The sequence below is a fragment of the Diadema antillarum genome, unplaced genomic scaffold, assembly GCF_040938485.1.
Source record: "Diadema antillarum isolate AM-2024a unplaced genomic scaffold, OU_Dant_1.0 seq00000420_RagTag, whole genome shotgun sequence".
NCBI lineage: Eukaryota > Metazoa > Echinodermata > Echinoidea > Diadematoida > Diadematidae > Diadema > Diadema antillarum.
The window spans coordinates 291,857-363,945 of record NW_027271405.1 but is presented as its reverse complement, the minus strand read 5'-3'; the positions used below and the strand labels follow the sequence as shown (position 1 = coordinate 363,945).

Genomic DNA, 72,089 nt, shown 5'->3' with positions numbered 1-72,089 from the left:
CTAACAATGGTGAAAATTTCATGCTTTAGTCAAATTTTGCACAATTCTTCGGCTTATCTGCTCTACTATACCACAGATAACTAGAAATTAGGAAATAAAATAAAAGGGAAGAACATCCAAGATGGAACAAAGATTAAAATAGATTACATTTTTCCAAAATATCTTGTTTGCTTCTATATTTTACAGTATTTTTCTATTTCTATTTAATTTCATATTTCAATTTTCCCCATCTCTTGTCATTCATTTCTTCTTCAATCAATAGGCCTTTAATCTTTAACCAAACCATATTTTACTACGTCAACATATCAACACTAACTTTTAGCTTTCATCTCTTTTGCCCCAAAGTGGTTGCCTCTGACTTCCATGTCCCTCATGTTGGTTGCCGAGATGTTGAGCGGATGCTGAGATGTTGGTGGGGTTTCCTTGCCTCTTATCCCTCCCCCTGCTTCTTCCAAATTGCGTTAGATTATCTTCTCCATCTAGTCCATGGTTTCCTTCAGTGCTTCTGTCATCTTCACCTTAAAATTTGTAGTCCCTAAATCGCTCGATCTATTCTCTTGGTTTTCTTCTGTGCAGTTGTCATTTTTGTCTCTGTTATTTTTGTTCCCTAAATCGCTCGGCAGCGACCACTCGATTAGGTCAGTGCCTGGGCGGTTCCCGCTCGGACATCGAGCGTATTTTAGGCAGCGAGTGAAAACTGGTCGATCGCCGCTGAAAGTTTATCGCCGCTGAAAGTTTAACTCCGCGTTAAAACTTCAGCGGCGACCGACCGATGCCCTAAAAATCAGTGGCGCCTGGTCGGTCACTGGTCGGTCACCGGTCGTTGTCCGACCGGTTTTGGCTGAAAAATCGCCGACCGGTCGCCGAGCAGGCTGATTTTGGGGGTTGTGACCGTAGCCTAACCAAATCGTTTATCTTCTAATCTACTACACTGTTAAGGCTGCGGTCACAACTCAGAGCGGCGACCGACCGATTTGTAGCCTGCTCGGTTGCTGCTGAAATTTTGGCACCGCTCAGCAGTTTTTGGAGATGCTGAGCAGGCTGTAAAACCCTAGCGATGGCCGAGCAGTGCCCTGTCGATTTCCCGTCGGTCACCGATCGATTTTCAGTAAAATTTTTGGCGAAATATGGGGATCTGCAACGCGCAGAGTCCGAGCAGTCACCAAGCGATGCCCCATCGGCAACTGGACGATCTCCCACCGGCCACCGGCCGATTTTTACGAACTCGCTCAGCGACCGACGGGTGATCGATAGGTCATCTACCGGTGACCCGTAGGCGTACTGACGGCCACCCGCCGGTCTCTGCCGGAAATTTCTTACGAGCTAACTGTGTTTATTAATATCTATGTGATTTGTGATGTGTTAATTAATGAATTAATTAAGATAAAACTCTTTTTCAACTTTTTGTTTTTAATAGAACATTTATTTCCAGATCAATTCGTGTAACAGCAGTAACAATTCAGTAATGACAAACTGGAGGTGACAACTCAGTAAGCACAGCTTGAAGTGAGTGCACCTTTAACATTTGAAAATGTAGTTGAATCTGATTGAAACGTAGCTAAAAAGACATTTCTTTTTTAAATATACATATCTACAAGACGAAGTACAGATACACAAGAGACTAAAGCTAGGGATGCAGGAGGGAAAACAGATAGGAAGAAGGAAAAAGAGAAAGAAAAGAAAAGAGAAAAAAGAGAAAAATATATTAAGGAGAGGTAAAGAGAACCTAAAACACACACTTGTAATGCTAAAACAAACAAGGCAACATTGTACATACATGTACATGTATTTCATTTTAGTATAATCAAGAGAAATTTAGCAGCCCTCACTATAAACTACCTTATATGGATGAAAACAACTTTTTCTTGAGTCTTATCTTAAAACAATTTTGAGATGGTGCATTTCTTATGTCTTTAGATAAATTGTTCCATTTCTTGGGGCCCATAAAACGAATATTATGTTGGTAAGACATGGTTCTGGGTCTGGGCAAATGCATTAATGACGAGGAGCGTGTATTGTAATTATGGACATTCTGATTGATATCAAACAATTGAACAAAATGGTCAGGCATAAGTTTGTTGACACACTGATATACAAAAATACATTGCTGATAGGTGGTGATATTTTTCAAAGTAAGCAGTTTTAGTTTTGAGTATAGCGGGCCTGCTTTAGATTTCGGGTTCGCTCCATGTATAACTCTTACTATTTTATTTTGCTTTGAAGTCAATTTCTTTAGACTGGACTGAAAAGTACTTCCCCACACCATGTTGCAATAAGACAAATAGGGCAAAACAAGAGTGGAGTATAACATCCGTAATACATCAGTAGGTAACATGTAGCTTAGTCTGGATATAATACCAATGCTCTTTGATATTTTTTTCTCTGTCTCTTGTATATGAGGCTTCCATGTTAATTTTGAATCTAAAATAACACCAAGAAATTTAGTTTTCTCTACCCTGGGAATTTGAACATCATTCAATTCCACTTTAACAAAATCAGTGTCGTATGTTTTGTTACGATTACAAAAAACAATAAAGTTACATTTGCGGGGATTAACAGATAATCGATTTGCCTGAAACCATGTACACAATTTTGAAAGGCTACTATTTACTTGATCTTGCAAAGAAGGAAGATCCTTACCACTGAACAATATATTGGTGTCATCAGCATATAATATGTATGATGAGGTATCAGAATTAGAAGCATTTCCAATGTCATTTATGTATAATATAAACAACAGTGGTCCTAATAAAGACCCTTGTGGAACTCCACATAATATTTTCTTTAAGTCTGATATACAACTGTTATATTTTGTACATTGGTATCGATTGGAGAGGTAGCTTTTAAACCAATTGTATGCTACACCTCTAAAACCATAGTGCTTAAGTTTAGCTAACATAATATTATGATTAATTGTGTCAAAGGCCTTTGACAAGTCAACAAAAACACCAATAAGAAAGGAATTTTCCTCAAACGTATCAACAATCTTATTCGCAATGTCAGTTAGGGCCATGGAAGTTGAATAGTTGCTGCGAAAGCCGTACTGATAACTACCCACAATATTATTTTGATCAAGAAACTTAACAGCACGGTTGTAGACAATCCTTTCCAAAATTTTCGAAAAACAAGGAAGCACTGAAATTGGTCTGTAATTTGACAATTCACATTTGTCACCATTTTTAAACACAGGGGTTACACGAGCAATTTTCAATTTATCTGGAAAGACTCCTGATGATAAAGATAAATTGAATATATGACATAACGGTTTGCTGATTTCTTTTATTGTATGTTTGATTATACGAGGACTGAAATCATCAATTCCAGAGGCAGTATTATTCCCAAAAGAGTTAACAGCTACATATTTCTGCTTCAAATGTTGCATGAAAATAAATGGTATTCAAACAAGGGTTCACCAGATAACTCATAAAGTTAGAATTATTTTGTGGTATCAATTTATCAAGATTTGGACCAACCTGAGTAAAATATGAATTAAAAGCATTTGCAATTTTGTAAGAGTCAGTAGTTAATTCACCATTGCATTTCATTTGCATATCAGTAACACATTTACCACCTCTATTCAAAAGTGTATTTATAAGATTCCAAGTTGCTTTTTAATATTACTTCTATATGCAACAAATTTCCTTTCAAAATATTGTTTCTTGACATTTCTTATTGTAGCATTCAGAGTATTCCTAAAACGTTTATACTTTAACTCATTAAAGTTGCTTGGTTTACGCATATATTTCTTATATAACAAATTTTTATATTTGATAGAACGTAATATACTGTCAGTCATCCAGGGATTAAGCTTTCTTGCACACCGACTTTTTTTCTTTAGGGGAAAGTGATTATTATATAACCCTGACAGAACAGACTCAAAATAATCATACGCTTCGTTAACATTTTCCATAGTATACAAATTATCCCAACAGTGTGAACCAAGTTCATTCCTGAAAGCGTCAATACTGTCTTTGTTTACAGTTCTCACATAAATATCACTTCTTGGTCTGTCACTTTTTATTTGATTTAGATCAGTTAGCTGGAAGACAGGTAAATGATCAGTAATATCACAATACAACAGTCCACTTTGAATAGGCTTATTGAACTGGTTGGTAATAATATTGTCCAACAGAGTAGTAGTGGCATTGGTAATGCGTGTAGGCCTCGTTATAAGAGGGAGACAGTAGTTACTAAAAAGTGTGTTAACAAAATCAGTTACATCATTATCCGTGCTATATTTTAATAAATCAATATTAAAATCACCCATAATATAAACTAATTTGTTTTCTTTCAGTAGCGGTGAGATCTTTGAATCAAAAGTAGCATTAAAGTTATGCGTATTTATACCTGGGGGCTTATACATAGTGCCTATCACAATATTTTTTCCTACTGATTGACAAATCTCAATAAAAACAGACTCACACATACCATCATCACTAACCAGATCAGGTCTCTTAAAATAGGAGTAAGAGTCCTTTATGTACAAACCAACTCCGCCACCTAATTTCCCACGTCTATTATAACACACAGAGTTGTAACCTGGTATATTAGGTAGTTTGTCGGCATCTTTGAGCCAGGTTTCAGATAAACCAATAACATCAAAGTCAAGTTTGAGCTAGTTTATGAAGTTTAAAATTTGATCAAAATTCTTCTGAACACTTCTAGAATTGAAATGTATTGAAGGGAAAGAAGCTTGACAAGCATTAGCATCCTTAAATTGACTAACAAAATCATCAATATCATAATACTTGGATTGTAAACTATAGCAATTTTGAAAAAAAAATTGCATCGGGATCAAGACCCTGATTTTGTAGTAGGGTATCACCAGCTGAGAGTACGTCAAATTGTAAGCCGTCCAATCTATATTCTGGCTGGCACTATTTCCATGCATATCATTTAACACAGATTGAATATTTTGTTCATCAAAATGATTGAAAGGTAATATATTAGCAGAACATAAGATACAAGAGGAGTAAGATTCATTCCATACCAGCGGATCAACATAACAATTGCATAGATTGCAATAAGGGATTGCATTCAATTTATCCATAGACGTTGTTAATAACTACAGTGTTCAATAACAGTAAGTCATTTGACGAAATACCAGATACACTTACATTTGAATAGAGATTATAGTGGGTGTTGCCATGGGAACTATACACACAAAACACTAAAACCGGAAGGACACATATGCACACGTACAAAAAGTCACACAGCAGTGTGGTAGTATAAAAACTAGCAAACATGTCAAAATCTGACACAAGCATCCAAGATTAAATGTAAAAAATATCTCCAGCCACCACTTGGCCTGGGCTGGCTATAAACACCCAGGATACACAGTGTTGTTATTTAGTGTCAGGATAACTAAGAAAGAACATGTCATTGAAAACTTGACACTAAACACATTATTTTTAATTTTTTGACAAGGTAGAGAAATCTTAAAGAATATTCAAATGTGTCAGGTGTAGAACCTTACCTGAAATAGTGAAGGACTAATTAAAAAAAAAAACCAAACTTGACACCAAATGATACACCATGAGAAAATGCATTTTTTTTTTCAGGTTCAGCAGGGTTACGTCTTTAGAGGCAGTTTAATACTCATGGGTATTCCATCTAGTAGAGCCTTTCTCTTTCCATTTAAGAACAACTTTATCCCCCTAAAGGACAATCTTGGTGGAGACACCTCTATCCCTGCGAAGCTTGTAGGCTTCTGTTGCTAGAATACCGCGACGCATTTTAAGGGCAGGAGGTAGATCTGTCCTCACCGAGATCCTGGGGTACTGAGGTGGCCCAGATTGAGTGGTCGAGGCTCTTCCACGCTGTCGCTGTAACTGCTCGTTTGATCCGTTGCGACGTGGTAATCTGTGGGCATTTACTATGGAAATTTCCGCTGCTCGTCTTTCATCGAGACCGAGTGTGATCAAGGTTTGACGCAGGACATCGTAGATCTTCTCATTCTGGCTCTCCTTGACGCCATAAAACAAGAGGTTGTTTTTACGATTGTAGATTTCCATGAGGGTAATCTTTTTCTCCAGCTCTGATACGAGGTCTTTAGTGCGCTTCTCCACTCTGGGTAGATCTTCCGTTTCAATTTTGCCGATTTTCTGGGAATTGAATTCAACAGTGATCTCCAATTCCTCAATTTTTGTTTCCCATGGAGCGAACTTCGTCAGATAGTTTGTCAAGTTTGCCACAAATTCTGTCTGACAAATCAGAAATATTATTGTGTAGATCTAACAGGGTGAATTCGGGGGGAACAGAATCATGCTCAGCATCGGCACTATCCACTGACTGCCTGAGCCTGCCGGACCCAGGGCCAGGCTTGCTTGAATTTGATCGATTGTTAGGCATACTGACGCTTCAAAGTTCAAGTTCAGGGCAAAAAAGTTGAAACTTGAAAGTCAAAGTCAAAGAAACTCACTCTTACTGCATCCTAATGCCACGGGAGAAGTCTGCTATTTCAGATATATTCCAGTCAGTCCATGAAGTTGATATTGTAGGCTATTTTGTAACGGTGCTGTGAATTGTAGCAATCCATTGGCATTGTTACTCACCCCATGGACACAAGTAAACGAGGAAAAACGTGTATGGGCACGATGAAGCGCGAGCCGCGTTGCAACGCACATTTACAGAGGACCGCCACGCGAAGCACGCCGAAGTTGTCCATTAGAGGATTAGGGTATCCAAAGTAGATCTTGAAGTACAGTAGTCCAAAGTTTAAAATTCAGACAGTCAAACAGCAAAGATTCCAGTCCAGAGTGGTGACACGAGAAAGAGATAAATTTTACATGTTCATTTCGAACTCAACGAGGGCTACAAAGACCCTATTGATAAAAAAGAAACGCGAGGGTCAGGAGCGTGGCGCAGGGTACGCCACGCCGCCATGTTGCTAACTCGAGGCAAAAGACCTAAGAGTTAAATTATCAACTAACAAACCTCAGCTATGTGATACCACAGAAAACTATACAAATTAGGAAACAAAACAAAAGGGAGGAACACCCAAAATGGAACAAAGATTAGAATAGATTAGATTTTTCCAAAATATCTTGTTTGCTTCTATATTTTACAGTATTTTTCTATTCCTATTTAATTTCATATTCTAATTTTCCCCATCTCTTGTCATTCATTTGTTCTTCAATCAATAGGCCTTTAATGAATGATAATGTAACCAAACCATATTTTAGTACGTCAACATATCAACACTAACTTTTAGCTGCACATATAGATCATTTAAGACTTTCCAAGAGGAAAGATTTCTTGAGGACCTAAATAGCATTGAATGGAGTGTGTTGTATTCAAAAGATGTTGACCAAATGTGGAATGAATTTAAAAAGGTATTCTTAGATATAGAAAATTATGTGATAAGCATGCTCCTTTTGTGAAAGTCAGAAGGAAAGTTAAAGGTGCACCTTGGATTACACAAGAATATCTACAATTGGCAAAGGAACGTGATTTCCGCAAAAAACAGTTTGATAAGCTTTCAACTGCAAAGCGGAAAAACACTCAGTATTGTGAGACTGATGATTCCGAGAGAAACAGACACTGGAATTTATTTAAACATTATAGAAATCAAGCTAATAATTTGAATAAGAAATTGAAGAAAAAACATTATAATAACGTTTTAAATGTATGTAATAATGATATGAGGAAAACTTGGAAAGTATTGAAGGAATTATTGCCAAACAATAAAAAAGGAAATCAGTTTAGCAATGTTATTGATGGTGAGTTACTGAAGAATGAAAAAGATTTGGCAGATACATTCAATGAAATATTCAATGAAGTGTGTAATATAAATGATGATGTAGATATTCATACTGGTGAAATGACTCATTGTTCTTATATTGATGATGTAACGCATACATGTTTTAAATTTTCTGAAATAGATTCTGAATATGTTAGAAAGGAATTGAAAAATATAGATTCTAGTAAATCCATGGGAATTCTAGGTATACATCCAAGACTACTGAAATTAGCAGCTGACCACATTTGTGAACCACTGTCTGTTCTGTTTAACAAATCTCTCGACACAGCGATAATACCAGCTGATTTTAAAACTGCTAAAATTGTTCCTATTTATAAAAGTAAATGTAAAACTGATTTGAATAATTACAGACCAATATCGCTATTGCCTGTTGTAGCCAAGATATTCGAAAAAGCTATCCATAATCAATTATATACATATTTCATAGATCACTCATTGTTAAATCAATTCCAATCTGGTTTCAGAAAATTCCATTCAACTTCAACAACATTATGTGACATCAACGAATACCTATTAGAAAATCGATGTACTGGTTACTGCACTGGAAGTTTATTTTTGGATTTACGAAAAGCCTTTGACCTGGTCCCACATGATTTTTTTATTCATAAACTTGAAAAATATGGCGTATTTTCCAAAGAACTACAGTGGTTCACAAATTATCTAAACAATAGACAACAGTGTGTTTCTATAAATGGTGTTCTCAGTGAATGCCTAACGGTCAAATCTGGAGTACCCCAGGGTTCAACACTGGGTCCATTGTTGTTTTGTATTTATATAAATGACCTGTGTAATATAGATGTATCATCGAATGTTAAATTGTCTCTTTATGCAGATGATACACTGATATTTTGTAGAAATAAGAATATCCAGCTATTACAAGAGGAAATGCAACTACAGCTCGATAAAATTTCTCAGTGGATGAAAGTAAACAAGATGATGTTAAATGTAAAGAAGACCAAAGTAATGGTGTTTGGTTCAAGAAAGAAATTGCAAAATTGTAAAATTTCTGTAATGTACAATGGTCAGTATATTGAACAGGTAAATGAATTTAAGTATTTAGGAGTTATTCTACAACCTACTTTAAACTGGTCGAAACATGTTGATAATATTTGCATTAAAATTGCTCGTGCAATTGGAAGTGTACGAAGAGTGAAATGTTTTCTATCACGTAAAACGATTATCAATTTGTATTACTCATTAGTTTTAGCCCACATAGATTATTGTTCCACCAGCTGGGGTTCATGTTCCAAATCACACATTAAGAAATTACAAATAATGCAAAATGAATATATTCGTATGATTTTTGATATAAAGCAACATGAATCTGTATCACTGTATATACCAACACTACATTGGTAAAATATTGCAGACAGGATAAAATACCAGCATTGTCTCATGGTCTTTAAAATTTTGAACAGGCTTGCACCGCCTTATATGAATCGCCTGATCACACAGCGACCCGTTTATTATGTAACACGGTATGCTACCAACAGTCCACTGTTTGTTCCTCAGGTTAACACCGAGTACAAAAAACGTAGCTTTTCTTATTATGGTCCAATGCTCTTTAATAAGTTACCCCTTCCCGTCCAGACGCTGAGTTCATTGCCTCTTTTCAAGAAACACTGCCGACCATTCCTACATACTATATGATCTTAGGTTGTGAAGCATGGTAAAAAATAGTGTTTGTCTGTTTTTTGCTCATTTGATTATACATTGAGTTGAGTTGCTATAATCCTGTACCACATGTTACCACATGTTATTGTAATACACTGGTACCCCTCTAGTACCATTTGTGAATGTACTTGTAAATACTGTATATAATTCGTTTGTTTGTTTGTTTGTTTTTGTGTAGGTCACCTACTGTTTGTTTCTACCTGAAAGTTTATGTATGCATTGTACTATCGTATACAGGGCTTCCTTGAAAAGCAGGTCTGCTGGCTGTCAGCAGAACTGAACGGAATGTCCCTGTTAAAAGATGTTGTGAATAAATAGATAAATAAATAAATAGCTTTCATCTCTTTTGCCCCAAAGTGGTTGCCTCTGACTTCCATGTCCCTCATGTTGGTTGCCGAGATGTTGAGAGGCTGAGATGTTGGTGGGGTTTCCTTGCCTCTTATCCCTCCCCCTGCTTCTTCCACATTGCGCTAGATTATCTTTTCTATCTAGTCCCTGGTTTCCTTCCGTGCTTCTGTCATTTTTATCTTAACATTTTTGTTCCCTAAATCGCTCGGCAGCGACCGCTCGATAAGGTCAGTGCCTAGGCGGTTCCCGCTCGGAGACCGAGCGTATTTTGGGCAGCGAGTGAAAACTGGTCGGTAAAATTTTTTTAACTCCGCGTTAAAACTTCAGCGGCGACCGACCGATGCCCTAAAAATCAGTGGTGCCTGGTCGGTCAGTGGTCGGTCACCGGTCGTTGTCCGACCGGTTTTGGCTAAAAACTCGCCGACCGGTTCCCGATCAGGCTGATTTAGGGGGTTGTGACCGTAGCCTAAGCAGTTCACGACGCCGATTTAAATCATAATTAAGCTTTAGACAAAACAATTCATGTATAACAGGCAAAATGATACATTTGGACAGCATGCACATGAGATAGTGACATTTCTTTTTCATTGACTTCCCTAAGATTTTATGATTTTTTTTTTGTCCGTGATCTGATTTAAAACAATGCAGATTGAAGATATCACAATGGTAATTCTAAACTATCGAAATACGTTGTATAGTAACTCAACCTCTCATCTCTCATCCATTAAATCCGCATATGCATACAGATGTGTAAAATTTTGTTACTTCCTAATTTGTCGACTTTATGTCTGATCTTTATGTAACTATGAACACTCCATTCATCAGTGGTTCTCATGAATCCAACAATGATGAAAACTTGTGCTATTGGTTACATGCATATCAACTCATAATTCGCATATTGGGCAAATGATTTGCATGTTAATGAATGTTAATGGATGATGATTTATTGAAGTAATAGCCTACAAAAATAAAAAGTAATAGTGGGCTTGAACATTTTAAATTTCACTTTCATACTGTTTTTTAATCAACTCAACATAATAGATTTATAAGCCTAAAGAAAAGTGCGTTATCCGAGTTTTACTTTATAAAAATTCCTCAAACATTCACTTTATTTTTCGAAGATTCCACTAGACTATAACAACCATAGCCGCACATATATCCCCTTTTTGTACATGTACTATGACATGTACATTGTTATAATGCAATCAATGAGTTTTGACATTCTGTAGTTGACATTATTACATTTGCTGATAAGTATTAGATCAACCTTCATCAACCCACCAAGTTTCATTTTTTTTTTAAACAGACAGACAGACCAGGGAGGTGGGAAGAGACTCCTCCCACCTCCCTGGACAGACAAACGTTGATCAAATTATAGTATGATTCTGATTATTCATTATTTTAATGCAAGCAATGAGTTTTGACATTTATGTTTGACGAGTTATGACATTAAATTTGCAGTAAAAATGGAAATTTGGACATTTTGTCGTTAATCAGATTTTGACATTCGTGGTAATTTTGACATTATGTTTGACATACATTTTATGACATTTGTGGTAATTCAGATTTTAGTGGACTTTTTTTTTTTCATTTGCTGGCTCTACAGTCGGTCTTGAGACCGACATGTTCCTTGATGATGGGAACCAATAATCGAATTTGTGCCATTGTTTAATGGGGTCATATCACGAGACCGACACCCACGAGTCATACAGCCCACGAGTTCGACATCGAAAACAGGTCCACGAGTCATACAGCCCGTGAGCTCGGCACGAGACAAATAAAGCCCCTGAGTTCAACATTAGGTGAAAACAGTCAACGAGTTCGAAATCAGAACACGAGGCTTAATGTGCTGGTCTCGTGGGTCTTGTTTGCTTAGTGTCGAATGCAACTCTTGGGCTGTATAACTCTTGGGCTTTATGAGTCATTTGCTGTATGAATTGTGGGCTGTATGATGATTCGTGGTTGTCGGTCTTGTGATGTGCACCCGTTTAATGTCTCTCATTTCTCTCTTGGGGAAGAGAAAATGTGACTTAAGATTTAATGAAGAATGGAAACAAACTTTGTGGAGATTTCAAGTTTTCCCCTCGATTTTGATAAGCAATCAATTGTCGTCTAGGTTTGCTTTTGATGGATTTGTTAAGGAAACCGAAGACGTTATGGACAGGTATGGTTATGGAGTTTCAATGACTGAAGGACTAGGAAGTACGTTTGAGCTTTCATCGGTGTAACACTGACGGTATGCGAAAAATAATATTGTGCAACTCCCACACTATTTAAAGGGGAAATCCAGTCCAGACATGTTAGTCTGATGAAAAAGAGTACAATCGTATGAGTTCAACCGTAAAAGTTTGACTGAAATCAGATGAAAAATAAAGAAGTTATGACGTTTTTACAAGTTTTGCTAATTTCTGCAAAACAGATTTTGTAAAGTGGATACGCAATTGAGTGAGCTAACCATGTCATGACCTCATAATTTTCCTTTTATCGTGTACACAAAATGACGAAAATTCAATGTTTCTGTCATTGTAGTTTGAGACATAATGTTATTCCTGGTTGAATAACTTCAGAATAGTGATTATTTTTTCATGCCAGCATTTGAGCCTTGGGCACAATTGCGTTTGAATGAAAAATTGGAAATTTTAGAATGTTATGTACAAACTATATGGGGAGTTGTGAGGGGATGACAAGCTCATTTTTTCATTTGCATATGGGTGAGAATTTTGAACGATGTACAATTGCCAATTTTCGCACCTTATGACATTCTTTCCCTTAGAACACGCCAGGATGATCTAAGAAACCAGATTTTTTCATGTCATCTCAAAGATTGGTAAATTTCCTTTCAGGAAATATATGACTTGGTTGACTTTTGCCTGATATTTTTCATTTGACAAGGACTTAAAGCGTAAAAATACGGTAAAAACGCTATTTTCACAATAATTTTTGTTTTTCAAACTAATGATGTGCATTTTTTATGGTACGTGGCATCTAATATCTGACCATGTTCTGGATCTGACATATCATGGGTATGTACCACAAAATTATAAGAACTTTATGAGCACGTATAAAATTACAGAGAACAATTGAAATATCAAAGTCCTAAACAGACGAACGTCCGTGATGCTTTTATTTCTATCGCTGCTGCAAATTCTACTTTGTTGTCCCAACTGTAACGAATACGAAAATTTGGTGTTCCACCTTATGAACATATCCTGCAAAAATTGTACGTCTGCTGGCTGTATATGGGACGTAATATTCTTTTATGCAAAATTATACTCAGTTTTCGTCACGGACGTGCTTCCGCTATTTTCTAATAAAGATCGTAGCCCATTAAACGTTATTGGCGATATTGTTCTGAGTCGTAATCAACTAAGATCTAGCCACACGATAATATGTTTGTTTTGAGTTTCTGTCCATCCTTTGTCAAATAGGAACCGAAATTATATTTTTAGACGAACCTCCGAGGAAAAAAGAACGTCCGTGATGATTAAAACGTTTTCGAGTGGGACACCATCTTGCTTTGATGGCGAAGGTGCATTTTACCTTTGGCTCTCTAGCAGAGGAGCTGCATGTCATTTTTGGAGCGGACTGAGGTTCGTCCGCAGTTTTTGGACCATGCAATTCACCGAAAACCAAGCAAATAATTAATATTTTCTCTGAAAATTCACCTCCTGATCCCCCTCTGAGCAATACATATGTTGTAAGGATGTCAAATTTCTTAGAATTTGCATTGACAATACCTTTTTCAAATTTTTGAAAGAGTTAGGAAGGCTAAGTACTCTCTGCCGATTAGTTATCCGTCCTGGAACATGACCCTTGTAGTAGAACGAACATCCGTGACAATTCCAGCGAACGTCCGTGACGTATGCAATCCCTCCGATAGGGATATCTTGTCCCGAAAGTGTCCTGTATTCTTTAAAACTTTTGGCTCCAATAGCGACAAATAAAGTTTTACAAAGTAAACAATGAGTTTAGAGCAGTAGTTTCAGAATTTTAAGGCGTTGTGTGATCATGATGAACAAACAGTTGAAAATTTACTCACAATTTTACGCTTGTTTTCCCTCTAATTATACAAAAACAGCTTAACACTCAAAACAAAGTTATAGGAAAATGGAATTTTGCGTAATCTGTAATTTCCATGCATTTAAATTTCTTTTTAATGAGGTTCTGGAGACAATTTGTACTGTTACAGGTTCTGAAAGTTTCGCTCACGGACGTTCTGTCCGAGAAAGGAAATTTCTGATAATTACAAATATATCACTGCACATAAAGTTAATGTTAGTTGAAAATATTACCAAATCACCGAGCTGCTCATACCCGAAAGTGAATAACGTTCATCACTCAATTTACCTGTAATAACAAACGGAAAACGTTTTGGTCACGGATGTTCGTTGGTAGAATAAGTCAATGGATTACATAGAAGGAGAAAGAGGATCAGTGCCACTTTTTAGTGACAGGTGCTCCAAGTATTTATCTTTTGAGTATGGTAGCTGCCGTCTCAAACAGAACACATCCAGTTTTGGTCCTCATAACGGACGTTCGCTGTAATTGTCATGATATTAAATGCCTTAATTCATTCTTATTTTTCTCTTCGTGACGATTCTTCTCTCATTCCCTCAATAGCCTGAACATGCTGCGACCAAACAAAAAACAAAAACAAACCAAAACAAACCAAAACAAATCCGAAAAGTGCTACGCAATCACATTCAGGATAATGACGGAAGAAGTCTGTAATGGGCATGTGTTGAATAAGAAACGGAAAAGTTTCAAAAGGACGTGGAGGCAGTTGAATGAAAATGACTGAGAAACAGAGAAGGGATCGAGCTCCAACACACAGAGAAAAGAATTGCCAGTGCACTGCCGTTATACCAAATTCCTCTGGAGAAGTTTTTGTTTGTTTGTTTATGTTTTTTATTCATCGAAATGCCGTCACAAGCGAACAAAAATAATGCAGTATACAATTATTGTCTGATGAAAACACACAAATACTCCGCTTATCATCACGTGGTGTTGTTTTATACTCATCACTGAAAAGCAATGTTCATTTGTAATTCTTTCCAAGATTTTTTTTTTTTCATTTTACATTGAAGAGACAGAGAGATCGTCAATTTGTTTGTGCTTTTGTGCTTACTTTGAAAACACATGTTAAAAAAAGTAATGATTAAGAATAGGTTTAAGGTTGCACTTTGATACGTTCGCTCTTCCAAAGATTCGTTACTCCGATGTCCAAAGGTTTGTTATTCCGAAAATGGAAAAAAAAATGTTTGTAGTTAATTCAGGAGGTTTGTTATTAAAAATGTTCTTATTCCGAAAGTTTGTTAGTCCGAAAAATAGATATTAAGGATCATTATTTTTAGGTCCGTTCTTCTAAAAGTGGAATGGGCCTGAAATTCGTTTAGGTGAAAACGGTTATTATGAGGTTTTGAAATTTTGGAGGATGTTAGTTGTTAATTTGTTTCTCCACATTTGGATAAGCGAACATGATTTTTCATGTTCCAATTAATAGACCTTTCGATTAACCTTCGGAGATTCCTATCATTTACCGAATAAAAAAGCTTCATAAAAATACGAACTCTATCAATTTTCGTATTGACAAACTGTATGAATAACGAGCCTCCGAAGTGACGCGCTACAAAATGTTTGTTATAACAAACCATATTGTATAATATCGAAGTCACAAACATCCATCCAAGTTATATGGACTTATTGTGTCTTGTTATGACGAAACTTCGCAGTATGGAATCTATTATCATTTCTGACTAATATAATAACACAAATTCTCCTCGGTAACAGTTTGTAGCACAAGGAGCAAACGCAAAGGGATTTCTTCCCAACGTATTTGTTTGCCCTCCCCAGCTAAACTTCGTATTTCTATAACGGAGCTCATTTCTGTTGTTTTTCTACGTTAATTCTTTGTCATAATTTTAGCCGTGACCATGTTCGTTATAAACAAATTTTGCATTGTAGACTTTATATAAGTTTAGGACCTGAATCTTTACTTCATGATAACGAAATTTCCATAAATATATTCGTTCTCAAGGATGGACTACGTCACTGAGATTACACGTACGTTTGTTCGTTCATTTACGAGAGATGGAAAAATTGTTTTCTTTGATTCCTCAGTATGAGAAGATAAACAAGCTTATATATAATTGAGAATTGGTAATATCTATTCAGGATTTTGCAGAGGAGTTTGTTCTCGACATGAAATTGCTGTTTGTTGTGAGTAGAATGCGTTTCCAACTCAAGAGAGCTGCATTGTTCAATATCTTGTTTGTTCCGAACGTCCGTGAGCTACATGCGAACCTCCGTGATGAAAACTATGCTATGTTTGTTGGGTTATAGAGACTGCCTAGATCAGATACATCTGAAAAAGGTATGTTATTATTTGGGAGTGAGGATTAAAGTATGGGATAGTGAAATAGGAGGTCAAAATATTGAGTTTCTGTAAAATGCACGTAAAGTGGAGAAAGTGTTTAGCAGATGAGCAATATTTCAACAGAAATGACGAATTTAGTTACATCATCAGTTGTCTACGATTACGTACAGGTTAAGAGTACAAGCTTGATATTCTGCAAGCACGTACACATGTCCCTTAAAATATTTCGTTAGGATTTTGAAGTGAATCATATCTTTGCAAACTATGTTAAATGATATTTAAATGTATGTGCAGTACTATTCCTCACGGACGTTCGTAGCATCTGGACATGGTAAACTTCCGCGGTGAATAAAAACTTGTTCCTCTGGGAAAATCCTAGTATAATTGGGTTCATATTAAAGCCTGAGTTATGCTCTTTCAGGTAAGATGAATGATTTGGAGAATTTCCTACTTTTTAAATTTTGCCATGTTTTGGCTCAATTGTACATCGTTCAAAATTCCGACCCATATTCATATTGACCGTTCAATCACTGTTCCCTGAAAAATTAGTGAAACTTCAAAATGTCATAACTTCCTAATTTTTCACCCTATTTTGATCAAATGTTTACCTTTGTTTACTCTTTTTATCAGACTAACTTATATTTGGACTGGATTTACCCTTTAAAAAGCCCTTTAAAAGGCGTACGCGTGCGCGACACAAGGTGTAGTTGGAAAATAAATGATCACTACCACATGATTACTTCCTGTCGTGTGTGTCTTGTCGTCTCCAGCACTGGGTCGCAAACCTGTCCAGTGGAGACCAAGACAAGTCAGAGGAGAAAGTGGTAGAGGAGACCAAAAGAACCGAAGGAAATGTGACTGACGTGTAAGCTCAAACGAGGTTAACTTACCGCATTACAGCTAAATGGCCTACTTCATTAGCTGAGATATTTTCACTACCCGATCATCACCGTCGAGTGTTTGAAGATGAAACCACACATGGTGTTGAGTCTTTTTTGCTGTTTTGTACTGGCTGCAACAGTCGATAAGGTAACAATTCGACATGCGTTCATCAACGAACGACAGGTATTAACATGCCACGGTACGGACAATGATAACGTTTTCAGCTGGGTTATATGTTCCCCAACATCAATTTATAATTTCGAAGTTGGAGCCAGTCGTCCTCCGTCGGGTTATGAGGCTGGTGGAAATACGACAGCGTCGTGGCTCGCGTTCTCAGTGAAGGCGTCAGACGAATCTAAATCCTTGATATGCATGTCTAACAGCGTGGTACAACGCACCTTCAAGATTGAACGGGTATTGGACAAGAGCGGCTTTATTAGTCCTCAATGTAATATCTTGCCGTTTTTTCGTGGTGACACTAACGATGTGAAAGGAGTAGAATACAGCTGCACGGCGAATATTTCACAAGGAATAACACCAACTCTGTACCTACAAGGACTAGGCTCGAAAGCTGATGGGCTTGCAGTAAAGGTTGTCACCTTTAAAGATTTTACTCGAAATCGTAATGTCTCATGTGAATTGTCCATCTTTGAAAAAGAAAATCTCCGGAGCTGCACTTTCCCTGAATACGTGGAGATGCGATCATCTTGTGGAAAAGGAGATGCTGTCTTTGAATGTGACATTGATGAAGATTTAGAGGTTGCATGGTACTACCTGGATGTAGACTACAGCAAGCAACCTTTTAGCGATCCCTGGTTCAAGAATGGAGGGAAGACGTTGCTACTGAGGAACATTTCGGAGCTAGAAAACGGTCAAGTGATTGTGTGTCAACAAATAACTACGAGCAATTCTATTTCTCGGATAGGGTTTGCAAAGATTCAGTGCATTGAATCGTCCCGCAATATTTTCACTGGACCACTAGACAATTTGCCAGAGAGTCGTATAGATAACCAGGTTAATATTTACGTTACTTTCATCTTAGCATGTGCCTGGTTCGCTTCATTATTTTATACAGTAAGCTGCTGTATACGCTGGGCTAGAACTGAACAATAAATAAAGGAGTATTAAAAACTTGGAGAATCATCACGACTCCTCAATTCACAATGGTTTTTGACACAATCAGGGCATGACTTGATGTAATCATATAAACATTTAATTTTGGAGATAAAATCATCCTGAGTGCTTCAAGGTTTTTACTCAATGTGCAGGAAAGTACACACTGTCATAAAGAACTTCCCTTTTGACGATGTTGATGTTGTGTTGTCAATATAGAGACAATAAGTTGTGCAGCGTGTCTGATTTGAGCATTCTTATTCTTCGGATTCGACGTAAAATTGAGCCCTTGTATATAAAATGGAAGTCTTGCATGTGAGGAGATCACTATACGTACGCGAATAAAAGTTCCCACTTCAATTGAATTCAATCATTTGCTTGTTATATCTTACAATGTATTTCGTTTATGTGCCTATAACATTGTTCAAACCCTAGGAGGTGATCAGTGACGTATTAACACACCAGTAACAGGAAGAAGCCACTAGTCCCTTGCTGTACTCTTTGATGATTTTATCCAAAATCGCAACGTATCATGTGAAATAGCTGTCTTTTGGAAAGAAAACACTCACAAGCTGCACGTTCCCTGATTACGGCGAGATGCGATCGTAGTGTGAAAAGTGGAATGCTATGATTGATACATTGTTGACTGTGACATTAATGGGATTGTACTCTATTTTATGGATCCAGATTACAGCAAGAAAGCTGTACTGGGTTATTCATGGTTTAAGAATAGAGGAATAAACTTTATGCTCCCTGTATTGTCAGAGTTTGATGTCGATCGAGTGATTGTGTGTCAGAAAACACATTGCACAAGGTTATTCGTAGAATAGGTTTTATGAATATTCATTCGCATTGCGTACCACCATACAGTCATTGTGATAGCCATGTTAACATGTATGTCATCTTCGTGTTGGCGTGCACTTGGTTTGCTTTATAATGTTTTATTGTTTGCTGGTGTGAATACTCAGCCAGAAACAAAAAATAGACAAGAAAATTTCATCGGTCATTGTCTTGTTATGTTTGGCAGCTATGCTCAGTGACACTTTATAAAATGTTAGGCAAAATGGATTGAAATATTGTGATATGCAGATGACAGGCAACTCTTTTTTTTTAAAAGAGAAGAATCATGTGTAGATCACATTACAGGAAACCTGAACCAGTTTGGCAAAGGGACGTGTCCAGTGATACACAAAAGAAAAAAGAAAGAGACACAGTTTGTGCCCTGAAACATAAATACAATGCTGATGATTAAAGATTGGAGGATGTAGGTAAATGTTTATGTGGAGTAATGAAGTTAAACTAAGACAAAAGTCTAAAAATGTGGTAGAGAAATAGAGAAGGAATAATCTAACCCTTGTAGAAAAGGCTATCGTATGTTAGGAATCACCAATTGTTATTTTCGCAAATAGTTCATTTGTTCACATTTTGTCTATAGTTTCCCGGCGTTAATAATTAAAAAAATGGAAAGGTTTTTTTTTTTTGACGGAATTCAATTTTTTTTCTTCAATTTTTTCACCCTTCAAAGAGAAAATGAAGGACAGGTCTGTTGCATTTGGAAAAAATTATAAACTTTAATGTCAATTGGGAGGAAGTATTTTTAAGAAACAATACAGAGGAAAAAAGAGAGTGAAAAAAAGTTTCATTTAATGATGTTAAATAATCTAGCAGTCAAACGAAAAATCATTTCTGTGGCAATATAGTCACGTTGATAGCGATACCAATTTATGCAAATGTTGTAGGTGCAAGATATGGAATATGCTGTACTGTATATAGTGATATATGTAGGTATACATACATAATTATGTATCAGTATAGTAGTCTCTAGAATCCACATGTTATCGACAAAACAAAAATTTAATTTTCCGCTACTTTTGACGCATTTTGACAGACCGTGTCACAGTTTTTGTCACATATGTATGTATATATAGTATATATATATATATATATATATACTATATATATACAGTATACATATATATATATAAATATATATATATACTATATATACACGTATATACTAGTATATAATTCATTTCAGCGAGTTAGTTGATTTTGTTTACTATGTTGTTAAAGAGATAGAAGCATTATTAAAGTTTAGTAAATAAGAGTATGATATTGTAAAAGGAGGAAATATGTATGGTATGTCTTTTTTAGGGAAATCCCAATTTTCTGGAGATTGATCAAATTTTTTAAAGATGTGGAAAAAAGATTGTGTATAATATACCTCATCTTTTGACTAAGTAAATCCAGTATGTTTTGTTTCAATTATGTTTTGGAAAAATAATGACTGCTACACACAGTTTGTACTTTTTCGGACATGACCTATACGTTGAAATAAATGCTTGAACAGGCAAAAGAGAAAAACAAATGTTGTAAAACATGTGTTGTCATTCACCAACCTCTGTAAGCTGGTCTTTCCCTCAACACACGGGTTCTGTTTCATGAAACTTGTTATCAGTAAACGGGACCCAGAATATAGGTAAATTCAGAAACAACCTGATCAATACAAAATATTTACAGGGGGATTCATGTATCTGACATTGAGATATTCAGATTTCACATTCAGACTGTCACTGTGTTTAAAGGGGGGGGGGGGGCTAAAACAAATTACGTTCGTTGTATATGCCATCAAGGTTACCATTCGATACTGTCATTTGATCGTCTTTTATGATATGCTGACACATGATATAATCATGATAAGAATCTGAGGATAAATTTTAGTTCTGAATTCCTAATTTTTCAGATTACGTTCTACTTCCTTTCTGGAGGACTAGCAAAAATGAAATGATAATTACTTTTCCGAAGAAACCGATGAGGTGCACTCATGTACTTCAGATATACAAAACCATTATCGTAATTATCATTTTTATCATTTTCATAATTATCATCATCACCATTATTATGATGATAGGCCTAGTCTTTATCAAGGGTAGCCTTTGCAATACTATTACTACTAATTACAATAATAAAAAAATATAATTATTGATACTATTATTACTATTTTTATTAGTTTCATATTAATAATCATATTTTTTATGATGATATAGGCCGAGTCTTTATCAAGGGTATCCTCGCTTCAATGTTGACACTGTTCTCCAAGAAGATCCTGTCATGATTACTATTATCATTTAACAAAAACCATTATCATTGAACAAAAACCATTCAAATCTACTAACATAATCACAATTTTGTTACATGTGCGTATAAATTGACTATACCTACGTTCATGCTACTTGAATATCGATATTATATTGTATATTGAAATGTACTTATTGAATAACATCTCTTGCACCCCGCAGGCTGAATTGCGGACATCCTACAAGGATCATCATGAACACATACAAATATACAAACATGCATGTACTATTAAGATATTAACTATTGTACAATAAAATTAACCTTTACCATTAACAAAACAAAAAACAAATAATACAATTACAATCATTCACACCTCTATTCTTATTTTCGTAAATAATCTCTATCGTTTATACAAATAACCTTACTAAAAAAATAAACTTTCCTTTCATCTACGCATCTTCTTTTACTTCATCTTCTCTTTCCCCTCCTTATAAACTTTACCATCCTCTTCTCCACTTTCCCTCCTTCAACTTCTTCTTATTCCCTGAAATTATCATTATCATAATCACACATGTTGCGACACGGATTGTCGCCCCCGTCACGGATTGTCGTCTGGCGACAATCCGTGACGAGGGCTGGCGGCACGGACTGTCGCCCGCCCTCGAAGCACATTTTGCTGGGTAATGATTATCGTTCTGGACATAGTCATTGAAATACTAACACATAACTAACATGGCTACATCCATGCAAACATGCCATGTAAAAAGTCATGGTGAGGTTTCAAGGAAGTGTGTATGTGCGCGTGCACATAATAATTTAGTGTCCGTTTGTACGTGTGTGTGTGTGTGTGTGTGTGTGTGTATGATGGAAGAATGTCAGCTTTTTGCGTATGTGTTTTTTAGCTGCGCGTGGGTAGGGATACCTAGTAAGCTGTTGCTGGCATAAACGTTGACATTGATTCTATCAGCAGCTTTGACTTTGATGAGTTTGTTTGGCGGATTTGTTTATGAATTCGGAGTGGTGCTTGCGTGCGGGCGGATGCTGCTTTTCTGCATACGGTCCATTATGTCTTATTTATCAACATTGGGAAGTCGTTTCATCAGGAAGGAATGTGGTATCGGTTCGGGTGTGTGTGTGTATGTGGGGAGGGGGTTACATTTCGTTATTGCAAAAGTTCGTTATTCTGAAGGCTCTTTAGTCCGAAGGTTCTTTATTCGAAGGTTCATTATTCCGAATTTCATTTTTGGATCAACGAACCTCTAGGTACAGGGAATTGTGTGTTTTGGATAAATGAAGCTTCGGAAAAAAAAAACGAACCTTCGGAATAACGAACCTTCGTGTGTGTGTGTATGTATGTGGGTTGGTGAATGTGGGTGTGGGATGATTAAGGCTTTGGTTAATCAGGGGTTGGTGGGTTGGGGATTGGATTTGAAGAAGGATAGTTATAAATGGTATGGCAGATTTTGGTAGGATTTAACATTTAGGATAGATGTAGGCCTTAGATTTGTTTCGGGGGGGGGGGGGTTGGTTGCGTTTTTTATGACTGATTTCATTCTAGATTTGTATAATGTATTTGTGTTTTTTTTTAATGTATATGCCCTTGTAAGTAAGGAGGTGTTGCATGATCCAAACCAATATATTCAAGGAATATAGGTTTGGTAGGGCCCTACATGTCAAAACTTTCTCGTGAAGAAATTGTTTGTAGGGTTGGTCTATAATCGAGTTATCTATGTTGAAGTGAGATTACTTGTAGTATGAAATGACAAATGGATTTGTTTGTGTTTCGAATTGCCATTTGTAACTTTTTTGTTAATGTTACACCCAGAATGGGTTGATTTATGAATGATTTGAATGAAATCAATAGATATAACCAAAAAAAAAGTGTTGAGTTGGTTTACTCGCATTATGAGGATTTGTTTGAGTGTTTGTTGGTGTTTGTTTGTATTACGTATGTATTAGCGGTGTGCATATGGCAGTTCGTTTGTGCTAAAATCAACTAATGATTGACAAATTATTTACGGCGTGTGGAAATTATTCGCTCATGCATAAAGCATGCCGACAAAGAATAGTGGTATGGACGTTGTAGTTAAGACTGATGGACGTTGTAGTTAAGACTGATGGAAGAAAATGACTGCAGTGAAAAATGAACAAAGACAGATAACATTTGGGGAGGGTACCTCCCTCGTATGTATTTTCTCTCGGTCTCTCTCTCGCCTAGCCCGCCTCACCGCTGAAATTGACACACCCATACTATTTTTAGATCAACGCTGGTGTGAACTCTTTAAACACGTGCTCATACACGCTGAAGGCATTTTCATTGCCACAGTAGCACCTGCAGCAGAAGATTTATGGTCATTTTTGGTGGCACCCATATACGCATTACATCGCTTGACCATTGGTGCTGAACATTTTTTCCTTGTACTCTTTGAATGTATATTTTTCGAAACTCGGAAGGCAATTTTTGGGTTGGGAATGAGGTGACAGCATTTTTTTTTTCATTTTTCTGGCCGGGAAGGTGTGGGACAGCGATAAACTATATAAAATGAGAACGAATTTAGTATTTCCCTATAGTCTTACCCATTTTATGCTCCATGGATATTACTTTTTTTACATTGTATTTGGGTGTCGGAGGGGTGTCCGAATGTCCTAATGTTGTTGTTTTTTTCTGGAAATGTAATAGGCATTGCTTTATTATAACAATCTCCTTAACATAACCCAGAAAGTCATGAATATCGCTGCACAATGACAGCGTAACCACAATAAATTGTCTATTCCATGGCTGTAAGTAATATTTTCTTACTCTGTTTAACTTATCGATCTAGATTGTATTCTATTTGTGGTATAGTTATGTTATGTAGTCTTTGCATTTATGACGTTTATCCATATTTGAGCTGCACAAATAAAATTCAAACTTCAAGTTCAAAATTTCATAGATCTTTTATTACTGTATAGCAATGCCAAAACTTTTCACAACTTGTACGTAAATTCAATTTCAGTTTTCCCCAGTGTACAATGTAAGACAGTCCAATATGTGATAAATTTGCTGTCATAATACACTGACTTGGCAGGGATCGTCATATTGTACATAATTATCTATAACAATCTGTAACTATCTGTAATCACAAACTGTAACTAGTTTATGCAAGTTGAAAGAACAAAATTACGTGCCAATTCGTAAGAATATCCGCAAGTGGACGCAAGTATTCGCATTTGGTCGTATCTCTCCGTATCACCCGCATATTTTTCCCGTATGTTTTGTAAAAATGCTCTGGTGACAGCAAGGGATCCGCGGGAGTCCGCAGAAAAAATGACTTATTTGGACGTAACGCCGGACGCAGAGCATTATGTGACTGGGGCCTTATGCCCCAGTCACACAGTGCTTTACGATGGGTTACGTCCGCCGCGGATAGGTACGGATGAGTGGACGCAGGGGGACGCAGCGTGGACGCAGGCATCCGCAGGGACGTATGTAGACGTAACTGTCCGTAACTCATCCGTAAAGAAACGCAAAATGACGGCGAAATTTTGAAATGTTCAAAATTTCGCAGAGGGACTCCACGGATGCAAACTTACGCAAGTAACCGTAACCAAACGTAACTATCTGTAACTGAACGTAACTACCCGTAACTTGGACGCAGACCTTCCGCAAAAAAATTTACCTCCCGTGCGTTTGCGTTCGTTAACGTCCACCGCAAGTATCCGAAATTAACCGCAAGTTAACGTATCACAACACTTTCGTCCGCTTACGGATATTTGCGGACAGTTACGGATGCTGCGGACGATTACGTCCTTCGACGTTTTCCGTTTTCCACTCGCATGGGAACACAGAGACTCGCGGGAAGCCACACAACTCGTGTTGCCAAGCTGCAGGACATTTACCTGAAGGAATGCTACAACACAGTCGGAGTGGTGGAGAGGCAGAACCGCATGGTCAAAATTGATTATGAAATTTCTCCCACAAATGGTCATTTTAGGTGGCACCCATATACACATGACATCGGTTGACCCTTGGTGCTGAACTTTTTTTCTTGCACTCTTTGAATGTATATTTTTCGAAAAAGGCAATATTTTTGGTAGGGGATGGGGTGACAGCATTTATTCACTTTTCTGGCCGGGGAAGGTGTGGGACAGCGAAAAACTATATAAAATGAGAACGAATTTAGTATTTCTCTATAGTCTTACCCACTTTACGCTCCATGGAATGTGTATTACATATATATATATATATATATATATATATATATATATATATATATATTGATTGTATTTGGGTGTGGGAGGGGTGATTGAATGTCCTTTAAAATGTCTTTTTTTTCTGGAAATTTAATAAGCATTGCTTTATTATAAAAATCTCCTTAGCATAACCCAGTAAGTCATGAATATCGCTCCACAACGACAGCGTAACCACAGTTTGTCTATTCCATGACTGCAAGTAATATTTTCTTACTCTAATGTTTAACTTATCGATCCATGCTGTATTCTATTTGTGGTATAATTATGTTATGTATTCTTTACATTTATGATGTTTATTCATATTTGAGTTGCACAAATAAAATTCAAACTTCATGTTCAAAATTTTATATATCTTTTATTACCTTTTTCGAAAAATATACATTCAAATTGGTATCACGTATTCAGATAGGGCCTCATCCACGTCAAGCTCTGCTTATGATGACGGTCCCCTGTATTGATTTCTCCTTTGTTGATAGATACAGTATGCCTTAATATGTTATTTTGATTCATATGTCACTTCAGACTAATGTTGTTACGCAAATGATATATTTTTTTTGTATTGATTTGTATGTTATCTGTATCATTCTGTTTTCATTTGCAATTGTATTCGGAGAAAGAAAATGCAAAAATAAACCAAACAAACAAACAAACAAACAAAGAGTGCAAGTAAAGCAAATTAAAGGAATACGAATTTTTTTCGCAACTTGTACGTAATTCAATTTCAGTTTTCCACAGTGTATAATATAAGACAGCCCAATATGTGATAACCTTGCTGTCATAATACACTGACTTAGCAGGGATCGTCAGAGAAAACCATATTGTTCATAATCATTTATAACGATCTGTAACTTTCCGTGACTATCCGAAAATATTCGCAACTCTCCGCAAGTGTTCAGAACTATTATGTGCCAATTCGTAAGAATATCCGCAAGTGGACGCAAGTATTCGCATCTGGTCGTATCTGTCCGTATCGCCCGCATTTTTCCCCGTATGTTTTGTACAAATTTTCTGGTGACGGCAAAGGATCCGCGGGAGTCCGCAGAAAAATGACTTTTTTGGACGTAACGCCGGACGCAGAGCATTATGTGACTGGGGCCTTACGTAGACACACGAACGCTCACACACAACACACATACGTAGGGCCTACGTAGCCCACGAACACCAAACCCCTCAGATACTCATGCAGGCACAAAACTGCGCCCACAAACACGCACCATCACATACCCTTTGATATACACATACGCCACTATATACCACATACACACGTACGCATACAGGCACACGTATACACACAGACAAACAAACCACTACCACTATACAACCACCACACATGCACAGTTTATACATATTGTATTGTTATACTCCAAACACACACACACACACACACACACACACACAACTATACGGAAACTCATACACAAGTCACTTATTGTACGCACCTACAAATCATACACAGCACATACCATGCAGCTCACAACAAAAATACACACACACACACACACACACACATACGCACAACTTACCAGTCATACCCATCCCACCAAAGCTTAACACCGGAGCAACCACCCCGAGCCCGGGGCGACAATCCTTGACGGGGCGACAATCCTTGTCGCAACAATTTTTTTTTTTTTGCCATTATAGATTGTCGCCATCGAGGTCAAAAATTGGGAACTGCACAAGCGTCACGGATTGTCGCCAGACGACAATCCGTGACGGGGGCGACAATCCGTGACGCCAACTTCGTCAAGGATTGTCGCCCCGAGCCGGGGGCGGCAATCCGTGTAGGGGTGACAATCCGTGTCGCAACAACACATATTTTTCATCATAATAATTAAACTACCATTTCCTCTCTATTACAAAACATCAATGAATATAACATTCATCAAAAATATACAATTGCAATGTATTATACAAAAACACTGAATTGATATCAATGAAATTATTCAAAATACAAATCTTCATATTTCACATGACACAGAACAGAGGAACATGATATGGCAGTTAAACTGATCTAGACAGTCTGCTTAAGACTAAACAATTCTGGCAGGTGTGAAAAACAAAAAAGATTGAGATAAAATCAGAAAAAAAAATGAATGAATGGAGGGCCAATAATCAAACACATCATTACAAATAGAGAGAAAAATAAAACCTTAAAGTATGGTGAACGAGAAAAAAGAGGACGATATTCATAAACAAGGTGATGTATACATTTCTGGAAAGCTTAAGTCTCTAGGAATATGAATAATTAACTTTGAAAAGGTAAAAACGTCTCTAGAATGATGGAGAGATGGTGTTTTGAGACCCTTTTTAGACCACCTGAACCCGATCTGACGGCGAAATTTTGGTGACCAAAATTATGACGTCACGAAATGTGCGCTGTGCTACCACTCCATCCACACAGTGGGCTCCTTCTATGGAGGGCCGCTGCGGACGTAGTTCGTTTGGGGCATACGTATGGAGAGGCAGTGTGCCCATTTCCATGTATGTCCCAAACGAGTTGTGTCCGCAGCGGCCTTCTATATCCGTCGCCTTTCCCTCGCTTCTTCTACCACCCCGACTTTGCCACTGTCACTATCAGTGTCATTGGCACTCTCGATGTCAATCTCTCGGTGTCAAAGTCTTTCCGTACAATATTAGGTAAAAATGGGACGTTTTAATGGTCTCAGCCGAGAAAGCAGAGGCGACTAAAGACAGGCCAGATATTGCATCCGCTCACCAAGAAATACGTGCTTTATGAATGGAAAGCCTCGATGTCACGCTGCACTAGTAAAGGGTTTTGTTCATTTCGTGACGTCATATTTTAGGGCTCGAAAAAGACGGCTGTTCCGCAGCGAATATCGGTGAAGCAAATCAGTCGGTTTTAACTCGCGATTTCTCAGTGGTGCGAATATATTCTAATAAGTCACATTAAAAATCTGTTTTATGAGACATTTCCCTGTGCTTTGACACCTTCTTTTATGTGATTTTCTTGATTTTAATGTCTCGTTCACCATACTTTAACAATGGTGAATCAACATGCGGTTTTAAGCACAGTCGAGTGTTTTATCGAAGAGAGAAAGTTTCGGCGTACCTGCAAAGGGCTGAACTTGAATCATAAAACACAAAATGCGTGACCGTTATAACTTTCAGTAAAACATCAATTATATTCTTCTCTGTCAAAAAGATAGAAATATATATATATATATATAACACATCGTGTTAAAACGATTGCAAAACTTTCTGACCTTTCACATATGGACCCCTGTGAAAACCCCTGTGAAAACCAGCTTATAGCTGACCAGGGCAATCCATCCCATGAGTGGAGAATAAATAAATAAAAATGAATAAATAAATAAAATAAACAAAAATCAGTTAATATCTCATTTTCATAAAAATGTCTATTCATATAAATAACCTTACTAACAAATTCTTTTTCATCTACTCATCTTCTTCTTCTTCTTCATCTACACTCTCCCCCCTCCTTATAAACTTTACTATCCTCTTCTGCACTTTCCCTCCTCAAAAAAAAATCAGTTGGTATCTAATTTTGTGAATTTCCTCTACGAGCGGTACATTCAATAAAAAGGGGTTATATCTACACGATTCTGGAGTATAAACTCCCCTATTCGACATTTGTATGGCATCCGTTATTTTCTAAGAGGCATTAGCCCAGTTTGATTTTTTTTTTTGGTAAGTACGGCGTTTGTTTTTCAGTGTGCAAAGTGGCGCAGGCTTTCTTCTCTGTAGAGGTCGAATAAAGTCAGGACACTGATATGACTCACTGAAAGTCTTTTGCATGAATGATATTAGTCAAAGGAAGCCAATTTAACGATTCTTTTGCTGAAATTGCAGGGAACTGCAATGAATTGCAACCACGTTGCAAATGGGCTCATGAGTGCAAAAGGCTGAAAAACCAGTTACAGAATGAATTGTAGCACACCTGCCCGTAAAAAAAAAGAGAAAAAAGTGGGAGCTGGAGTGAGAGTGACATTCCATAAAAATCACATAATTATTCTATTCAGTATTATACAAACGTATTAAAAACGGAAGAGGTTTATTCTTCACTCTGTTTGTTCTACAGAAAAAGTCAGGTATCAGATATCCAGATAATGTGATAGTACACAACATTCTGTTTTCAGCCATCTAAATGATACATCAACAGGATATTGGACTCTATTAGTTTCGTAAAGTACCATATCCTTTATCAAGTCTGAGTACCAGTCTGATGGTTAAATAATTATATGCTAACATTTTTTGTCTATCCACTATACGTCTGCTTTAACTCGAGATTAATGTCATGTCTTTGAATAAAAACCTGGAGTGTTTTAATAGGGATCTAGGGTACTTGCATGAATGCACTTATGGTAATAGGCTCATCCTGCTAGAAAACAAAACCTTTCACTCAAACAACAATAGAAAATAGCGGCCAAGTATCGACTTGATGAGCACAACTTGGCACGCGACCTAAGCTCATCTTCACTCCTGACGTCATGAAGGTCACCAAGGCACATGGACGCTAGGATGTACAGACTGACAGAAAGATTGACAAAAAGCACTCAAACTAAGATTAGCCTATGCCCTCTATGTGTAATATATGACGTGTATAGCGTGCCATTTGCTCAGTAATTCTGATTAACTGAGTATATCACCGATAAACTTAGTTTATCGCCTAAAAACTTTGTTTATTTGTCGATAAACTTAGTTTTTCAAGAGAAACTTTTTTTATCGAGTGAAAAACTAAGTTTATCACGATAAACTTAGTTTTAATTTAATAAACAGGGTTTATCGATAAACCTAGTATTTCGCTAGATAAACAGAGTTTTAGTTTCAGTTTCAGTAAGTTTTATTTCTCCACTTGTACAGAACAGAAAATAAGAATAACAATATCGAACATATTATTTACAAGTCATGGAAATATAAACAAAATTTCTCATTACAAACATATAATCATGTAGAAGAATACATAAATATCATTAAAGATCTTTAAGTGTACAGGTGGAGGACACCATTATCAATAAGTAGAACGCTTGACTTGGACAACGGCCTCTGAACATAAGTTGATCCATAAACTTAGTGTTTTGCTCGATAAACAGAGTTTATTAAAAAAAACTAAGTACAACGATAAACTCTGTTTATCGAGCAAAAACTAAGTTTATTGATAATCATGGTTATTTAACGATAAATTCCGTTTATCAAGAGAAAATCTAAGTTTATTGATAATCATGGTTATTTAAGATTTGCTGAAAGGGGACACTTTTACGGAATTACTAGAACAAAGACGTGGAGCTAAAGCTACGCTCACAAAGGTTCAAATGGTTCGTACGAACGATGCGTTCGTACGAATGTCACTGTTCGTTGGAATTCTTGAGTTCGTAGAGATTCGGAGATGGGCCACAGATTCTTACGGCCTTCTTACGATTTTCGTACGAACGCTGTTTAATTCGCAAGAACAACTTAAGACCTTTAGAGAAACGAAATGATTTTCAGTTATACAATGGCCCTAGAATTCATACGTTTCTCGTAAGAATGCCTTGAGTTATTCTTTCGTCAGACTTACGGTCATCTTACGATTTCTTTTTGTCGGAAGATGGTCGTACGTGCAACTCACGGCACTCTCAAGTCATTTGTAAGATGATTTTACAATCTTTTATTTGTATATTTTGTCGGGTTTTTAAAAAGACGCTGCTGTTTCCTGTCGAAAATTCTGTGACGGTTGAAAGTTTTATACTTCAAGATGGCAGTAGTGCTAAGGAGACTACAACTGCAGCTGCATCTGCAAGTAGAGGAGGGGGTTGTTTGAACTTCGCGCGTTTGGCTTTATACCCCTAAAACTCAACAATTGCACAAATTGTGTACCTACGCCTTACGAGTCCCTTACGAACGCCTCACATGTAAACTCGAAGAGTTGTTGGTAAGAACGCCGTACGAATCTTCGTTCGTAAGGTATTCTTACGAAAGACGTAAGAGCACTATATGAACGACTTAAGGCGTTCTTACAATCATCGTCAGAATTTAAGGCTTCTAGAATTTTCTCTCGACCCTACACAATCTTGCGTAGTTCTTACGATGTTCTTACAACGTTCGTACGGCAGCCTTACGAAGAGAGGCTTTCGTACGAAGTTTAAAAAAAAATCTTGAACAGGACCATCGACCAGGCTACGAACTTGCGAACGGTCTACGAACGGTATACGAACGCTGGTTTCGTACGGTCTTCTTAAGAAAATCTTACGAAATTGTCCAAAAATCGTTCGTACGGCGTCCGTAGCAGTTCGTAAAGGTATTTGTGACCGGGCGTTTAATGAATTCATGCATCTGTTTCTGTCAAAAGTGGCACAACCTGAATTGATCTTATCATCACCGCCGACAGCCAGCCTGGATAAAAACATGATCGAGCTTTGAGAAATCTAAAAATTACATGAAAATCTAAACACTTGTTTAGAGACAACATTCTTGTTTTGGAAGCTAAGTTTCGACGTTATTTTCACAGGTTTATCCTCAATACAACCCCAAAGACTAACATTCCGAGTTATAGAAACGTTTCACCTTCAATTCGCTGTATAGATTTAATCATTTGATGGTTTCTGAGCGGAGATATTGCATATTGTCCCGCAACACTTCCCCATCGGTTTTGCTTACACAAGCTGTTAATTTTATGCAAATGAGGCTTCGAGGTCATATGTTTTTGGAGAGTTACTTGCACCTTATTGTCGCGCCTGTAAATATTAGAGAGCTGTAGATTTTCTCGACGGGAACAATCAAAGGGGAAAAAAAGTCCCTGGTCTGAGCATGCGCAGAATTGCGTATCAGACGCGATCTATTCATAGCTTGCGCGCACGAGTTTTCACTACGCGTTTTGGGGTATTTTTACGTCCGCTCAGTTCACGACCGTAGGACGTAGAGAGCTACTTGATGCATTTATCACATGGGGCGCCATTTTGTTTTTTATACGTTGCGTCACAGCGTAATCTAAAGCTACTTTTTAGCACGACGCAGGGAAGAGGAGAACGTCCATCTCAAGCGTCGTCGTCGTCGTCGTCTGCGCAGCAAATCTAAAGCTCCCTATTCATTCAAATAGTTATCACCCTGGCCGTTAACCTCTGGGCGCTGTAATTAGTAACACAAACTAGATACTTTAGTTTTTCACTGTAACAGTCTGAAACAGAGTCGAGTAAAGTAACTTACATCTGGGTCTCGAAGTTCCGGATCTGGCAGCTCCTCTGGCTGCCCACTTGTACCTTCCGTTCAATGTGCCATATGTTAAAACAGAGAGCAAAACGATCATTGATCGACGTCCGTTGCGTTGTGATTGCAGGGCGACGCGTGTGGTTATAGTTGACAACTGCCGCAATGTAACTGTCAGTGTCGTATAACACCTAGATTTGGTAATACGGCACACGAGCACTGGCATAGCTAGCTCAAAGCACCCACTGCTGACAAAGCTTGGATAACTCTGATCATTGATAAATTGAGTTTATCGCCGAAAGACTCAGTTTATCGACCGAAAAACCTAGTTAATCAGTCGATAAATTCAGTTTTTCAAGAAAAACACGGTTTATCAAGTGAAAAACTAAGTAGGCCCTATATCACGTTAAACTTAGTATTTCATTTGATAGACTGAGTTTTCTTTTAATGAACAGAGTTTATCGATAAAATTAAATTATCGCTCGATAAACACAGTTTCTCTCGAAAGTAAACTAAGTTTTTCGAATCATTAGGCGAATGGCGCAAAATATATTCATAAGTGCTTAAGAAAACCCAGTTCGGCTTGTGGAATTTTACTCTGATGATGCAAGTAGGCCTAAATCACTTTAAAGTACTCTGGTATAGGGATAACACAACCTACAATGGTTACAATAATATGTCATATACTTCTCGTCTTATTGTTTGATTTATAATGAAACTCTTCGAACATGGGGTTAAGCTAAATATAGTTTTGTGGTTTTGTTTCTTTGTTTGTTTGTGTGTGTGTGTGTGTGTGTGTGTGTCTAATTATGCTTTTCATCTAAACATTTCCCTCTGTTAATTTCAGATCCAATCATAACACAAAGCCACAAAGCCAGTTCAACAAGTTTCGTCATTATTGTCATTATTTCTATTCTCATGAATTTATTTCTTTTATTCTTGTTATGATATTGTTAATTATGATTATTGTTGGTCTCTAGCTCAAAAGAGTGCTGGAGAAATGTTATTCTACGATTGGCCATCCATTTGTCCATTATCATTCCCACTTTCTTTTGTACGTACAAGATATTATTGAAAACAAATAAGTAAACAAACATCTGCAGAATAAACCATTATAATGGTTTCTTGGCACGTTGCTTAGCTTCGCTACCTTAATGTATTAAAGCGCGAGTAATATTTTTGAGCGAAATCTTCCAGGGTAATAGATCAAGGGACATACCCTTATATACAGTATAGCTGCATTCAAGACAATCGATGGTAAAATTGTACATGATATCGTAGAAATTATAAACAAAGGGCAGTGTATATGCACTGTACATCGTGATTATACATACATTTTTAATCATATTCCTCTGTATAACCTGTCATGGCCCTGTTTGTATATTTGAAAGTTTAGTCTTTGATTACACGCATAATTGTAATTGCTGTGGGCCGTTATGATCCCATCAGATTCGTTTTGCTTTTCTGCTCTGAACTGAAAGGCTCCAAAAGTTATATTTAACTTGAATTTATTCGGTGCAAAATAACACAACCCCAACAGCAGACACGAACACACACACAGTAGCTGGACAGATACAGATAGATGAAAGTGTATTGATCGAGTGTTAATCATTTTGATACTTAACAGAAATAATCTAACAAGTACATTTACTTGTGTATTACAGCCAAGACATTACGGTCATTATGGTATCTAGTAGTTGAATTTAATCGAATTGAATCTAGTAGTAATTGCAGAAATTACTACTACTTTCATTTTACCTGAAGAACATGAACCAAACATCTCTGTATTCATTTTTATGTGCAACACCTGTCATGTTTTGCCTGATTACAGAAGGCACATTGAATAAACATGCTGCCCTACTTTGGCAAAAGGAAGCAGGTGACATCGAGTACAAATGCTATAAATCATACAAATGTATGTTTTGGGGTAGGCCCTGCCACATGGAAATTTGTGAAGAGAAATAATGTCGGTATTCGTGCAAGTCATATGGAGATGCATATGACAATGCGAAGAATGTTGATATTCCCATAGAAACTCATTAATGGGTCACTTGCTTCCTTTCGCCAAAGTATTATAGATTTGTAGCAAACGTGAAAAATCTGGCAAAAGGAAGCAAGTGACAATCATATTATAAGGATGTCATTTGCTTCCTTTTGCCGAAGTATTTTAGATTGTGTGCAAATATAAATGATTTGGCGAAAGGAAGCAAGTGACAATCATATAAAATGAGGTTGTAACTTGCTTTCCTTTGCCAAAGTATATTTCAGACTTTTGGCAAACATGAAAAATCCGGCAAAAGGAAGCAAGTGACAATCATATCATGAGAATGTTACTTGCTTCCTTTTGACAAAGTATTAAAGATTTGTAGCAAACATAAAAAATAGCAAAAGCAAGCAAGTGACAATCATAATCATAAGGATGTTACTCGCTCTCTTTTGCCAAAGTATTTTACATTGTGTGTAAATATAAAAGATTTGCCAAAAGGAAGCAAATGACAACTATATCATGAGGTTGTATCTTGCTTCCTTATGCCATTTTTTCATGCAATTTTGTGCACTTGCTTCCTTTTTTCCACCCGAATATCTTCTAAATGGGCCAAAATTTTAACTTTTGGATTCTTCAGGTAAATAGAGCATGCCTCAAATATGCCAAATCAAAAAAAAAGTCACTATCCATAAAAATGTCACTTCCTTCTTTTGCCAAAGTAGGGCAGACTTGTCCTCAGATTAACAATTAAAAATGTATATCGCCCACCCCATTCCTCTCGTCACACCTTTACCAGCAACGACTTTCTTGATGAGTTTTTAACTCTCCTCGAGAGTGCTGCTGTTGATGCTCATCCAACCATTCTTCTTGGTGACTTTAATATACATGTAGATGATTCTGCTGATAGTTTCGCTCAGTCTTTTCTCAATGCCGTCGAAGCCTTTGGCTTTCATCAACATGTTAAGGGTGCCACTCACCAAGCAGGCCACACACTTGATTTAGTCTTTAGTAGGAAATCTGAAGATATTATTTCCCATATCACTGTATTGCCATCTTTGCCATCTGATCACTCCGCCATTCTTTCCGCCATTAATCTTAAAGGCCCACCAAATCCTAGAAGGAAAGTAAGCTTTAGAAAGCTTCGCAATATTGACACCAACTCTTTCCGCCAGGATATTAAACAGGCTTTGTTGACTTCCCAGTGTACATCTTGTCCTACAGAAGCAATTTCAATGTATAATGACATGCTGAGTAATCTGTTGGACAAGCATGCCCCTGTTAAAACCGTGACTGTGACAATTAGACCCAATGCCCCTTGGTTCTCTGATGAGGTTAGGGAGGCCAGGAGGCGTCGGCGTCGTGCTGAACGTCGCATGTTGAAGTCCGGCATGCAGACTGACATGGACCTGTATCGTCAAGAATGTGAGCTGTACTACAGTCTGATTACTGATGCAAAGTCCCAGTACCTGAGAAAAGAGATCGCCAATGCTGACTCGAAACGACTATTCAACTTCGTGAAGAAACTGTCCACCCCTTCTGACTCTGCTATTTATCCTGAACACTCATCTGACTCAGAACTGGCGCACAGGTTCAGTATATTCTTCATGAAGAAAATCGATGATATTGTGTCTTCCTTTGTATTTGACGTGAACCATTTGGAGTTATCCGTCCAGGCTCCTGAGAACTCTTTGAACTGCAACCTGAGCGAGTTTAATCCAGTCACTGATGAACAGCTTCGACGTCTCATCATGCTATCTCCACCAAAATCTTGCAGTCTGGACCCTCTTCCAACTTGGCTGCTCAAAGAGTGCCTTGATGAGCTGCTTCCGGTTCTAAAAAACATCATTAACACATCATTGTCATCGGGTATAGTTCCAATACCTTTCAAGACATCTCTTGTTTCCCCTCTGTTGAAGAAACCGAACCTAGATCCCGATGTCCTGAGCAATTACCGACCAATTGCCAATCTGCCATTTGTGAGTAAGCTTCTTGAAAGGATTGTGTCTACACAGTTAATGTCTTATGTTGACAGTAATCATATGCTTCCTACAAACCAGTCAGCATACCGCAACCTCCACTCAACAGAAACTGCCTTGTTGAAAGTGCTCAACGATCTCCTTCTTGCTGTCGACAAGGGCAATGAGGCTGCTCTTCTTCTTCTTGACTATTCGGCTGCGTTTGACACGCTCGACCACACGTTGCTACTACAACGACTTAGTAATGACTATTCCATCACAGGCACTGCCATCCAATGGATCAAGTCATATCTTCAAGATCGCACACAGAGGGTGATAATCAATGGGACCTGGTCACGTCCTAGTCCTATCAGCTGCGGAGTTCCGCAAGGATCCGTTGCCGGCCCCCTTCTTTTTCTCCTCTATACAGGTCCACTCACCAGAATCATCAATTGTTATCATGGAGTCAACTACGCTATGTATGCTGACGACACTCAAATTTACATAACTATGTCACCTGGCGATAGGATTGCTGCTGTTAATTCACTGAGAGAATGTCTCAACGACATCAAAACCTGGTCCACTGCCAACAGACTCCGTCTGAACGAAGACAAGTCTGAACTCATCCATTTCTCTTCACAGTTTAGGAGCACAGTTCCTCTACCAGATCTAACTACTCGGGATGGGATTATTAAGGTCTCTGACTGTGTTAGAGACCTTGGCTTTACTTTGGACAAACACTTAACTCTTAAACACCATATCACAAACATTTGTAAGTCTGCATCATGGGGTATTTTCAAAATAGGGAAGATCAGGCGTCTGCTTGATCAATCATCAGCTGAGCGGCTCGTCCATGCCTTCGTCTCCTCCTATCTGGACTACTGCAACTCCCTCCTTGCCGGCCTCCCTCTTTCTCACATATCCCCTCTCCAACGTATCCAAAATTCAGCCGCTAGATTAGTCTCCCTTAGTAGGAGACATGACCATATATCTCCTGTTCTCCGCTCACTCCATTGGCTTCCAGTACATTCCCGTATTACTTTCAAGATCCTACTTCTGACGTACAAAATCACACGTAATCTTGCACCCATATATCTTCAAGACCTAGTCTCTCTCCGCTCCTCCTCTTCTGCCAGACCCCTCCGTTCATCTTCCTCTCTCCAATTACTTCATGGCCCACGTACAAAAACCCGTTATGGTGACCGAGCCTTCTCTTCCATTGCTCCCACTCTTTGGAATAAACTTCCTCTTTATATTCAGAATGCCTCATCTGTCGAATCATTTAAAATTCTTCTTAAAACTCACCTGTTTAATCAGCTGTAATATATATATATATTTTTTTTTTTCTGGAGGCGCACACAGTTATCAATTATTGTACCATTGTATCACATGTATTTTTCTTTTCTTTTCTTTTCTTTCTTCTTCTTTTGTTACTGTTAACGTTAATTTTGTTAATGTTATTGTGTTTTCTGGTCTATTTGTATGAGTAGCAAAGTGCGCTTAGAAACGTCAGTATGAAGCGCCATATAAATGCAATTATTATTATTATTATTATTATCCTAAAAAGTGCCTGTTAGGAGGAGCTACGGAAACTTCCTTCTAACTGGTGCTTCATGCCGACATTGCGCTCATGTACTAAGGCAGGCATACACGTTTTGGAAGAAGGGGCGGGGAAAAGGCACTGATTGTTGTGAGTTGTAGACTGCGCTGTGGAACAGGGGTATACGTCTTCTCAGCTATTCCGAATGTGTGTCTCCCTCCAATCAGACAAGATCAAAGATATTTGATCCATCTTAGCAATGACTACAACATTCGGTATACTTGACAGTATTTTCGTCTCCATCATAACTACGTAACCATTATAAGTCAAATGTTTAGGTCTGGTAACCACTCAAAAAAATGATGAAGGAAGTCACAACCACCCATGAGACATGCTAATGGAATCTTCATTGACTTGTTGCATGCGTAATTACCTAAATGAAAATATGAGTAAACAAACATTGCATGACAACAAAGCAAAAACGTTTCTGTGCCCTAAGCCATATTTTACTGTACAGTAAAGGATTTTAACAAGTTCAGAACATAAGCTTCACATACTTTAACAGATCATATTTGTAAGCACAACCATTGTTTCCTCTCAATCTTAGTATTTGTGATAAATCTAGATTACATTTAATATTTACAATTTCAGAGCTCTGGTATTTGTCCGACTTCATAGTGTCACTGCCGGTAACCAGGGATAGTCTTGTTGTTTGACTGCCCGGAAAGCAGTATAGATGACAAGTTCGAATCCTACTGGTTCCTTTTTCTGACAAGTTTGTTAAAAACATAGATCAACGTTAGTGATCTTACAAACACATTTGCACAGAGAGACAACTGATAATTATCTCTCTTAACACATCTTCACCCCTCTGATTTAATGATCTCTTACTTATAGTTTGGTTGCTCATGTCATGCAATGTCAAGTACACATTCACAAGATAAGTAAACCTTTCTAAAAACAATTTGAAGAAGGAATGCTTGAGGGAAAGAAGGTTTATCATGTAAGAAAATATTAAAAATCCCCCAAACATCTTAGTGACAGCATATTCTCTATAACTCGAATAGTTATACTTTCCTCATGCAGAGCTTATAATCCTTGTGGTTGCAACAAAGCGTAAAATCGATTTTACAGTCGCATGTCATGTAAGACAAAATGGTTTTACAAAAGGAAAGTGATATATCGTGAAATGAGCGTAATTCTTTGGGCAATCATATTTGAAATACTGTTGTAATATTCTATCTTGCATTGTAAACTACGAACGTCTGTTGGGGAAATATAGGTTGTTAAAAAATCAGTATAGACAACAATACGTAAACATGCTCATTGATTTCTTAACATAAGAAAAAAAAATGTTTTCTATGTCTCATGCAGGGATATATGATTTGAATATCTGTAATTAACATGTATCACCAGCACAAACCGGAATGAGTAGCCTCTGTGCGTACGGGATGGAATTGAATAAAAGAATGTAACAGAAAGTTTTTGCCTTTTTTCCTCACAAATTAAGTTCGTAATATTTTTTTTTCGCAAGTATGATATTCACCATAATAAATCAACGTATCAATGTGGAAGTCTTGCATACTTTTGTGTTTGTGAACTACATGGGAAGTACATTTTTCTCAATATAACAAAATGTATTGCAAATAGCAAACAACGCTTTAAGAATGTATAGTATTACAAATAATGTTTCGAATTTCGATGGACTTGATCCTTTTACCATTATAAGTGAAATAGGTTATATCGATTAAAAAAAGGTGATTACCCATGTTTATTGTTAGGCGTCCCAAATGTAATCATGCTGTTTAGCAGTACCGGTAGTAAATGGAAAGGATAACAGAAGAGATGATGGGGTTGGGTGGCAGGGAATGCAATATTGGGTATCAAATGGATAAAAGAAGTAATTAGGGATGTTCGATTATATAAAGGTACTTTCAATTCATAGCATTACCTTGTGATTGTATAAATGGATTCCATGGAAGACAGGACTATTACAAAGTTATCTCTGACGTCTGTCAAGCAATCATGTTATTATTATTATTATTATCATTATTATTATTATTATCATTATTATTATTATCATTATCATTATTATTATTATCATTATTATTATTATTATTATTATTTATTGGCATTTCAACACAAAATACAAACAGAAAATCACATTACATGACAGAAAGATTGTGGTGATTCTAGGTGCATACCGCTGGTTCCCGACCAGTGCATGAACTCAGAATCAGCTATATCATAACATCGTAACATCATATATTATAACATATTAAAAAAATATATGTTACCATGGCAACGCATTGTTCAACGTTGATTAAAAATGTGATCTGCTCCTTTAGAATTGATCACATTTGCCAAAATGTCAATCATGCTTTGTATTTTACTTTGATCCTGCGTTTTCTTCCATATTTAGCACTAATTAGTAATACATTCCTGTTTTATTAGCTTTGCTTTGTGAAATTGAAAACAATCAATATACACATGCAAGCTGATATTCATAAGTGGGCTTCGATTCTGATTCATGATACTGCTTGTCATCTAAGATATTCTTCTTCATCGTTTGAATTTGAAGCTTATGTTCAGCAAGCAAGTAGATAAAAAAGGCAATTAGCAACGACAAGCTTACTCGATCACACATTGAGAAGTTGAAAGTAATATACAATTCATATTCTACTTTAGGTTGGAAAGAAATAAAGTATACTTGAAATGAACTGAAAAAAAAATATAGTACGTTTAAACAAAGCAATCGTTTCGGGGCATTTTCATGATACACTGTAAAACTATGCGGAATAAATGCTATAGAAATAGCAATGATTGATTTAGTGATTATGAGTAGAATAGTGGATGTATGCTGTAGTCTTAACATACTTCAATAAACGTTGACGTAAGGCAGGGTGTCCATGGTTTCGTACTCTACCCGGGCCTGGTTTCTACTCGTATTCATGCACCGTCTTCTGTCATCTTCTGCTGTTAATGGAGCTTCATAGGCTCCTGTCTCCATTTCTCTCATCGGTATTTGATGATATTCTACACCAGACTCCTCCTGTTCGCTTCTGTTGTGGCATAGCGTTGTTCGCTGGAAACAGGAGCTGGATCCTCATCTGTATTCATTTTCCTCCTAACCATACTGCGCCAGTGAATCCAACAGCCAAACGCGTTGAGAGTTATCACCCAAAGTGCGGAGAAGAAAAACGGTAGATATAATGTAGGTATCATTTTCCGCACTCAAATCAATGGTTTTATCCCTCACTAGACCATTGTTCGGAGATGGAATGACAGCGAATCCAACTGAATATGACGAGAGGGAAGTGACAGGTTGACAGACATAACACCCAAGAACTCGGCCTACGTCTTGAGTGGATACGTTAGAAAGCAGCAAAGATCTACCATCATCGTACACCAACATCCGTGTAGAGAAGTCCAGCTCGATGTTTTTCAGATCAAGGAGCCACCACGTAATCTGCAAGTTCTTTTCGTTATCTGCTAAGCTTCTATCAAGATAACTGGTGGCGTCATTTTCCACAAACTTCAGTGGAAGTTTAAAACGAGGAACTTGTAATGTTGTCAGATGATTGCAGATTCTGCTAATAGAAAAACGCATGTGGTAAATGGTAGAAAAATAATCATATTCTTTTGAAACAAATCAACCGGTATGACTTCTTCGTAGTAATACCGGAAGAGTGCTTTTATGATAGCTATTCACTCTGAAAAAGACGTGGACATCGGTTTAGCAGTAATAAACATAGACACTTGAAACATACAATATGTTGAATCCACCTCTTTTGACTATCAATCGCAAGTTAATGACACTTTCCCTGAGTCCTGTAGAAAAAAAAAAGCAATATGAGTTTGTGTATACTCCTAATGGTCGTTAAAGTCTATTGAAATCTGAGATAGTTCCTTTGGGAGATGTATTTCCTCCTTGCTTGTTGAAAGAAAAGTTGTTGGGCGTCAAGATCCGAATTGGAAAATAGAATTGAAGTTCTATCTACTAGCCTGCCATGTAAAGATGCATTACGCAATGAAACGTGGAGATAGCGAAGTTATCTGTAAAAAGACACAACAAAGAACAGCCAACGTCGAAACTTTGTATCAAATAGGATGAATAGCATAATCGCATCTTCTTGGTATTGCACTCTAGACATTGTGATCATGGACCACGTACTTAACCCATTTTTTACTACAATGATACAATATTGCATTTTGAAACCAAGATTCAGAGTCCATGGCTGGTGAAGGACATGCGATTTCAGCTGACGTGTCTGTACCATGCATTCAATTGCAAGCCTCTATCATGCATGGACTAGACTTGTATATAGGTGCTTCGTGTTAATGGTTAATGGATAGAATTAGATTACAATCCCCCTAAGTATTCACTTCTTGCTGGTAACCCTTAGTCCAGGAATCTTTGACTTTACTTGACTTTACTATCCCTTTCTGTCTCTTCGCTGATTGATTAGTGGTAGGTAAAAGTCACAGAGACGTTGCCATAGTAACAGAGCAATTACATAATGAAATTATTTTTTTCTCAAGGAAATAACTGCTTGTACGAAATCAAATAACAACACACATGTACACTGAGACTTACACCATTTACACGTTTCATCGCAATCAAAATCTCAATTATCCCAAGAAGGTTTTATGCATGGGTTCCAACTGGCTGTAATTATTCAAAGAGTTGTCAGATTTCTATTGATGTACAAAAGAATTCCATAGGTGCACTTATGCCTTTTATGATTGTTGTTCGACGCCACCGTCTTGCTTAGCAATCTGAAGATTCATTTTGAACGTTATTATAATGTTGGCCATATTTTGCTTATTTATTTACTAAATGAAATGAAATTTCACTTAATGATAAAGCATGTAAAACAAAAGTCAGTTCCGTCCAAAAATTTGAGCAAAAGTGTAAATCAGAGCTGTATCATGTGAAAATGTTTGAAACTGCACCATCCTGGAAAGCTGGTTTTATCACCTTTCCGCTCAATTTCTACACATGAAACTAATATGGAATAATCTTCAAGTATAATTCTTTATTGATAGATACATCAGATTAGTGCCAGGGTATGCCCAGTCGAGTAATTTTTAATCATTTATTTCAGCAATTTTTGCTCAATTTCTATTCGCGCATCCTCGTGTCTGTACCACCTACCTTTTATAAGAAAGGATAGCGAAAAACAATTACCATCTTATCTTCCTTTGAAAGTGGCTGGTGATTATGCAATGAGACACGAGTCAATTGTCTTCGTGTCTGCGCGGCAGATCATGTTTGGCACATGCTTCAAATATTTTTTGAGCGGAGGCATCGAACATCTAGCAAAGGAAATAGACGACTGTGACTCCATTCTTTAGGACCTCCTTGGTTATCCAAGGTAGCAACTACACTCAACAATGGCCGTTGCTGTGGTGATACCTGAACTTTCATCGAAGTACAATAACAAGAACATTGGTATTCACAAGTTTGAAAAAAAAAACCAAAAACAATATAATGTAAAATTTAAGGATTTTGATTGCATAACGAAACGTGTTATTGGGTAGGAGCCTACAATTTTCAGTTTTCGTACTTTCGTGGAATAATTCACGTTTTTATTGAATGGCTAAGTCAAATCTAATAATCACAACACTCTCCTTTTTTTTCAATCGCAAACTGAGATTCATCAAACATTTGTGTGAAACAGTGAAGCTTAATGAGGCGACGACATAACCACACCTATAATATTTGCATTTGTGATTTGGAGCGATATTCGTAGGCGCAAACGGATGGACAGGCGAAAAGCTTGAGAAGGCTTAACATGTGGCATTTTGATATCATTTTGCACGCTGCGTGTGTGTGTGTGTCTGTGTGTGTGAAATGGAGAGAGAGAGAGAGAAAGAGAGAGAGTGGAGAGACCGATGAAGGTAGATCAGAAACAAAATGATTTAATGTTACAGACGTACGTGGTGGTGAGTACCGAACGTGGTGTATAGTTCAGAGGACCGCCATAATTGAATCATTGATGAATGTTGTGACGATGCTACCACACATGTTGTCAGCTCTTTTGTGTTATTTTGTATCGGCTGTAGCCGCCGATAACGTGGCAATTCCCCATGCATTCGTCGGCGATATACAAGAATTGGCATGCCTTAGCCCTGGCAATTCTAACAGATTCAGCTGGGTTTTAAAATCAAAATCGGGATCAAGTTATGAGTTCACAGTCGGTGACCCAAACAGTTTTCTTCCGTCTAAGTATACGGCAGATACAAATGCTACGGCGTCATGGCTAACTTTCGCAGTGACAAGGAATCAGGATGATTCATCATTTTCTTGCAAATCTAACGGAGTACTACTGCGCACATATAACATTGAACGGGTTCTGGACGAAAACGACTTTTCTAGTCCTCGATGTAATATTTTGCCTGTTTTTGCCGGCGATACTCTTGATGTAACATGGATAGAATATCGCTGCAGTGCGAATATTTCGCAAGGAATAACACCAACTCTAAACCTTCAAGGACTAGGCTCAAAAGCTGATGGGCTTGCAGTAAAGATTGTCACCTTTGAAGATTTTACTCGAAATCGTAACGTCTCATGTGAATTATCCGTCCTTAAAAAGGGAAACTTCCGAAGCTGTACCTTCCCTGATTATGTCGACATTCGATCCTCTTGTGGAAAGGGGGATGCTGTCTTTGAATGTGACATTGATGAAGACAGTGAGATTGCATGGTATTTCTTGGGCGAGGACTACGGCCTGAAAGCTGTTAGAAATCCTTGGTTCAAGAATCGAGGTAAAACCTTGCTGCTGAGGAACATTTCGGAGCTAGAAATCGGTCACGTGATTGTGTGTCAACAAATCACCACAAACAATCTTATTACTCGGATAGGGTTTGCGAAGGTTCAGTGCATTCAATCGTCCCGCACTATTTTCACTGGACCGCACAATTTGCCAGAGAGTCGTATAAGTAACCAGGTTAATATGTACGTTTCTTTCATCTTAGCATGTGCTTGGTTTGCTTCATTAGTTTATATTGTAAGCTGCTGTATATATACTCGGCTAGAACTGAATGATAAATGATATAAGAGTATTAAAAACGTGGAGATAGAGTCAAACGTGGAGATAGAGTCATCACGACCCCGCAATTCACAATAGATTCTGACACAAACAGGGCATGACTTGATGCAATCATATCAGCATTTGATTTTGGAGATAAATCTTCCCGAGTGCTTTAAGGTATTTACTCTGCGTAATCAAAATGTGCAAGAAAGTACACGCTGTTATCAAGAACTTCCTTTTTGACGATATTGATGCTGTGTTGTCAATGTAAAGGTAAGAAGGTGGGCAGCGTGTCTGATTTGAGCATTCTTATTCTTTGGATACAACGTACGTAAAATTGGGTACTTGGATATAAAATGGAAATCTTGCACGGGAGGAGATCACTATATGCACGCGACCAAAAGTCTCCACTTCACTTGAATGCAATTATTTTTATGTTATATCTTACAATTTATTCCACAATGTCATTGTCCAAACCCGAGGAGGTGATCCGTGACCCATAAACACACCAGTAACGGGAAGAAGCCACCAATCCTGAATTGTTGTTACCTTTGATGATTATGTTCGAAAACTCAATATCTCATGTGAAATGTCTGTCTTTGGGAAAGAAAACATTCACAAGCTGCTCGTTCCCTGATTAAGGCGAGATGCGATCCTCGTGTGAAAAGGGGGATGCTATGTCTGTCTTTGGGAAAGAAAACATTCACAAGCTGCTCGTTCCCTGATTAAGGCGAGATGCGATCCTCGTGTGAAAAGGGGGATGCTATCATCGAACATCGTTGAATGTGTCATTGATGAAGACAGTGGGATTGTGTGGTATCTTATCGACCCAGAGTACGGCAAGAGAGCTGTAAGTAATTCGTGGTTTAAGAATAGAGGAAAATCCTTGCTGCTCCCTGAAATTTCAAGGTTTGATGTCAGTCGAGTGATTGTGCGTCAAGAAAACTCATTGCACAATGTTATTCGTAGAATAGGATTTTTGAAACTTCATTCGTAATACGTGCAGTCCTCAAGTGTGGTCACCACTTGACCACCATACAGTCATTGTGGTTACTAGTCATGTTAACATGTATGTCACCTTCATGTTGGCGTGTGCTTGGTTTGCTTTATTTATTTTTTTTTGTTTGCTGGTGTTGATACTGGGCGAAAAACGAAACACAGACATGATACGACATAAAAAATGTGCCAAGCTATCACTACGACAACATGCACCGTTTTCGATATTTTCAGGCACAGGGACTGACTTTACGGGATCATAGTTAATTTTAATCTAACCCTTGTAGGACAGGTTACCATTTGTTATGAATCACCAATTGTTATTTTCGCAAACAGTTCATCTGTTCACATTTCGCCTAGTTTCCCATTATATAACAAAGAAAATTGATTTTTTTAAAAATCGAATTCAATTTGTTCCAATTTTTCTTTCACTCTTCAAAGAGAAAATGAAGCAGAAGGTCTGTTACATTTGGGAAATGTTATAAACTTCAATGTCAATTGGGAGGAAGTATTTTTAGGGAACAATATAGAGACAAATGGAGGAAAACAATTTCATTTTATGATGTTAAATAATCTAGAGGTCAAACAAAAAATTATTTCTGTGGCAATAGAGTGATACCGATTTATGCAAACGTTGTAGGTGCAAGATATGGAATATGATGTATATATGTATGCATTCACACGTATGTATGAATTAGGTGATCCGAGTATCCTCTCGGATCACCTTCTGTATCTGTACTGATTATTTATTTCTTTCTCCTCAAATGTTGTGTAGCGGTTAACTCAAAAAGTTCTTCGCCTATTACTTTCAAACTTATACCATATGTATCATGTTCTAGGCATGACAGATCTAATGTATCATTGTGATCAGTCAACCGTGACGTCACTATGACGTCATTATGTGAAATCACGTTTGCATTCGTATCACATTAATGGAATGGAATTTTTCAATAAAATTTACATATCATATAGTTCAAGTCAGGTTCTGTTGATTCCTGTCCTAAAATTTGATCATGTCTAATTGAACGAGCGCGTACGCGTGCGTTGAAATTTTAACATTCTCTAATCAAGCTCAAAATTGTTTTGCACACGTTTCAGGTCATTTGGAACATTTTTATAAAATATCGACGGACGCGTACGCGCGCGCGCTATACGCACACACAGCTTGTATGCAAAAGAAATTTCCCATTTTTTCACATGGATCGGATGTCTGAAATGTCAGGGAACAATTCTAGTACGTTTCCAAGTCAATCCAACTCAATATGACGTCATACGGGCCCGTCAAAGTTGAAATTCCGCGCGTGCGTCAAGGGCGATATACAGTGCAACTATGCCAAAAAACCGCCAATTTTAAATCCGATTTTACTCGTCAGGGATGGACGGTGACCCCCCATTTTCTTTACATATTCTGAAAGCTGATGAGTTGTACATGTCATTTCATGGGTTGGCGATGCTGAAAAATGATTAAAAGATATCAAATTTCTTAATAAAGTAAAAAGGGTAAATTTTCAAAATGACGTCATCAAATTTCAAGGTCACTCGAGCGTATCTCACTTATCCTTTGCCGATTTTCACCCAGATTTCAGTACAAATGTATGTTGTAGCTTATTAAATGCTCTTTCATGCTTGTATAACAAAATTTTGATTGGATGACGGCATCACCTCGTAAAAATGGATTGAAAGTAATCTTGTCAAATTTGACCAGTTTACGTGTTATCTCAATGGGAGTGCAGTTTTTCTGGAAATGAAAATTGACATGACTATCTTTCTCGAGCACTAGCTCACTTATGCTTAGGGGAATTTCTCTCAGATTTTAATATGTTGTAGCTGAGACTTTGGGCTATCGAAAATGTGCAATTCGTTTTTCCATATGACGTCGGCATCATGTCGAAAAACTTGGTTAAAATTAAAGCTTATCTTCGATGTATTAAGATATTTCTTTCTGAAACTTTCTTTGCAATAACTCATGAAAAACAGTGCTTATCACCCCCCCCCCATATTTTGCACATGTTTAGTTCATGTCACGTACATTATTTCATAAAATAACAACTACTTGATCGGACACCATCTTGGGTATGTAAATTAGGGTCAGAGGTCATAAATTTTTCATCCTGTATCTTGAATAAATGTCCTGTCTTTCCCATATTTTCCACACGCAAAGACCATGTTACAAGAATCATTTCACAAAATAACCACTTTTTGCTCAGAAGCCATCTTGTCTGTGCAAAGTGGGGTCAAAGGTCATATTATGTACTTCTTCCTGTATCTTCGTTATGACGTGTTATCTCTATGGGAGGAAATTTTTCTATATGTGAAAATTGACATGATTGTCTTTATCGACGACTAGCTCACTTACCCTTCGGTGAATTTCTCCCAGATTTTAATATGTTGTAGCTGAGACTTCGCGCTATCGAAAACGTGACCTCTGTTTTTTTCATACGATGTTGGGATTACGTTAAAAAACTTGGTTGAAATTAAAGGTTATCTTCGATGTGTAAAAGGTACTAGCCCACATTTGCAAACCCACGAAAATCAAAACTGCATAAAACAGGTCCAATATGACTTCAAGTACAAGTTATAACAGTAACATACCTCACCTGTCGCTCTTTGTCTATACCATTCGATAAAAGAGAGAAAATCATCGTTTTAAAATCAATTTTCAAACCGGGTCAACCCGACCCAAAATCGAATTACGAGCGCGGGCTATAGCTACGTACATTGTACATGTAACACGTACGTGGACAGGAGCTAGCGAGCGTTATACGCATGCATACGGATTACGGTGCATTTTCATTTATTTTTATGAAAGTAATGGACTAATTGGAACGAAATTTTGCACAGGTGTTACTGCAATCATACCCAAAGTCCATGCTAACTATGAGACCAATTGCTGCAGGTTTACAAATGTGGGCTAATACCTTTAAGATATTTCTTTCTTTCAGCAACTTTCTTTGCAATAACTCAAGAAAAACAGCCTCTATCACCCCCATATTTTTGCACATGTTTATTTCATGTCACGTTCATTATTTCATAAAATTGTAATGTATGCTCTTATATCATAATATCAAGAACGCCCTCTCTTGAGGGGACGTGAGAATAAAAGGCACTTCTGGTATTGAGCCGTACGATGTCGGATGATCTCTTTTTGTGCTCGTCACAAATCTTCATTAGAGAAACTTTACAAAATAACAACTACTTGATCGGACACCATCTTCGGTATGTAAATTAGAGTCAAAGGTCATAAATGTTTCATCCTGTATCTTGGTGAATACATGTCCTATTTTTCCCATATTTTGCACACGCAAAAACCATGTTACAAGAATCATTTCACAAAATAACCACTTTTTGCTCAAATGCCATCTTGGATGTGCAAAGTGGGGTCAAAGGTCAAATATACTTCATTCTGTATCTTCGTTAGTGTATGCGGAATACGGTACCAAAGATGGCAGGTCTGACTCCCTTTTCTGAATGAGAATCCAAACATCACAAGGCCAATGTCCCCTCAACACAAATTAAACCAGTATGGGCATGCCTATTGGGGTCAGGACTCAAATCATTGATTTTCGAATAGATCGGATCACCTAATTTGTCAGTGTTGACAAATTCTAAGTCTAGTTATATATGATATTCTATGGAATCCACATGATAATGAACATAATTAAAGTTTCATTTTCCGGGACTTTTGACTCATTTCGGCAGAGCGCGTCAGAATCACTTACTAGTATATGTATATATATGTATATGTATATATATATATATATATATATATATACATATATATATACATATATATATATATATATATATATATACACATACTTATATATACATATATGTATATATATATGTTCATAATACTTATATGAATATATATATATATATATATATATATATTCATTTTAGAAAGTTACTTGACTTTGTTTACTGTTAATAGCAGCATTATTTAAAGCTTTGAAAATAAGGGTTTAATATTCATAAATTGATAAGATTTTAGAAAGATGTTGAAAAAGAATGTGCATAATATTCCTCATCTTTTGACTAAGTATATCAAGTATGTTTTGTTTCAAATATGTTTTGGAAAAAAATGACTGAAACACACAATTTGTACTTTTTCAGACATGTTCTACGTGGAAATAAATGCCTGAATAGGCAAAAGAGAAAAGCAAACGTTGTAAAACATGTGTTGCCTTTAACCAACCCCTGTAATCTTGTCTCTTCCTCGTCACACACCAGGAAACAGGTGAAGCCACGGGTAGATTGTAATAGTCAGAGAATCATATCAGCGCCCACCAACATGTCACAGGAGTGAGGGCTTGACTGTGATATTCTACAATAGTATGCAATCATGTAATCCAGTCTCTACCCAGAAACAACCTGACCATCACAAGATATTTACAGGGGAATTCACGTATCTAACATTGAGATGTTGAAATTTCACCTTCACTGTGTTTGTCATTGTGTTTAAGAGGAAAAAAAACCCCAACAAATCACGATTGCTGTATGGCATCACGTTTATCATATGATATTGTCATTCGATCGTGTTATATATGCTAACACCGGTTATGATTATGGTGAGAATCTGAAAGTAAATTTTAGTTCTAAGTTAAGTTCTACTTCCTTTCTGGAGAACTAGAAAAAATGAAATAATAATACATTTTCCGAAGAATCCGGTGAGATGCAATCATGTACCTCAGATAAACAAATCTATGTCTCAATCACGGAGAAAAGTTTTAATAATGATAATAACAAGAACGATAATATTATTACTACTACTACTACTAATAATAATAATAATCATAATAATCAAAATAATAATGATGGCAATAATTATGATCATTATGATAATCATTATTATTGTCATTATCATTATTATACTTATTATTTTCATTTTTATTATCATCATCATTACCATGATGATATAGTCTTTATCAAGGGTAGCCTCTCCAATGTTGATACTGTTCTACCAGAGGACCCTGTCATTATTATTTTTATTATTGAGCGAAAACCATTAAAATCTACTAACATAATGTTCACAATGTTGTTACATGTGCGTAAAAAGTGACTATACCTAACGAACGTTCATGCTTCTAGAATACTGATATCCGGACACTGTTGCAAATGTACACAACATTCTGTTTTCAGCCATGTAAATGTGACATAAACAGGATTTTGGACTCCGTTAATTTCGTAAAGTAATGTCCGTTTGCCAAGTATGATTAGTTGTCTGATGGTTAGGTAACTATGCGCTATCATTTTGTCTATCTATCCGCTTTAACTCAAGACTAATGCCATATCTTTTAATGAGAACCTGGAGTGTTTTAGTAGGGATCTAGTGTACTTGCATGAATGCACTTACGGTAATATAGGCTCGTTCTGCTAGAAAGCAAAACATTTCCCTCAAACAACAATAGGAATTAGCGGCCAAGTATCAACTTGTTGAGCACAACTTGGCACGCGACCTATTCTTAAAGCTCATCTTCACAACGACTGATGTACAGACAGACAGAGAGATTGACAAAAAGCCCTCCAACTAAGATTAGCCTATGCCCTGTATGTGCATAATATGTTATATACGTGCTTAGGAAAACCGAGATCGGCTGGTAAATTTCACTCTGATAATGCAGGTAAATCACTCAAATGTACTGCATGGAATAATGTCAGTACAACTTACTGTATGTTAATCGAGTGTTTATTATTGTAATACTTAATCTAATTAAAAAGTGGTTTTATCCCTGACTACGACGTTGTTCGGAGATGGAATGACAGCGAACCCAACTGAACAGGAATGAGTGAGAAAAGACAGGCTGACAGACGTAACACCCAAGAACTCGGCCGACGTCTTGAGTGGATACGTTAGAAAGCAGCAAGAATCTACCACCATCTACCACCATCTACCACCATCATACACCAACATTCGCTGGAGAAGTCCAGCGCGATGTTTTCCAGATCAAGGAGCCACCACGTAATCTGTAAGTTGTTTCCATTATCTGCTACTGTGCTATCAAGATGACTGGTGATGTTATTTTCCACGAACTTCAGTGGAAGTTTAAAACGAGGAACTCGTAATGTTGACGTGTATTCGGTAGCCATCGCGGCTATGATTGTAGATTCTGTGAGTAGAAAAACACATGTGGTAAATGGTAAGAAAATAATCATACTCATTTGAAACAAAATCCAATGATCGGGATAACGAAAGACTGTTTGTATCAAGAGTGACTGTTCGACCTCAGAAGGAAATATCTGCTATTAGGCAATAATAAGCGTAGATACTTAGATGTAGAGTCTGTTAAATCCAACCCTTTGATATCAAACCGCAAATCACCACTTTCCCATGGCACGTAAGCCCTGCAGAACAATGGCAAATTAGATTATAAATACATGTACTAGCAATCGTCGTGAAAAACAGTTTCACCTTATGATTGATTTATAAGAATCTATTTGGGATAAACAGAATGAAACACGGAGATAGTGAAGTTATCTGCCAAAAGACACCGGGAAGAGCACCCAACGTCGAAACTCCGTATATGAAAGCTGTTGAGTTGGGACGATGAACATGTACTCCATCTTCTTTAACATTACTCTCGATTACTATTACGTACTCGTAGGCATTTGGCTGTAATGATACAATTGCTTTGAAACCACACGAAACACAATTCTAAACTTAAAGTTGAAATTTATAGAGAATCTAGAAATATGACAAGTTTGATATCTACGGAAAGCTAAGAAGCTAGTTAACAAAACTGGATATCTTTTAGACGATGTAACTTTACCCACAAACTGTTTTTGAGATTGAAAAAAAACATCCAATTCCCATGACCACGTAGCTCCGTTCGCTACAAGAAACATCGGATTTGAGTAACGTTACCAAATGTGTATGAGCCGATTTGCCGTACGGCTATATATGAGACCCGCTCTGATAAAACCCGAAACTTCTCGGCAAATGTGATTTCGCGCTACAGCGCGAAAAAGGTCAAATAATGACCTCAGGGACCAAAGTGACATTTTGGTATCACGTTGTAGGGGAAATTTTCTAGTTTCTGATTGATATCAACATTTCGAAATATAATCTACAAAATGTGGAATTTTGAAGAGAAAAGTGGGATGTCAATCTCAAAAGTTGGCCAAAATCTTACGTCTAAAGACCAAATCGCCTTCGCTTACGCTGCCCCCCCCCCCAGGAAAAACGCAGTATCTACATCCAGCTCCATTTCTCAACAACCGAGATATTCACCATTTTATATTTTTTGCCAAAGCCCCTGGAAAATATACTCTTTTGAAAAATTCCTTCATCGTGGAATTTTAGTCTATCTAGCTACCAATTTTCCTGGAAAAATATCATTTTGTGTTTTTGTTTTGTTTTTAAAGGGACTGTACAGTACTGGTTGAGGTGGGGATTCATGTTTTGAACATTCCTAAGTGAGATAATGAAAAGCCTCTTATGAAATATGAAAGAGCTTGTGATTTTAAGAAGAATTCAACATTTGTTTGATGAAAATTGTTTTTCAAATGGCTGAGATATCCAAAAAAGTGCTAATAATAAAAGACGACATGCCACAACTTTATTAGGATCTCTTTGTTTCACGTTGTTTTTTTTATATCTCAGCCATTTCAAAACCGATTTTCATCGAGTAAACTTTTGATACCCCTTTGAACTGCATGCTCTTTGACATCTCATAGAGTGGTTTCTGAATATCTCGCAAAATGTTAAAAGCTAAATCCTCACCTCGACCAGAACTGTACACACCCTTTAAGTCATTGATGAAAATGTAGATACTTTGGGGAAACCCCATGCAATTGACTGATTTCCCCAAGGAAAAACGCAGTATCTACAATGGAACTAATTTCCCCAAGGAAAAACGCAGTATCTACAGCGGAATGACTAGGATTAATCTTCTGCCACAATTATGTATGCATATATACATCATTGCACAAGTATTCATGATGCACCATCCTCAACCTTGGGCCCTGGGGGATGCATCCTCCATCCCCCCATTTATGCCCTGATTACAGAGTAGGCTTCATAACATTAACAAATAACAGATCGTTCTTGGAACGTTTTGCTTACATTCCCAGACCGATCTTGCTGTAATGTTACGTGTTTAATATGAAGCTTGCCAGGGCTGTAATGTGATGCTACATGGCCTAGCCGCTAACTAGCATCTAGATCTAGATCTGTACAGTCTAGGCTAGAGTCTGTCTAGAGCAAAATAAATCTAAATCGGATGTCTGGACCTAGATCGATCTAGACTAGTTTTTATATCGTTTATTCTAGGCTGGCTACGTAGCAGGTTCGTCGAGTCTACAGCCTCAGGCGAAAGGCCTACATGAACGATACTGACAGAGAAAAAAATAGCCTAGTAGGTAAACTAGAAGGTTTAGTCTAAGCCCTACACGAGACAGGTCTCTGTAATTAGAAAAAAAAAATACATCTAGAACCGGTCTAGATCGAAGTGACATCCGCTCTCTAGGCCTATTCCTTCTGGATCGAACCAAAGTTGTTTATGTCATGTATATTTGTAATGTAACTTTTTTTTACTTGTAATTTGTAGCATGCAGCATGGGATCATGCATGCATTTTACGCAACCCAGTCTCACTAGGGTCTAGATAAGAATCAAAATAGGAAGATTAAATGAGAACTTACCTGTTTGAAATTTAATCTTGATTTTATAAGTAAGTCGTAGAGAAGAGACTACATGTCTCATCGGGTGTAATATGAGATCCCGCTGGTCACGTGTGTGGCAATTTTTTAAAGCTGTACGAGACTACAGGATATATTGATAGGAAGATGAAGATGTTGAGAACTTTACCTGCATAAGGCTACGTAAGTCGCAGTGTGGGAAGAGGAGGGATGTAGTCTCTTCTCTACGACTTACTTATAAAATCAAGATTAAATTTCAAACAGGTAAGTTCTCATTTAATCTTCCTATTTTATTACGTAAGTCTCCGATCGAGACTACATGTCTCATCGGGTGTAATATGAGATTTCAAAGCCCTGTAGTCACGTACAGAACAATACATCTGTAAGCCATCAACGGCATCACTACAGACAGACATACCTGTGCACTCTGTGCAGACTGCCATTCCATATGCAGACTGAAGTTGCCAAGTCACATTTTCAGTAAAGCCTGGGCAAATTGGTTAGTATCTTGTAAGGGCTTGCAATAAAACTTGCGGAATGTCTTCTCAGCCACCCATCCAGCCCTTGAGAGGATTTCTGACACAGGCACCTCACTCCTTTGTGCTGCTGACGTAGAGGCCGCCCTTGTGGAGTGAGCACTGAAGATCTGTGTATCGACACCAGCGTCATGTAGGACAGTCTTAATCCAACGTGCAATTGTTTGCTTTGATGCACGACGGTGAGGCTTCTTATAAGCTACTAACAAATGTCTCTCCATCCCTCTTAGATTCTGTGTCCGCTGCACATACTCTTTCATATAATTCACTATGCACAATCTCCTATCTGGAGGGTACGCATTTAGTGTGACACTGAATCCCGTATTTCCAGGCTTGTTTTGTTTCAGTGTGTTCTCAAAAGAAATCTCAACAGATGATTTTTTCCACCTCATCCTGTCCAGGTGGATAACATGAAGAGACTGCACCCTTTGTGCAGAAACAAGTGCTATCAGCATAGTCAATTTCTGAGTAAGTTGCTTCAGATTAAGTGCCTTGGATGGAGACAGCTTTCTGAGGTAGTCCAAGACGACTTTAACATCCCAGATAGAAGAGTAGCGAGGAGCAGGCGGCTTTAAATGAAAAACTCCTTTCATAAACCTATTTACAAGTGGGTGCGACCCAAGAGGCTGTCGTCCACCATCAACTATGAGAAACGTGGAAAGGGCACTCCTGGCTGTATTCAGGCTACTGTATCCAACTTTTTCTTTGTCTAACATATTTGTAAGAAATGCAAGGACATCACAAACTTGGACATTCAAATAATTAATGTGTCTCTCTGCACAAAATCTTTTCCATTTTCTGATGTACACCTGGTACTGTGCTTTAGTGGATCCTTTCCACGACGCAGCTATGATGTCTATTGTCCTTTGTGTGAGGCCCTGCTCCGCGTAAAGTCCCTTCCAAGCCTGCAACATAATAGAGACAAGTGATTATTCAAAGGATGTGGGGTGCCTGAAACTGGTTGACATAATAATGTCTTACTCTTTCGAATTAACATGGGTTCCTCAACCAGCATACTCTTAAGGATAGGGTACCAAACCTGTGTTGGCCAATTGGGCACCACTAAAATCCCACATGCCTCATCCTTCTGAATTTTCTGCAAGCACATTGGCACTAGATTGAATGGGGGAAAGGCATAAAACTCCCACTGACTCCAATCAACTGTGAAGGCATCTACTGCCCAGGCCTCTGGTTCAGGCCTCCAAGAAATATATCGGTCTACCTGTTTATTTAGGCGGGAGGCAAACATGTCAATTTCAGGCACACCAAATCTCCTGATTATTCGTTGAAATATGCTCTTATTCAACATCCATTCTGTGCTGTCCGAGAATTTTCGAGACATGCGATCTGCTTCAATATTCAATCGCCCAGGTAGGTGAGCAGCTGTAAGCCAGATGTCCTTACTAATACACCATTCCCAAATATCAATGGCCATTTGGTTACATTCAGGAGATTTTGTGCCACCCATATTGTTCAGATATGCGACAGCCGTTATGTTATCTGCTCTAACAAGTACATGATTGCTCCTTTTCTCTGAGCAAAAGGCTTTTAGCCCATGACTAACTGCTACCATTTCTAGCAGGTTAATTTTATTCTGATTTGCCTCTTTCAACTCATCACTATTCCATCTGCCACCTGTTGAAGTGCACAGATTTGTTGCCCCCCAGCCTTTACCACTGGCATCTGTGTGGATTTCCACATCTGGTTTTGCCCTCTGCATTGGGCTAAACTGTGACTCAAGGTTCCATATCCACCACTGAATTTCATGGATGCTTTCTCTTGACAAGGTCATATGCCTATCGAAATGTCCCTTGTTCCTTGCAAGGGCAAGAATCTTGTCTTTCTCTAAGGCTCTATAATAGAGAGGGCCATATTGTACTGCTGGGAATGATGCCACTAGTTGTCCAATAACCTTTGCAACTGTTCTGATAACAGGTTTCTCAGTAGCCAACAGTTCTTTACAAGACTGCTTTATGTTCTCCTGTTTTTCTTTTGGAAGCCTAACACTCATATCCAGAGTGTTCAGATTGAAACCCAGAAAGGTAATCTCATGAGTAGGCTCTAAAACTGATTTTTCAGGGTGAACAATAAACCCCAAATTTGATAGCAACTTAGTAGTTGCGCTCACTGCTGCCTGCATTTCCTCGGCAGTTTTTGCAATGATAAGTGTATCATCTAGATATGCAATTACAATGTGGCCCTGCTCCCTGAGCGTTGCCAAAACAGGCTTTAGCAGTTTTGTAAAGAGCCTTGGTGCTGAACTAAGCCCATTGGGAAGTGCTTGAAATTGCCATAACCTTCCCTGCCATGTAAATCTCAGGAATTTTCGAGAATCTGGGTGGATAGGAACCGTGAAGTATGCGTCTCGGAGATCGACTGAAGCTAAATAATCTCCCGGAGAAATAAGCGGTAGAGCTGTCTTGATATTATCCATCTTAAAATGCTGATACAAAATACTCTTGTTTAATTCTGTCAAATCCAAGATGACCCTGAGGCCGCCATTCTTCTTTGGCCTTGTGAAAATATTTGATATGAATTCCCCTTCTACATGTTCACATGCTTCTATGACATTTTTCTCAACCAGCTTGTTGATTTCTTCCTGAATCGAGGCCATTTCCTCAGAATTTCTTTTGAATTCATGAAGGGGTTTTTCCCTACAAGGGGGATATTTAGCTGGGTCAAATTCAAGCTTGTAGCCCTGTACAGCTTGCAAAATATATGTATCAGATGTAAGCTCTCCCCAGTTGTGCATATGTAGCTTTAGTCGACCTCCGACTGCAATATCATTGACATTAGATGTTATTGTCTCCCTTACCTCATCACTGTTTGGGAGTTGCTCTATTTCATCCTGCCCTGCCCTTGGCCGAGCTTCCGGTACTGTGGGGCTTGGCGTCCCTCTCGAGACGCTGTCGGGGTAAACGTATGGGGAGCTTGTGGGGTCCTCTTCCTCCACTGGTTTCGTTGGCCTAAAAAAGGCCTAGATGTGCTCCCTGACGAATCCGCGTAGGATGTCCGCGACACCCAACCAGCTTCCTTGTATCTGCGTTGAGACCCTTGGCTTGGGTAGGGGTGATAGGCCGGCTTGGGTCTTTTAAACCCGCCTCTCATCACTCCGGCCGCCGCTTTGTGCTGGTCTTGCAAGTCCTTTACTTGCTTGCCCAAGTCATCCCCAAAGAGATACTTGGTTACAGGGTTTGTTGGTTTGCAGAGATGAGTAAATTTCGCGTTCAGATCCGGCTTGATCAATTCTTTACGAAGAGCATTCATCTCAAAGTTTGCGTTGCACAACAAAGCTAGAACGTCTTGCTGTTCGGGAGATATGTTGCTTGGATCGAGCAGGCTGACATAAGCCGAGATACCTCTTGTTAGGGATTTTTGGACCCTCTGAAGTTTCACATCCTTCGTACGAACAGGGGCAGAGAGGTTGTCCCAGATCGTCTGATTCACTTTCGGGGTGTCGATCCCTCGACAGTTCGACGGCACTGGGTATTTGCTACTTGTCTCATCGAGCACTTTCTCTTCCAGATGATGGCTCATCAAGTAGTTGACAGAGCTTGCTAGCTCCTCATCAAGAGGCTGTCCAATATCTGATGCCACCGCAAATTTAGCAGCAAAAGCTGGTACTGTCTGTGCTTCTGCCCTATCCACGCACGACTCCAGCTCTGAGCTATGCCCTGCACTCAAGGCATGCACCATGTCATCATCCTCAACATCCATTTCTTCTGTATGTGCCAAGTCATAATCTGCACTAACGCTAGAAGTTGAAGCAGAGGCTGAATCACTTCCACTGCGATCAAGATGTCGGTCTGGCTGTGCATGTCCCATGCCTGCCACCCCTCCCCTTTTACTGGGAAGAGCCTCCATGAACTGACAGAGCAAGCCTTCGAGTCTATCAAGACGACTGTTTACGGTCCCAAAGTTATCATTTGTCAACTTTGACGAGTTGGATTTCGTAGCAATCCGAGGCCGAGTCGCCGCTACCGCCGCGCGGTCGCCAGCCTCCATCACCGCCGGTACTCCCCGTCCACGGCCCGTGTTGGCAGCCGTACCTTTCGCTGCCGCTGCGCGGTCAGCTTGGCTAGCACTCACCGCCTGTTGTGACTCCATTGCTGCTCTGTTTTCGCCCGAAGATTCTGCCGCTGCGCGGTCAGTTTTCTTCTCTTTGTTTTCTTTTTCCGCGGCCACGCCAGCGGATCTTCTATCCTTCTGTTCTTTCATTATTCTGATAAGTCCGAAAGGAAGAATTTCCGCGAAATTCTTGAATATTCGAGGGTTTTGAAAAATCCTTTTCACACACACAAAACGCGCCAACGAATTGCCACACACGTGACCAGCGGGATCTCATATTACACCCGATGAGACATGTAGTCTCGATCGGAGACTTACGTAATAAAATACAACTTATAAAACTGTCTCTATTTTGTCCATTTACCTATTTTTCACATAATCTATTGTCAGCTATTTAATTTCAACACAGTATGGTATGGAGTAGATAATTGAACATTGACACTTCACGAGACTTAGGATTCTGAGTGGTTAAGTTTTAGTTTTAGACTTCTTACTTAGTTTTATAAACAGGCCTGCCCTAGGTAGGCCTATTCTAGTCCTACACTAGATCTTTCTTTAGACTTTCGGAATACGGACCCTTAAAGTTCTAATTAACGTTAAGTCTAACGTAAGAAAAGAGACGCAAGACTCAGACGTTACTGTCTAGACAAGTCTTACTCTTAGACTTAGACTTAGATCTAAATATAGGGTCTAACATGTTACATAACCTGACGTTTATCCAACACAACACAAATAGATCTATTGCCTTTCGCCGAAACTTTCGGATTCGGAGCCTGAGGAATTTTGACTAGGGTCTAGGCCTAACAAAGTTACTTCACAACAAGTTAATATTGAAATAGTAAGGAAGAATAAAGATGATCGTTTATCACACGAAGCGAGGTAAACACAAATGTATGCATTTGTGTTTACCTCGCTTCGTGTGACAAACATGCACTTGTGTTTACCTCGCTTCGTGTGACAAACGATCAGCTTTATTCTTTCAATATTGAAATAGTTTTGAATAACTTACTCATTATCTGAAGATAAATTTTTCTTGAGGACTAGGCTCACGAGTAATTTTTCCCGCGACAACATTTTGTTTTAATCCAAGTAGAGTCTACACACTGTATGCTGCACAGCACTGACTAGCCTGGCCCTGTGCTGACTGCATGCTCAGTGCAGCTAGCTGCAAGCAGCTGCTGTGCTGTATTGTTTTAAAGGTACGGAATCCCATTTGCATGCCTTAAATGAAGAGTTGTATAAATACAGTGGTATATTGAAGAGAGTATCATTTTAGAAACTCCCATAAAGTATTGAAAGTGGCAGGTAACATTAAAGTACATTTTTATTGACCGTTAGATTTTGAATTGAATTTTTTTCGGGGCTCACCGTAAATTCCAGTACATTACTAGGCTACCTTTGCAGACCCATGCACTGCATGTGTGTCCATCATGTATATTTTGTGAAGAAAGTTCATCAAAACTTATTATAAAATGGGTTCAAGAATGTAGCCAATAGGAAGCGCTGAAATGAGTCACATGTGCTTCCTTTATTCTAGTCCCATTGCACTGCTGCGTGTTAAATCCTATTGCCGATCGTCTGTGCGCGCGGCGGCTCCTTTGATGAATTGCATGCATACGCGCTGTCAATCCTGTAAACAACTTCTAGTTCGGGCTGCCGTGCGCCGGCCGGCCTTTCTTCCCTACTTGTGCATAACGCCTTAACGTGGCGTATGTATACTCTACACTTTGTACAGTACAGTAGACCAAGCGTTGTGGGACCGGACGCGTACATGGAGTCACTTTGAAGGGCAAATCCAACGATTTTTAGCAGGTTAATTCTCACGCCGTTTTCAGAGTATGTTGTGTAGTAGGCCTATATGAGGAGTCTATATCAAGTCTTTAATGTAAAGGGTGCATATTCTATGTAAAATAAGTAAGTTTTCATGCGGGAACTTAAGTGTTCGGAAACCCAACCCACCATTATACTTACACGTCTATACTGTATGTGCGGGATTTCCGAGTGCGACGTGCGTAAATGTTTGGGACGAACATCTTCGGACGTCTTGACCCACAAAGGTACGTGAAAAACACTGAAAAATACTGTTAGTTTTCGAATTTTCGACCCATTTTATAAAACAAATGATGCACAGGATTATTTCGTGGCGTTAGTGGAGGCTAGCTCACTCTCGGGTATTTACAATGTAGTGCATGTTTCACAATTGTAAATACCCTCGAGTGCACTATACGCCTACACTAACGCACTCTATCCTGTGCATCATTTGTATACAAACATTTCTATAAACATTCTTGCCACACATTCTATATGTTATTACATCAGCTCTTAAACTTTTAGATTTGTGTTTATAGATAAAAAAATACAGAAGACTGCAACAAAAAGGCTTAAGTGTGGCTGACATACAGAACTACTGAGCAGTTGAGTTTTGTGCATTATTCAAATTGTAGATAACTGTTGACTTCCAAATTTCTCAGCAGTGGCCTAAACAAGTCCCCTGAGGTTCATATTTAATGTTTTGCTGCATTTTGGGAGGTCTGTAAAAGGTATCCCCTACCTTTGATGTGCACTCGGTTAGTCTTAATCACACACTGTGTTTTATATTAGGATCACGATCTCATCAAAATATTTACTAATCATTATTGTTTCGGTTAGATATTTTGAACATTATGTCTTATTATTGAGCAAGTATATCTAAAGAAAGTAACTTACATTCAAATTACAGAACAACCGGCAAAGTGTCTGGTAATTAAGACTAGCTTTGTAGATACTGCGTTTTTCCTTGGGCAAATATTCATCATGTAGATACTGCGTTTTTCCCTGGGGAAAGTGCAAGTTAAGTGTAGATACTGCGTTTGGCATTTACGGAAAAGTAGCTTTCCAAACATTTTTTTTTCAAAAATCTGAATAATGTCATATGAACAAGGATTGCCCACTGACTATATTTATGCAAAAAAGTGAAAATCGACAAAAATGTTAGATACTGCGTTTTTCCTTGGGGGGGGGGGGCAGTACGGCGAAAATGAGTGTTCTTTTGGCGATCGTGTCTTAGATATTCTGCGCTGAACCCTGACACATTTGGTACCTACAGAAAGCTCTACCTCTGCTTATTCCATATTATGGTCATGGCATGATGTCATGCTACAAACTTTCATTCATAAATTCGTCTGAAACATGCGTAAGTTTATGGAAATCGTCTCCCGGACGCGTAAACAGCCTTGTTCCCAAGACACGTGATCGAAATACATGTTCACGATTGGTCAACTGCGCCGAGGACCCCCTTGTTTACAAGCAACCTACGTGTTATACTATGGGGATCGCTGCAGCAGGGATGCATGCTTGCATGCAACACGTGTATCGTGACTGCTGCTCAGCACGGAAATGTTGCAGTTTCCCGCTTTGTTAGACTGTTTTTTTTAGCAAGTTGAGGTAGAAATTAGAATTTAAACCAACACACAAGAGAAAAAGAAGGTCACATTTATCTAAAAAACCTTCATCATGCCATTTCAAAGAAGAATCAAGCTGAAATCACGGCATAAAGGAATACTTCTTCACTGCCGATTCTGCTGGTACTGTTGTGCGAACACCTGATCACGGCGATCGCGAATCTTGAGATGATTACGGTAGGTTTTGTGCTTTTCAAACGTTGTATTTCCGTACATTTATGGGTGTAAAAATGATTTCCAATAAATTACAGCTCTTTGACTTAGTTATCATCCTTCATGAGTATTTAAGATTACCTCAGCTATACGCAGTTCCCCCACAATGATCGATTTGTTGTGTCAATAATAACAGCAAATTGTGGCTGTACGAAGGAACAGCTGATCACGGCGATCGCGAATCTTGAGATGATTACGGTAGGTTTTGTGCTTTTCAAACGTCGTATTTCCGTAAATTTATGGGTGTAGAAATGATTTCCAATCAATTACAGCTCTTTGACTTAGTTATCATCCTTCATGAGTATGTAAGATTACCTCAGCTACACGCAATTCCCCCACAATGATCGATTTGTTGTGTCAATAATAACAGCAAATTGTGGCTGTACGAAGGAACAGCTGATCACGGCGATCGCGAATCTTGAGCTGATTATGGTAGGTTTTGTGCTTTTCAAACGTCGTATTTCCGTATATTTATGGGTGTAGAAATGATTTCCAATCAATTACAGCTCTTTGACTTAGTTATCATCCTTCATGAGTATGTAAGATTATCTCAGCTATACGCAGTTCCCCCACAATGATCGATTTGTTGTGTCAATAATAACAGCAAATTGTGGCTGTACGAAGGAACAGCTGATCACGGCGATCGCGAATCTTGAGCTGATTACGGTAGGTTTTGTGCTTTTCAAACGTCGTATTTCCGTAAATTTATGGGTGTAGAAATGATTTCCAATCAATTACAGCTCTTTGACTTAGTTATCATCCTTCATGAGTATGTAAGATTACCTCAGCTACACGCAATTCCCCCACAATGATCGATTTGTTGTGTCAATAATAACAGCAAATTGTGGCTGTACGAAGGAACAGCTGATCACGGCGATCGCGAATCTTGAGCTGATTATGGTAGGTTTTGTGCTTTTCAAACGTCGTATTTCCGTATATTTATGGGTGTAGAAATGATTTCCAATCAATTACAGCTCTTTGACTTAGTTATCATCCTTCATGAGTATGTAAGATTACCTCAGCTATACGCAGTTCCCCCACAATGATCGATTTGTTGTGTCAATAATAACAGCAAATTGTGGCTGTACGAAGGAACAGCTGATCACGGCGATCGCGAATCTTGAGCTGATTACGGTAGGTTTTGTGCTTTTCAAACGTCGTATTTCCGTATATTTATGGGTGTAGAAATGATTTCCAATCAATTACAGCTCTTTGACTTAGTTATCATCCTTCATGAGTATGTAAGATTACCTCAGCTATACGCAATTCCCCCACAATGATCGATTTGTTGTGTCAATAATAACAGCAAATTGTGGCTGTACGAAGGAACAGCTGATCACGGCGATCGTGAATCTTGAGCTGAAGATAAGTTTTGTGCTTTTAAAACTTAGTTTTTCCGTAAATTTATGGGTGTAAAAAATGATTCCAATGAACACAAGCAAACAATTTCACGACGCGAATATATAGTTTTGGCGGACGATTCATTCTAGATTGACAACAAATTACACACCAATTTCCTGAAAAGTGCACACAGTTTGATTTGATTTGATTTGAATTTGAATTTATCTTCCGTTAAAAAGTCACGTTACATATAATCATTGCATAAACAAAATAGTACATAAAATGAACGGAAGGATAGCCCTACTCAGCTATGTTTGTCATAACACAGCTGTTTTCCAGAGGGGTCCTAGAAATAACAATGTTGTGATACACAAAATGATAAAGACATGAATTAGTACATAATAATGAAGAAAATCGATAAGTCTTAAATCAAACCAAAAAATCAAGATTAAGATAAGAACAAAATGGAAACATACCTCTGACACCTACCAGTTGAATCAAATAAATTGCAACCCCAATTATCCCATCATTATGACTCACTCCACCCCCCCCCCCGCCCAAAATATCCATGATACCTTAATATATATATATATATATATATATATGTATATTATATATATATATATATATATATATATAAATCCATTAAAGCCATTTATATATATATTGATCAATTTCTTTAAGAAACAAATTCTATGAAGTTGAACATTTAACGTCACGTGGTAAATTATTAAAATAAGAAGCTCCACGATATGAAAACATTCTTTTACAATAATCAGTGTGAGGCTTTGGTAAGGAGAGATTTCCATAGGAGCGTAAATTGTATGGATGTGAAACAAATTGAAATGAATTTTGCATATATGGTGCACTGAGATCATTTAAACTTTTATACACCAAAGATATAGTATGTTTAATACGGCGAGATTTTAGGGATTCCCAATTCAAAATTTGATGTAATTCATGATTGGATATATGTTTATAGGGACTTATTCCAAGTATTATTCTACCAGCCCTGTTTTGTAATTTCTGCAATCGATGGGTATATTTCAGGTGGGAGGAATCATACACTATATGTGCGTAATCAAACAAAGGAAGAATTATTGTGCGGTAAATCAATTTCAAATTACCTTCATCACTATAAACTCGAAGACGACCTAAAAAATTAACCAATTTACCGATTTTTTTTACTAAGATATTAAATATGATCATTCCATTTTAATTCTTGGTCTATTATCACCCCTAAGTACTTCACGGCTTCTTTGCATTGGATATGTTTTCCACTAATATAAACATTTAAGTCTTTGCGTTTTGTAAACATTGAACGGGTACCAATCAATATACTCTCCGTTTTATCGACATTCAAGCTAAGTTTGTTCAAACACATCCAATCATGTATGCGTTCCAAGTCTGCGTTCAGAAAATAATCTATGCAATTAACATCTTTGTGAGAATACAAAATGGTATCGTCTGCATAAAGTTGTAGGTCGCAGTGTTGTACCTGCTGAACTATATCGTCTATATAAAGAGTGAACAGTAGTGGTCCAAGGATTGAACCTTGAGGTACGCCGTAATTGACATCAACAAATTCAGACATTTCAGAACAAAAATAAGTACATATTTGACGATTGGTTAAATAACTTTCAAACCATGCAGGCAAAACTATTTCCTTGCGCACCAGCACCCATAAGTTTCTTTGATAGAATACTGATGTCAATCGTATCAAATGCTTTTTTCATGTCACTTAGAACTGCTCCTGTGTATTGACCATTGTCAGACGCGTTTAACCAATCGTCGGAAACACGTGCAAGAGCTGTCACAGTTGAGTGCTTTTGCCTGAACCCTGACTGTTTCTCCGAAAGTATATTACTAGATTTAAAAATTTCTGAGAAATGCTTGCCTGCAATCTTCTCGAGGATTTTTGAGACAGAAGATAAGATTGCAATTGGACGATAATTACAAGGTAATGTTTTATCACGTGATTTATGCAAAGGAATAATTTTTGCCTGTTTCCAGCGTAATGGAAAATCGCCTTCTGACAGTGACTTATTAAAAAGGTAAGTAAGACAAGGGACGATGACAGGAGCAGAAATCTTTAACAAGTGCATAGAAATTCCATCTACATCAACAGACTTCTTGTTTTCCATGCTTCTGATAAGATCACTAACTTCATCTTCAGAAACAGTTTGAAAAGAGAACTTGGGAGAAGTTTGCATGGAAGAGTTAGAGGAGTCAACGTGATACGAGGCATGAGACGGAGGGTAAACAGATGGAATATTCGATGCTAGGTTCTGACACAATATTTGCAAAATATTGGTTAAAAAGCGTTTGCTTCTGATCTGTCACTATTAGATTTATCATGTTGAGAACTGTTTGGGGAACGATGTGGGAGAACAGACTTTAACACATTCCACATTTCACCAGATGTCTTTGCGGAGGCTAATTTATCTGAAAAATAAGATCGTTTACATCTCCGTATTTTAAGTGTAACATGATTTCGTAATTTCCTATATCTATTCCAAAGTTCCTCATGTTTTCTTTTCAGCTCGATTTTCGTGGACTCCTCTTGCGTCTTTTACAATTCAATCGTTACTTTATGTGCTTTATTTCTGTTTGTCCCGATCTTTGGTTAATTCAATGATCTCTGGAGACATCCAAGGACAGAATCTGTTCTTTACACGTTTATGCGGAATAGGCATATGATTGTTTATAACTTCCATTAATAATTCTTCCCATTCTTTAACGGCTTCCTCCATGTTGTCTTTATCGTACACATTATGCCATGGTTGCGATCGTAATTGATCAAGAAATGTATTTTCATCAAAATTTTTCATTTTTCTGTAAGATACTATCTCAGGGGCTTTAATACATACATTATAATTCCAAATCAAATAACAGATTGAGTGATCACTTATCCCTGAATGTATAACACCATGGGACTTGACCATATCGCGAGAGTTTGTCATCATATGATCGATTAAACTAACTGAAAGTTCGGAACATCTTGTATGCTCTCTTGTATTAATCTGAGTTAAAGAATGAATAATGTTTATTTGTTTAAGATGCTTAGTTTCATTGCTTATTGGATCTTTCATTATTTCGCAATTGAAATCACCCATAACGATAACATTTCGGCCAAAAGAGTCAATAAATGAAGCCAATTGTTCATAATAATCAAACACACAAATTGGGCTGTTAGGCGGTCGATACCATGTCACAAAAATGAACGCTCTTGAATGATCAGGAGTAACTATAAGAGGAATAGCTTCTAAATGTTCTAAGCTGCTGTGTTTCAATACAAAGTTATTACGTATATATACAAGAACACCTCCCCCGTGTCTATTTCTATCCTTTCGAACCATGCGGTAACCGTCTATTTGAATCTCATGATCCAATGCTGTATCATCTAACCATGGTTTCATTTAACGATAAGATATCAATACCATTTGGAATTAACAAGTGAATTTCAGAGAGATTTCTAGTCAAACTGCGTACATTCAGATGTAAAATCCGAAGTCCTTTCTGTGATAATTCTTTAAACTTCAAACTATCATTTTGACATTTAACAGAAAAAAACACGGTTTATTAATAAAAATTACTATTATTGGGGGGCAATTCATCTTGATCTATACATAATTTGGTAAACAATGTAACATACATTTAGAGCATTCTAAATTTAAAAATTCATGACATGGATTATCATATACAGTTTCAGAGATCCCAACGCACTTGATATGAACCCAATTGTTACACTTTACACATTGTATTGCTTTGTGATTATTTCTTACTGGCTTTGAACAACTAACACATGGATAACCCTTTACCATTGAAATATCAAAAATCAGTATGATATGTTAATAGAAATCAAATGTCTAGTGTCATTTGTTTTTTTCAATTTTCTGAATTAGCCTTTAGGAAGGTCGTTTTCTCCACGGATCCCTCGAGTTACAAACTTTCCTCCCGTCGCCCGGATCAACGCAACAATCTTCCCGTCCGATGACCATGCGTCTTTCACTGCCGAGAGCGCTCTGGTTTTGGCGAGAAGGTTTTGGTTTTTCTTTGTCAGGTGTTCCTGAATTGACATACGCGAGCCCTTTAGAAGTTTGCAATTTTTGATAACCTGCATCCTGGTCTGGTATGACACAAACTTGACTAGTAGTGGTCGTGGTGCCGTGTGACTATTTGGATGGCTTTGGTCCTCACGCCGCCCTTTTCTGGTTTGCATGCGACCGCTAGCTGGCGCTCCCCCAGATCCTTCGTTTCCTTCGTTGCCATGGTTTCGACGCTGAAGACGATGTGATCTGTCTATTTCAGATTGCCGGAGATCAACATGCAGTTTTTCCCGCGCTAATTTGCACACTAATTGGGTGGTGTCTTCTTCTTTTGACTCCGGCACCCCGAAAAAGAGTAAACAATTCCGCTTGGAGTATTGTTCAAGGTCGTTACTTTCTTTTTCCAGGCAGGCGATGCGCGATTGGTATCCTTCAATCACCCTATTCAACTTCTCTATCTCTTTTTCGTGCGATTGCTGAGTTGTCTCTAGATCCATTATTCTGCCTTCTTGTCTCTCAATGCGATCCATCAGCTTAGCAAATTCTTCACTCGCAGCTTCTTTCACAGCTTGACGAACAGCTTCAGCCAAGCGTTCACTGCTCAGGATTTTATCAACGGCATCGTCAATTGATTTCGGATTGGGCGCCATTTTGAATTTTCGGTGCGTGTAGAAAAAAAAACACTCACACACACAAGTGAAATCTCTGAAAAAAGTCACAAATATGATCAAAAACACTTGAAAATTCGGGCGATGTTACTAAACACCAGCTTTCACAGAACAAGAGTTAGAACAATCATATATCCGTGTAGTTGCGAGATGTTATCCGGGACAAGAAGGTCGCAATAGCAGTTCCATCATGATATATAGTTCGGGATCCGCGAGAATATGTAGGCAAAAGTCACAGTCACATCATAGCTTTACTCTCTTCTGTCTAACTATGATTGACAGTGACTTCCGAGACCAATATGAAAGGATTAACGGGCCATGTATTTTGACGAATGTGCAAGCAACATACCTGGTATAGCAGCAGTCAATCGGTCGTTGAAAATGTGCATGTGGGACCATGCACGTCGCTGTCCAATATATCAAGTCAAATCATCGAAGGTACAGAGTCCAACAACATTCACAGATTCTCTCGGACCATAAGCAAATTTCAGTTGTCCCCTGAGCAAATCATACACTCCGATAAGAAAATACACAGTTCGGAATGGAACATGAAAGATCCAGCAGAAATGACAGAAAATGTCAAATCCAGGCAGAAGCCACAGCCCTTCTTTCGGCTTTCGGCTATTCGCTGCGAACCTCACACGCACCTATAGTTTGCCTATAGATACGTAAATCCCACTAGGTTGCATACACATTTGGTGACGTCACAGATTTGGCACTTTTCGTAGCCGCATCGAACTTTTTCCAGTGCTCAAATTTGGTAAAAATAAAAATTCTTATATTCAAAGCACAGACAACTTTATTGCATGATTTATGTCAGAAATTAATCAAAATAACATTAAATGATGGAAAACAGTCAATTTATATGATATTATTTCCTATAAATTTCAACTTTAAATGGATGATGATTGCTGTTGAAGCCCACAAGGGTCAAAGTTCAATTTCCAAGTGAGAAACAAGAGCAACACCGTTTTGGTACCATGTTGGTAGACCTAAACAATGCCATTGTCAGCAATCACACGTTGAAGGCGTGTGGACATCTCAAAATGAAATGTAAGGAAGAAATAAATCTTTAAAAATGAAACATATCTGTAGTAAATATTGAAATGAGTCTAATCTTATCAGCCGAAGGAATCGTGCAAAGACAAGAAAAAATGAGAACAAAAGGAACAAGGAGAACAAAGTGCGTGCTCGGTATGAAACGTCATTTTCAACCGTACAAAAAGCACTGACAATGTCGTGGTGTGTGTGTGTGTGTGGGGGGGGGGGGGCTGGTAAGGGTCAATGGTCTCCTTACACCCCCCCCCCCCCCCCGGGCGGGATGAATCACCGGATAGAACCCTCTGACAGTATGTGTGCTAGAGTTCTGTTGTAACTTTTTATTTTTTTTTATATTTAGTTCTTTAACTTTTTACGATCAAGACGAAAGTGTGGAAGGATTATTATTTTTTCCATTTCCCCCGCCCTTGATTCTAATGACAAACATTTAGTGATATTAATCCCGGCATTTCAGTTAACTGGAACATGAAACAGACTTTCATAGACATGAATGGAGAGTGGATATATCGTTCGTGCCGGGTCTGCCAGTGCGCATGAGTGAGGAGCAGACATTCGTGTGAGAAGACGAACGTGTGGGACGCAATATAAATTGTATACAATACTGTAGTAGGAATGATTACACTCACTGCACTTCTGACATGAATACAAACCGAGAATGGCGTATGCATGTTCGTGGATGTATTGGAGAGTACAAGTTTACCAAAACAAAAAGTGCTTACCACATCACATAACATAGTTACTCATGATAACATGATAGGGTTGTACACTTTATAGACGAGAAAGTAAAAACATGATCATACCAATGCTTGTTATACATAATTATACTTTCCGGTTTCAGGATTCGGTAATTTTACATCGACAAACAGAAATATTATCCAAGTAGTAAATGCTTTCAAACACGCCACTGCTAAGTCTAACTCTGGAAGGACCCGGGTTTTCTCTCCGCAAATTTGTATTCATCTCATGACGAGCATCTGCACCGTGGAATACAACAACATATGGCAGTGCTCTCTGCGTTTATACGGGCCACCTACAGACAAGCACCCCGGATCCCGCCTTGCCTCTTAGGCCCTTGTCGGAGGACTCCCTGCATGGTAATCCGAGAAGTATCCCCATCGAGTATAACTACAATGGGCTTCTCTGATTGATAGGCGAGCCCACTCAACTCGGAGCCCACAAGCGCGTACAGACCCATATACAAAAGCCCCCTGCATCAGAAAAGTGCTCGGCACTAGTCACAGGCGGGCGCGTCCGTGGCCCACCGGCTTTCCTCACGGTGCCTCTTGATGCATAAATGGCCACAATAACAATTGTTAATAAAACAAACATTCCGAAATACACCCTTCCCTACGAGTTTGACATAACAAGTGGAAAACATTTCATGTACTGTATAAACTACATCTGCGCAGAGGCCCAGAAATGAACAATTTCCGCCATACGGGCACAGCCCGCCGCCAATGCGCAGGAGAGCGGTACAGCGGTAAAAGGGGGGACGCAATAAAGATCCACGTTACACATATTTTGTTGTTGTTGTTTTGCTATACACAACGTTAATCTAGAAAGCACACATCGGAACAAGAGCTAGTTTACATCCTAGTAAAGGCATTTTATGACTATCTCTAGCCCCAGAAAACATTACAAAACATTTTCTACCAAACTTGGGAGTTATCGAACTAAAAACGATCTCATAGACTCCCTTATCAATCTAATGAACACCTTTCATTACCAACCTCACTACCCGTGTCTATTTTTTTAACAACTTAAACACAGTTGCTATTGTTTAACAAAATTCTCAGTACATGCATCAATCCAACATTGTGGTAGGTATTGATGTGCCCACGTTATTGTGAGTGAAAAGGGCAAGAAAAACAAATCACTCCTAGCTCATTAAACAGTCGTTATAGGTTTTGCCAAAGTCAGAGTACATACCTGTA

General features: G+C 38.0%; 1 protein-coding gene across 1 annotated transcript; it reads right to left on the bottom strand.

Moving 5' to 3' along the window:
- Positions 1–54,828: 54,828 nt before the first annotated feature.
- LOC139732410 (uncharacterized) lies at positions 54,829–59,666 on the bottom strand. Its single transcript, XM_071643275.1, has one exon. It carries the CDS (start codon positions 59,533–59,535, stop codon positions 58,156–58,158), a length of 1,380 nt encoding a protein of 459 aa, XP_071499376.1. The 5' UTR covers positions 59,536–59,666; the 3' UTR covers positions 54,829–58,155.
- Between the last annotated feature and the right edge of the window lie 12,423 nt (positions 59,667–72,089).

What these genes read in the sequence shown, in the direction of transcription:
- LOC139732410 (XM_071643275.1), bottom strand. Translation starts at nt 59,535, where the DNA reads ATGAAAGAACAGAAGGATAGAAGATCCGCTGGCGTGGCCGCGGAAAAA.